Source organism: Perca flavescens, chromosome 17 (assembly GCF_004354835.1).
Source record: "Perca flavescens isolate YP-PL-M2 chromosome 17, PFLA_1.0, whole genome shotgun sequence".
Classification (NCBI taxonomy): domain Eukaryota; kingdom Metazoa; phylum Chordata; class Actinopteri; order Perciformes; family Percidae; genus Perca; species Perca flavescens.
In genome coordinates, this window is record NC_041347.1 from 28307292 (window position 1) to 28379380 (window position 72089).

Sequence of the window (72089 nt, forward strand, 5' to 3'; positions counted from 1 at the left end):
AATTTAAATACTACAGCCACACCTAGGTTTACTTTTATTCCCACTTTAACCATGATTATTTTTTTTAACATCTTTCCTCATGTCTGTCATAGTAAATAGGTTTAGAAATCACCCCCGGTGCTCTGGCAACAAGAACTCCGAAGTCTTGAATACTTTTCTTCAAATATATTCATCCTAGTTATGCTCTTTTCCCCCCAATGTTGATTAAAATACAGTCTTTGACGTTAGAAAACACCTGAGGAACCTATGACAGCATCTTAACCAGTGTATGAATACAGTCCTGCTCACCATTATTGGCACCCATGAAGTTTTAGTACATAATGTGGAATATCTTCTGAAAAAATGAATCAAGTAAAACAACTTTTTTCTATAGAGAATTTGTGTTTTATACAAAAGAGCAAATGATAAACAACAATTTAAAACAATAAACAATGGGGGGGGAGGGATTAGAAAACCGTAAAGCTTGATGTGTCATGTCACTGATATTGGCACCCTTTGCTGTAAATCAGTATGGAAACACATTATGACTCACCTGCGGTAAACCACAAATGAGAATCACCTGTGATAAATTGTTTGTGCCCATTGGACATGGATTAGGCAATGAATGATGACCTCAGTGTTTTAAAAAGCCACCTGTTGTTCCCTGTTCCTTTGTCACAATGGTGACCTGGAACAGTCTGGGGTCATGGTTTCAACAAGTACCATACGCCGCACACTAAACCAAACAGGGCTTCATGGGCGAAGGCCAAGGAAGACACAATTGCTGAGGAAAAGACATAAAAACGAACGACTGATATTTGCCAAAGAGTACCTGGACAAACCGCAATCCCTCTTGGAAAATGTTTTGTGGACAGATGAAACAAAAATAGAGCTTTTTGGCAATGCACACCAACAGTTTGTTTACAGATGGCGCAATGAAGCCTACAAGGAAAAGAACACCCTACCAACAGTTAAGAATGGTGGAGGATCCAGAATACTGTGGGGCTGCATCTGGTACTGGAGGCCTTGACTGTTTCACAGGAATCATGAAATCAGAAAATTTTAAAAGAGATTTTAGAGCGAAATGTCCTACCCAGTGTAAGAAAACTTGGTTTGAGTCAAAGACCATGAGTCCTCCAGCAAGACAAAGACCCAAAGCACACATCCAAAAGCACGCAGGAATGGTTGAAAAGGAAAAAATTGTTTTAAAATGGCCAGCAGTGAGTCCTGATCTCAATCCGATTGAAAATCTTTGGTGGTGAGCTGAAATATGCTATTGGGGAAAAGAACCCTGCAAACGTCTAAGAGCTTGAACAAATTGCAAAGGAAGAATGGGAGAAAATACCAGCTGAGAAGTGCAAGAAGCTTATAGATGGCTACAAGAAACGTTTGGAGGCTGTCATCACTGCCAATGGGTGTGCAACCAAATATTAAAGAGGGGTGCCGTTATTGCTGCACATGATGTTTTTTCTGTTTCTTCTTTGAAATTACAATATGCAAGTTGAAAAAACAATTTTCTTTGTTAAATTACTTTGGACCTCCAATAAAAAGATCCTGATGATATAAATTTGGTACATTTCCATTTATTTCTGAAGATATTGTACAGGCTATGCAAAAAAATTAAAGGGGTGCCAATAATGGTGAGCAGGACTGTATGATAAATATGGTAAACTATTTAATTTCTTGACAGATTCCTTGATTTTGAATGCCTTACAGTAAAATTGAGTTCATACATTTTCACTAAGAGGCTATGAACCTGGCAATATGACTGCATTTTATATCCAACTGAGATACTGTACATCCAGTGTTTAAATGTAACATTTAAACTGTGGACAATTAATTATGCAAGCTTTGAACAACTACACACGCAGCAGAGAGAGAGAAGGTTATCAAAATGGCAACATGGTCTTTTTTTGACACACACACACACACGCACACACACACACATGTTTCTGCCTCTGCTATCACAGCACATACAATTTTGTGTGCATCACACTGCTTTTCAACTCAGTCTCTCAGGTTCTGATTCATCAGACAATCACCTTCGTTGTTGTCAATTCCCTGCTTTAACTGCATGTGGAACACCATTTTGATCATATTTAACTTATTCCAGAGCTGTTGCCTCGCTTATGCTTCTGTAAATATAAGTTTCCGAAATATTAATATTCTATATATATAAAACCACAGCACCAACTATAATAATTGGCATTTCATCTAACATTTATCTAATCAACAAAACGTAATTGTTTGTGCATGTAGAGAAAAAGTTCAATATACATGCTTACATCACGTTTTAACAATCACATAAAAGCAAATATCTTGCATCAGGCAAGAAGTGGCAGAAAAGCACATTCAGATTTACAGGAATTAGTTTTAAATGATTTCCAGAAAAGTAAAATTTTTCTTTTTGCATTGCCATGTATGATGGAGACACCTGGAGAGGCGTGATTGGGAGGAACGGCCTCCCTGATCTAAACCAGAGTGGTTGTTTGTTGTTGGACTTCTGTGCTAGTCATGGATTGTCTATAACGAACACCATGTTCGAACATAGGGATGCTCATAAGTGTACCTGGTACCAGAGCACCCTAGGCCGAAGGTCAATGATCGATTTCATAATCGTTTCATCTGATCTGAGGCCGTATGTTTTGGACACTCGGGTGAAGAGAGGGGCAGAGCTGTCAACCGATCACCATCTGGTGGTGAGTTGGGTCAGGGGGTGGGGGGAAGACTCTGGACAGACCTGGTAAGCCCAAACGTGTAGTGCGGGTAAATTGGGAACGTCTGGAGGAGGCCCCTGTCCGACAGACTTTCAACTCACACCTCCGGCGGAGCTTTTCGTGCATCCCTGTGGAGGCTGGGGGCATTGAACCCGAGTGGACAATGTTCAAAGTTTCCATTGCTGAAGCTGCGGCGAGGAGCTGTGGTCTTAGGGTCTTAGGTGCCTCAAGGGGCGGTAACCCACGAACACCGTGGTGGACACCGGTGGTCAGGGAAGCCGTCCGACTGAAGAAGGAGTCTTTCCGGGATATGTTATCCCGGAGGACTCGAGTCAGTTGCAGGGTACCGAAGGGCGAAGGGCTGCAGCCTCTGCCGTGAAAGAGGCAAAGCAGCGGGTGTGGGAGAAGTTTGAGAAGACATGGAGAAGGACTTTCGGTCGGCACCAAAGTGCTTCTGGAAAACTGTTCGCCACCTCAGGAGGGCGGGGAACCATCCAAGCTGTGTACAGTAAGGATGGGACACTGTTGACCTCAACTGAGGAGGTAATAGGGCGGTGGAAGGAGCACTTTGAGGAACTCCTGAATCCGACTAATACGCCCTCTATGTTAGAGGCAGAGCTGGAGGATAACGGGGATTGTCGTCGATTTCCCAGGCGGATGTCACTGATGTAGTCAAACAACTACACAGTGGCAAAGCCCCGGGATTGATGAGATCCGTCCAGAAATGCTCAAGGCTCTGGGTGTGGAGGGGCTGTCCTGGTTGACACGCCTCTTCAACATTGCGTGGAAGTCTGGGACGGTGCCAAAGGAGTGGCAGACTGGGGTGGTGGTTCCCCTTTTAAAAAAGGGGGACCAGAGGGTGTGTGCCAATTATAGGGGTATCACACTTCTCAGCCTCCCTGGTAAAGTCTACTCCAAGGTGCTGGAAAGGAGGGTTCGGCCGATAGTCGAACCTCGGGTTGAGGAGGAACAATGCGGATTCCGTCCTGGTCGTGGAACAACGGACCAGCTCTTCACTCGCGAGGATCCTGGAGGGAGCCTGGGAGTATGCCCAACCGGTCTACATGTGTTTTGTAGATTTGGAGAAGGCGTATGACCGGGTCCCCGGGAGATACTGTGGGAGGTGCTGCGGGAGTATGGGGTGAGGGGTCTCTACTCAGAGCCATCCAATCTCTGTATGACCAAAGTGAGAGCTGTGTCCGGGTTCTCGGTAGTAAGTCGGACTCGTTTCAGGTGAGGGTTGGCCTCCGCCAGGGCTGCGCTTTGTCACCAATCCTGTTTGTAATATTTATGGACAGGATATCGAGGCGTAGTCGGGGTGGGGAGGGGTTGCAGTTTGGTGGGCTGGGGATCTCATCGCTGCTCTTTGCAGATGATGTGGTCCTGATGGCATCATCGGCCTGCGACCTTCAGCACTGGATCGGTTCGCAACCCGAGTGTGAAGCGGTTGGGATGAGGATCAGCACCTCTAAATCTGAGGCCATGGTTCTCAGCAGGAAACCGATGGAATGCCTTCTCCAGGTAGGGAATGAGTCCTTACCCCAAGTGAAGGAGTTCAAGTACCTTGGGGTTGTGTTCGCGAGTGAGGGGACAATGGGGCGGGAGATTGGTCGGAGAATCGGGCGCAGCGGGTGCGGTATTGCATTCAATCTATCGCACCGTTGTGACGAAAAAGAGAGCTGAGCCAGAAGGCAAAGCTCTCGATCTACCGGTCAGTTTTCGTTCCTACCCTCACCTATGGTCATGAAGGCTGGGTCATGACCGAAAGAACGAGATCCAGGGTACAAGCGGCCGAAATGGGTTTCCTCAGGAGGGTGGCTGGCGTCTCCCTTAGAGATAGGGTGAGAAGCTCAGTCATCCGTGAGGAGCTCGGAGTAGAGCCGCTGCTCCTTTGCGTCGAAAGGAGCCAGTTGAGGTGGTTCGGGCATCTGGTAAGGATGCCCCCTGGGCGCCTCCCTAGGGAGGTGTTCCAGGGACGTCCAGCTGGGAGGAGGCCTCGGGGAAGACCCAGGACTAGGTGGAGGGATTATATCTCCAACCTGGCCTGGGAACGTCGGAGCTGGTTAATGTTGCTCGGGAAAGGGAAGTTTGGGGTCCCCTGCTGGAGCTGCTCCCCCCGCGACCCGACACCGGATAAGCGGACGAAGATGGATGGATGGATGGAGAAGTAGAGATGGAGTCTGCCATGAGAGATTTTAGCACTAATATGAAACAAAAGCTTGACAAACTAATCATAGCTCCAGTGAGATCTCATTAAATGACATTTAGCTGACACTTTCGTCCAAAGCGACTTACAATTGCTATATATATATCAGATGTCGCACGCCTCTGGAGCAACTAGGGGTTAAGTGTCTTGCTCAGGGACACATTGGTTGATGTATCGCAGGGGGAGTCAAACCCAGGTCTCCCACACCAAAGGCATGTGTCATATCCACTGCACCATCACCACCCCAGCCTCCCAGTTTCTTTTGGCCATTATTGTTCTCTTTTGTTTCATCAGAAACACAGGAGAAAGAGCTCAAGGACAGCCAAGCTGACTTGATGATGCTGAACACCAATAACTCACTACATCCAGACGCTCCTGTAAAGAATGCTACAACAGCAAGCGGGACTTATGGAGAGTTAAGGAGAGTTAAGGAGAGTGAGTCATGACAATTTGTCAAAATCTAATTCAAGCTTTTTTAGCCCTTCATACCAGAGAACCAGATGGGAAATTTAGCATGCATCCATTATAAATCCCATTCCTACTTTAACAGGCCATTGTTTCATATAGCACCAGAGAGGGTGGTTTTTGTAATGTAAATATGGGAACAATAATGATGTATTACAGTAAGTGGGAGGGGAGTATTTTTGGCTTCTCTTCCAAAAATGAATAAATATATGCAAGTTAAATAAAGCTTTGATACCGTGGTAACCAATGCATACATGTATTGTATGATCTGTCTCAAACTGCACTCGCAACACAATGTGAACAATATCCATCATTAACTTGCTCCATGGTTACCAAAATATTTTTTTCTATTAGTCCCTGCTGTGTGGAGCTAATTCAAGAGGTCAAAGCCTTGATGCAAAATATCGACACTGTGAATATTCTACATTTACACAATAATCCATTCACGGGCTCCCGGATAGCTCAGTTGGTAGAGCGGGCGCCCATATATAGAGGTTTACTCCTCGAAGCAGATGGCCCGGCTTCGACTCTGACCTGCGGCCCTTTGCTGCATGTAATTCCCTCTCTTTCATTTCTTCACCTGTCCTGTCAATAAAGGCCTAAAAATGCCCAAAAAATAATCTTAAAAAAAACAATTCACTGTGAGTTGGCTGACTAAGCTAATTAAATGAGACGAGCCCATCAGAGGTGGAACAAGAAGTCAGATTCTTTACTCTGCCAGGGAGCTTTGTAGGACAGTCTGTGTCAAGCTTGCTTAGATTTGTTCCGTACCACCACAGGAGCAGAGCCACACTGCCAAACAACGCACATTGTTACAATAAATGGTTAAAACAATTGACATGAGTGTCCTGACTGAACAACTAGGAAGCTTATGTTCCAGTTAATGATCTCATTTAGATAAATGCACTGTAGAGTTCAGATTCTACAACTGCTCATTATCTGAGAAGCTATTAGCCTAATTGAGACACAACCTGTAATAGCCTGATAACTATTATAGAAGTACAATGTTGGTGCATTTTTTTTCTTTAAGTGTGACACAACCTACCACATGGTAGCTGATCCACTGAAGCTTTCAGAAGGACTGTGCATGTGTGGGTGTTTCATTCACAATAATATTTGCTCACAAAAAAGCAAAAATAAATCCAAAGTAGGAGACATTTTTAAAACTGATGCAGATTAAATAAAAGATGAAGGATTCCACCACTGCTACAGTTTTTGTACAAACGCGTATGAGGAGCTATTAGACAAAATAAGTGATGCAGCTTATTACCATGAATCTGTACGATTTACAGTAAATGGCAAATAATTGAATTGAAGAGCAGCAGAGTGGACGACAGTGACAGGAGTTTAAATTAAACAGCTCTGATCTTGAACAGGTCAAAATTTACTTGTAATCAATTGTTCTCTGCATCAACGACAAGCTAAAAGTGAACATTGGCTCCACTTCGCTTGAAGTCAAACCAAGAGCGTGGCCTTTTCTACAATGAGCATCATAAGTACAATTTAATTTTTGCCTTTTTAAAATCATAAGTGCACACTCTCTCATTGTTTGGGGTAATCTGCACAGGCCCTTGTAACAAAACTCCATTTCAACATTAATCTGATGTCTGTGGCTTTTTAAGAGCTGAAGTTCTCCAGAATTTAGATCCAGCAGTGTGATGCACAATGCATTCTCCTCATGAAGCCATAACGCTTTAATGGCCTGACAGAAGAAATTTGTGCGGAGGCAATATACTCTCTCTGCACATTGGAAAACACTCACTATTCCCGTAATACTGCATACAATGGGTTCTGCAGTCATGTCTTCAACTGAGTTTGTATATCAGTTTTAGTGCCGCATTTTAAGATTATTAGATCATTTCCAAAACAAAGCACTAGTTTGGTTCCCTTTAACGTTGCGAGGGTGAGAACATCTAATGTGCGCACATCTCTCTGATTTGTCCACTTCTGTCACTTTGCTGTATTCTCAACGTGCTTTGTTGCAGTGCCATGTATTCCTCTGTGACCGCCCATATGCGCACACGTCCCTGCTGTCTCACTTCGAATTTTGGTTAATTAGCCACTTGGAGAGTTGTAAACGAGTGGGGACACACCGTTGATTAAAGCATTATTGTGATGATGAGAGCATCTTCAAAGGGAGCTGCACTTTAAGCATTAGCAGAATAATTACCACACTGCCGGAATAAACGGCCCCATGGACAGACAGGGAGAGGACACACAAACACAGAAACACAATCGGCATGCACACTTTTGCTGCAAATGTACAAAGAAGAACAGATTTTCAGGTAATCGCAGTGGATAAACTCTTCTTTTATTTCTATCTTCAAATGTAAGTTGACATTTTGAAAAAAAAAAAGATTTTCATCCACATAAGCATTACTCGGTTGCACACAGACAAACACGTACTGTAAACACACACTAACTCACTGCAGAGGGGGTTGGTGGGAGACTGGAGTGTAATAAAACTTTACTTCTTTATTTGCCGCCTGCAGGGACACCAGTGTCTCCCCCTCAGTCGTCTCTTTTTATTTCATCCATCATTCATCACTGTTTGTCAAAGAATAGAAAAACAACTGAGAGCACTCAAAGGTCTCATTCATCTTCCTTTGTTCTGTCTTTGATCTGTTTGTCGTTTTCTTTTTGCTGTCCACTCTCATTCTGCCTCTTTTTACATTTTCCCCCATTTTCTCTTTCTCTCTTTCCCCTCAAACCTCTCTTTTCTTTCTTTCTTTTCCATACTCAGTTATTTTATACAAGGAGCGTGAAAGAATACTAATATTTTTGTGTCATCTCTTCATGCTAAAGTCTGTATGGCTACCAGTTTATATGGCATGGTTGTTATAATTAGTTTTTGCCAACTGTAAAAAAAAAAAGAAATGCTTTTGAATGGAAATGTCATTTTAGAAACAAAAATAGTGCCATACTGTCGGCGATTGACCTAGCTTTCATGGCTTCCTGCTAAAAAACATATATTTTCACATACAAAATAACACTTTCTGTGCATTCCAGCACTCCCACTGCAAACTACCAACTCTTATAATTGTTATAAAGCCTATTTTCTCTCCAAGAGCTGCTGGGTCTGCAGCTACTTTCAGAGTTTTGAATTTAGATTTTATATGGAAAAACAGCAACACATATTTCATGACAAAAATGTCATTACCAATCTTAAATGTCTTTCTTTTGTTTCTGCTTCTTTTAAATCACCAAACAGAAAAGGGCTTCTTATTTTTAGCCTTGTGTCAGCTGCAGCTAATTAAGATTAATTTGGTTAAGATAAATTGGCGAAAGCACAAAAAGAAACTCATGCTGTTGTCTGGCTAATGTGCTCTCTGCAAGCCAGTAAAAACCTTGAAAACTCAACCTAAATTTGATAAGGGAAATGAAACAATTCCTGTTCGCTAAGTGGAATTGTAACTGGATTCAAATTCAATAGAGGTCTGTCGAATCCCTACCCTAATGACACTGAAATACATGTAATCCAGCCATTCTCAAACAGCCAGTGTAATAACTAAAGAAATCAGAGTCTATGCTGCATGCAACATGTAACCCAAACCTGGAGTCAGTGATCGCTGCTGGGAGTGATGGGCAGCTGCGTGAAACACATCCGCCATCCCTGTCAGTCTAAATGTCAGGAAGGGCAGGTAAGGTTAAAGCAGTGAGGATCAAAGCTCCCATCGCAGCACACTGAAAGGCTGCCCACTTCAAACATACGAGATGCCAGCGTGCAGCACTCTGATGACTGAAATCAAATCAGACACAGCAAATGTCAGCACTCCTCAATTCAAATACATTGGAGAATTACACTTTGATAAAAGTATCTATGTGACATGTTCTGCAGGTGACAAAAGCATTCCTGTGGTCAACTGCTGAGGCAACTGTTTGGTTGTTGGCTGCTCTGCGGATCAGTCACAGTAAGCGGGTAGGGGTTCTGATGATTGTGTTATTCAGTGCAACCAGTGAGGGTTTAAAGGGGGTCCGAGCACAAACCGTGTTTAAAAGCTTTTGTATTTGTCAAGATTCTTGTCTGCTTTTCAAACGGGTTCTGCAGCCTGAATGTTAACCTTGCGCGGCAGATATAACGAGATCATGCGAACCGCGCGATTACATATCACCCAAAAATCCATCTCGTCAGGCTTCAAGTAATGCGTTTGTGTCCGAACGGCAGCGAACCGATGAGGAGCGACTGGCAGTCACGGCCGTGGTTTAGGTGTTTGAATGCCGCGACTGTTCGTTCAAAACAACACAGGCGGACGTGATAGACAAATGTTTCATCCAATCACCTGCCAGGTATTTTATTTTTTTTTTCAAGTGCCTGCACTTTTCCAGACGGCTTGTCAGATGGTTCTGTATAGCAAACCATCTGGCTGGTCAGGTTAGCCTGAATGTGCCATGGTGAAAATTTCAAATTTGCTAATTAGTTTTAAGGCGTAAATGTGGAAATAGAAAAAAATAATACTTAAGTCAGTAACGTACACATGCACATTCAAAAACTGCTTCAATCCTGTCATTGATCTGCATTTCCTGTTATAAGTCAGGCTCATTTCTGCCTCTGAATTGTGACAATATATCAATGCTGTCAACAACAGGTGGCTCTATGACATTTTCTATTTACTCACCATTACATTATTCAAATGTCATCACTTGGCACGCTAATTCTGTATGTTTCCCAGTGTTACCAAATCCAATTGCAGTCATCTCACATTTTTAATTACTTGCTATGTTCTGCTTGTGCAAAGGTATCTTCATAGCGTTGCTTCTCACTCATTCATTTTACACCTTCAGTCCTGTGAGCTGTCAGTAACCCGCACTCTTGCATGTGGAACACATTTTTGTAATCATTCACCAGGGAATCATTGCAACAACCTTCCTTTTCCTTCCAAATATTTGTGTTAAATAAGAAGAATGATGTAACGAGCCTTGTACCAATTGGGCTTCTGTCCCTCGTTTAAAAACTGACGGTCGAGCTACAATTTTGTGTTTGAGCAGGAGAAAAAAAAGCATCCTGTTTGATCACAGGATTACTCTTGTGGCCACTACTGGAACTCTAATTTCCCCAGCCTTTAACACAATCTGAAACTAGAGGACAGATATAAACGGAAGTAAATGGGAATCAGGTGCCACTTGTCTCATCAGTTTGCCCCTAACCTTGCCTCTCCCCCTAACTCGTACTCAGCTGTACTCTGACTATCATATACAGCGTTTTCCCTTGGTTTGTGGAAGACTTAGGTGCGTGTATTTGGTGAGGGGTTTGGCCGTCCTTCCTCAAGTAAATGTGATGTTTTTCAATTAAAGAAAAGCAATTTCCCCACACATTTTGTGTCTCTTTGGGGGATTTTGCATCTCTTTGTAGTCGTGTAGTGTCTCGTTTTGGTCATTTTTCTTTTCCTTTGGGTTGTTTTGGGTCTCTGTGGTCATTTAGCGTCTCTTTGTAGTCAGTTTGTGTCCCTTTGTGGTAGTTTTGTGTCTCTTTTTCACATCATTTTGGACCGTTATTATCACCATATCTGTGTCTAAAAGGTTTGAAAAGCTACAACAGAAAAAATAACAAACACTCAAAAAGAAACAAACTTGCTAAAGAAGTCCAACTCCAGTCATTAGATCTGAGAAAGTCTTTTAGTTACATTCATATTAGGCTTAGGTGCTGTCCAAAACCTTACAGTGGCAGAGAAAACCTTGATGTAGGTATTTCTGTTTTTTTTTTATATATATATATATATATATATATATATATTTTATTTCATGTAGTTGCGAGTAACAACAAAGGAGAGCAAAGATGACAAGCAAGGTCATGAGCTGAGTTCCAACCTATTACTTCTGAAGTGTGTGCCTCAGCCCGGTGGATGCCTGGAGTTAGATTTCTCTCTAGTTGTTGAAGGAAAACGGTTTTCGTTGGAGTCATCTGGGGTTAGAGTTGACTCACCGGGAGACAAACGAAAACATCAATGCCTCCAACACTGTCTCCCACAACATGCCCAACTGTCAGCTCTCTGCTCTCTGTCTGCCAACCTGTCTTAGCTGTAGTGTTTTGGATACAAAAGCTCATTTTAAGTTGCACTCCTCCTCACACAGTACAGGTTTTTTTGTCTGATTAAATATGCTTTGCAATTTCACTCAATTCATCCAAATATAAGCATGAGGGACAGAAGCCAATCCAGAAATAGCACCCATTTGACATTTACCCTTAAACTTCCCCTAAGGACTTCATGCTATCTTCAATAACTTACCCAGCTGTCATTTCATTGTCACTTTGTTTGCTGACACTGACCCTCTGTCTGTCAGCCTCTGTCAAATGAAATAAACTAAAACAGTATACTAAGGAATTCACTCCGTGGATAGATAAAATATCAGTGACAAAAATGACAAGTGTCACGACACCGCTCTTTGTCAGTGTAAATTAGAGCTGCAATGTGCAACTTTTTAAACATTAGAAAATAAATATTTAGGGCCCGAGCGCCGACAGCGGCGAAGGCCCTATTGAAACTGAAGGAATTATTATTATTTTCCCGTCAAATGAACTGGCTTTTTGAGGGGCTTAATATATTCAAAAACTCACCAAATTTGGCGGTCGCATCAAGTCTGGTGAATATTTACGTATTTTAAGGGTTTCGGGAATAGGCGCACAAAAATGGCTCGCTAGCGCCCCCTAGAAAGTTAAGAAAATTCAGCCCCTGCAGTGCGTTTAACGTAGACTCACGAAACTTGGTAGACATATGTAACATGTCAAGATGTACAAAAAACTTCATTAGAGCCATACCCTAAACCCAACAAGAAGTCCGCCATTTTGAATTAAATGTTCAAAATTAGTGCGATTTTGGCCATTTCCACATGTCGTACTTTAACGAACTCCTCCTAGAGATTCCATCCAATCAACTTCAAACTCGGTCTGTGCCATCTTAAGATGTTAAAGATGAAAAGTTGTTAAAAGAAAAACTTTTCGTCATAGGGCGTGGCCGTGGCAGGGCGGCCATTTTGTGCGTTTCGCCGCCGAAACAGGAAGTGGGTGTAACTCGAGTGTACGTTGTCCGATTACCTCTAAACTTTTCAGGATTCATAAGAGTCCAACCCTGAGGACAAATAAAGGCCGATATTTAAGTCCTTAAGTCATTGTGCCCCCTAGTGGCAACAGGAAGTAGGCCTAAAAGTCAAGGTGCTATACTTTAACGAACTCCTCCTAGAGATTTCATCCGATGGACTTCAAACTTGGTCTGTACCATCCCAACACCTTAAAGATGAAAAGTTATTAAAAGAAAAACTTTTCAAGGGTCCATGCCTGAGGACACCTACAGGCCAAAATTGACTTTTGGTCATAGCGCCCCCCGCTGGCAACAGGAAATCTGCCTTATATGACAAACATCATCCGATTTGCATGAAACTCAGAATGTGTCGTCTACGTGTGATACTGATCCGCCCCCTATAATATGACCACGCCCACTTACTCAGGCCCCACCCTCTTTCATAACATTTGAACCGTTTAAGGTAGAGTCTTATGTGAGGTATCATTGAACTCAGCAGATACTTCGTTTTTAATTGGTGATGGTTTGACCCGCCCCCTATGCTTAAGCCCTGCCCCCTTTCATACAATTTAAACCCTTTAATGTATACCCTTGTGTGAGGTATCATTGAACTCAGCAGAGAGTTCCTTTTTAATTGGTGATGGTTTGACCCACCCCCTATACTTTGGCCACGCCCCTTTTCACAGCTAATGAACCGTATGACGTAGAGTCTTGTCTGAGGTATCATTGAACTCAGCAGAGACTTCATTCTTCATTGGTGATGGTTTGACCCGCCACCTAAGCTTTACCCACGCCCCCTTTTATAACTAATGACCCGTTTGATGTAGACCCTTGTGTGAGGTATCATTGAACTCAGCAGAGACTTCATTCTTCATTGGTGATGGTTTGGCCCGCCCCCTATGCTTAAGCCACGCCCCCTTACATTAATGGTGACCCGTTTAAGGTAGAGTCTTATGTGAGGTATCAACGAACTCCGCAGAGACTTCCTTTTTAATTGGTGATGGTTTGACCCGCCCCCTACGCTTTAGCCACATCCCTTTTCACAGCTAATGAAATGTATGACGTAGAGTCCTGTGTGAGGTATCGTTGAACTCGGCGGGGAGTTCCCTTTTCATCGTTGATGATTTGCGGCGTCTTAGTGCCGCACAAATGCACGGTCGCAAGGAGCGACGCACGCAGAGGCGCGAGGGCCCGTCCATCGCTGCTTGCAGCTTTAATTATATTTGTAGCCGTCTGCCTCTGTGTGACCCTGTTTGAGCTTTGCTGTGGCTTTGAAGGTGAGACTTGTAGTCACAGACAACATCAGTATTGTCTTTCATCATTGCATATTGGTAGTGTTTTCTGTCTGCTCTTTGCAGCCATCCAATAGTACACTTTGTAGGTTCAAAGGAAAGAAAAACAACTTTTATATCATGGATATAAAGAAATCTCAAATCTGCCCAGTGCTCACAGTGAAAAAATGTCAACATGCTGATTTTTAGCAGGTACAGTAGCATATAGTATTTACAATCTTCACCGTCTTAGTTTAGAATGGTATCATGCTAACATTTGCAAATTGGCACTGAACACAAATTATAATTGAGGCTGATGGGAATGTCATTAGTTCTGCAGGTATTTGGTCTTAAACCAAAGTATTAGATAAATAAAAAATTGGCATGTTGAAAATGTAAATGGTATGTATTTATATAGCTTTTCTAGTCTTAACAACTACTCAAAGCGCTTTTACCTAGTACAGGAACCATTTACCATTCATACACTGTGGCCGAGGCTGCTGTACAAGGTGCCACCTACTCATCAAATAAACATTCACACAACATCGGTATGTGAATGTTAATCTAATGAGCACAGCATCGGGAGCAATTCGGGTTTCAGCGTCTTGCCCAAGGAGACTGCGACATGGGACTGCAGGGTCAGGGATCAAACCACTGACCTTCCGATTGGTAGACAGCCGCTCTACCACCTGAGCCACAGCCGCCCAATGACACTAGAGACATATAGTTATTACTTTGTTTTTGGCAAGTTATTTATTAAAGTGATGGAAAACGTAAATGTCAGTAGCAAATGTCATGGTTACTATTTCAATAGTTGATGAGACATTTTACTTGGAACTAAAAATAACAACCTGCGAGTGGTGCTGGAAGAAAAGTCAAAGGATCACCAAAGTCAGTGGGATTCATCCTCTGGGAACCATACATGGCTGTACCAAATGCAATACCAATCCATCCAATAGATGTTAAGATATAGCAGTTACTAAAAACATACACTTACATACAGGTCCTAGATCATTCTCAGAAGACCAATTCTATGGTGGACCAACCAAACAATTGGGCTACCATCTGTTCATTTAAACCAAATTTCAATGTTAAGAAATCTTTGAACAGTAATTCACACTGCGCACAAATATACCAATAGATATACCAATGCTTTAGAAAAATTTCAAACTGAATGATGGCCAATAGGTCAATTTGTTAACTGTAATTTAACTGTATGAAGGGAGACAATGAAGTATACCATCATTCAGCCATCTAAAGAAATCTGATGTTTAACTTTTGGATAGTACACATCATATATTCTGTTGTTAAATTCTTAAATTATATATATCTGTTCTTAAATAAATAATAATATATAGCTATGCAATACCAGAATGTCTTTCAGGAGATGTCAAAATGTGTGAACAGGTGGATGTAGCTTCACATACATTATCCATGATTTTGCATAAATTACAGTATGTTGAAATGGCCAAAGAGCCTAAGTCCAGTTTTCAGAGAGATTTAGCCGGAAAGATCTGCAGGCCATGATAAAAATCTGAAAAGACCGTACTTTCAAAGGAACTGGCTGATGTCAAAGATGAATATCTAAAGCTGAAAAAATGTCAGTGTAGAGTCCAGTTATCCTCGTTCATCCTTAAGTATACATACTGGTTAGGTTCTGAAGCTTCTAATTTACAGCAAATTTCCAGGGCAGTTAGAGGCCTGTTTGATCAAGTTCACATTCTTGTCAGGGTAATGGTCGGTCTTCCTCTGTCTTTCCGCAGAGCTTGGAAGACATTTCAGTGCACCTAGGCAGCTCTCAATGTCATGCAGGTTAAATATCCCTACCAAGTGGCAATATGCAGCAAGATAGTGAACTGACAGGTGTTTGAAAGTTTGTCACAATGATATTTAACCTACATTTATAATAATACTGCATGTTGGAAACCAGTCACAGATTATATTTTTTAGTTTCAAAAACATGTCAGCTGTTTCAGTGTCACAGACACATTCCTGCTAAGCTATCTTTCAAATTGATTGCTAAATTTATTTAATGTGAGAAACGGGCTACATTTGTGTCAACTGCTTAAATTGTAGCACTATACATGCAAGCAAGCCTACAAACAAAATACATAAGTCAACTTTAAAACACGGTGCTCCATGATCGGCTGATTGGTCTGGTTTCCTAGCAGATGGAAACCATTTTCAGTCTCAGTGCATGTTTTCCAGGCTAACATCTCACCGGAAACACTGAGCTTGTGAGATTAATGTTGGGTTCCGTGAGGCAGGAGAGCAGCAGTACAGTACTACTTAAATTACATTGGGACTGCACGCCATCCTCCATTCTCCATATATTGACATATTATCACCTTATTTAGTTGATATTGTGAATATGTTAGCAAACAGAGCAACTATTTATTTAGAGTTGTGTTTATTGTCAACTGAACAATGCAAGTTCAGTATTTTTATGGCTGTTATTGATCTCCATCCAACTCCTAAATATCCGTCTCTTTAGCTGCTAAATGCTCCTCTACTGTATGTTCATCAACTAGTCCCTAACTGTGTCTGTCTGCTGTGTGGTGACAGGTAACGTACAGTGGGCCTTTATAGCTTTTTTGCTGAAATCAACTGAGAAAAAACTGGTTAGATAAGCCTTTATAAAAGTAAAGCTGAAAGACACTAAAATGGTCTTAGGAGCTGAGAGGAACTCCATAGTAAAGTGATAATTATCTGTGGGCTTGTCACTATTAACGACTCATATAGTCATTGTATCCACTGTTGATATACAATAATTGATTAGTGCAGCTTTAATGTTTGAGAGATCCATATTGTTCTTTGTGTTCTGACGAAGGCGCTTTAATTCACTGAAAGTGTCATGAGCTACTACCTTCCTATTTTATTAATTTCACGCAGTGTGTGAGCTCAAATTGCATGAAATGTACTACGGATATCGTCCTTCAGTGTCTTGCTCGTGGACACTTCAATGACACATGCACACACGCACGCACACACACACACACACACACACACACACACGCACACTTTGACTTCAATTGACTTCTATTATAAAGCTCATGCTAGCATGCTAACCCTCTCTCTATGATCCAGCAGTCAATATTATTTCCATAACCAGCGTGGAGCCACATTGCTAATAGCATGCTGACAGTCAGTATTCACTCGGTATGTTAATGCCCCATTCTGAGCCAGGCTATGAAAGTACTTGGCCCGTTCATGTTGGTTTTCCCCATTAGAGACTAATAGTTTTAGTTGGGTTAGTGCAGTCCATTCAGATCCTGCTGTGAACATTGATTTCAATGTTTACTGAAGTAATTGTGTGCGTGTGTGTGTGTGTGTGTGTGTGTGTGTGTGTGTGTGCCCTCTGTTTACCTCCTGAGGTGCATCACAGAGCAGAAAGACAGAGAGCAAAGAGACTGACCACAAAGAGAAATATGTATTTTAACCCCTGGGTTTCATATTATTAAACAAATAGATTTCACAGTTTTGTTCCCAGCAATATTTTTTATTTTTTTTCAGAGAAAGGGAAGAGAAGAGAGATTTTACTCAAAACAAAAAGCAGTCTGTCTGCAGTGAGTTATTATAAATCTTTAATCTTGGAATTTTTTAGCCCTCACATGCCAAAGTAAATCACTCTTTTGAACATTGGAAAAAATAAAATAAAATCACTGTATTCTCGTGGAAAAATACAAGCCGTGGGTGTGTGGGGATGGGGAAGTTGTGACACACGGCCAGTTTTTTTGTTTTACACAAACCGTGAATGTTGCAGATAAAGAAGGCCAGTGGTGGAAGATGTACTCGGATCTTTTACTTAAGTAAAAAGTAGCAGTACAGTAAAAGTCCTGTATTCAAAATCTTACTTAATTAAAGTACAAAAGTTTTAGCATCAAAGTGTAATTAAAAGTACAAAAAGTAACATTACTCATTATGCAGAATCATAATATAATATTTTACTGGATTATAGTGATGCATTAATGTGTAATCACCACTAATGCTGCACCTGGTAAAGTGGTGCTAATTTGAATTAGTTTTATATAATGCTGGGTAGCATAATACATAATAATAAATCAGAATTTATCAGTTAATTTATATTTTTGTATTAATAATCTAAATCTACAGAAAAAGAAATAAAAAGCTGTGTAATACATGTAAAAAGTACAATATTTGCCTCTGAGATGCAGTGGAGCATAAAATGGAAATACTCCAGTAAAATACCTCAAATTTGTACTTAAGTGCACTGCTACTAATTACAAGGCACTGAGATTTCACTACTTCTGTAAAATAATGACAATGTATGTCTGAACTGTACTCTTGTATCACAGCACAACCTATAAAGCAGCATAGATTAGCTACATCAGTGAAACGGTGCTGAAAGTCATGTCAAACCTATACAGCCTACGATGCCTGCCTTACACATAAACATAAGCCAGGATGGATGTGAAATACGAGAAGCCACTTCTTGCTGTTCTTTTCTCTCAGATGGACTAATTGAGCTTCTCCACTCAGTCTCAACATAGACCACTTAATGGATGCTTTTATCCAAACACTTGAGGTGAAATGCCTAACCCCAACCAATCAAGCTGCTTCGTAGGGCGGGTCTTGGCGTGGCCATAGTGGGATTCATAATTTTGCTTCCAGGATGGGAGAAAAACGTGCTCTGGTTTACTGGCATTTCTTTAAACCAATCACAATCAGCTTGGGCAGCGCTGGACGCAATGACATTGCCACTGCAAAATAGCCTCGGGAAGGACCTAGTTTTGGTGGAACATGTGTATGTTCAAAGGTTGTTTTAGTTGTGCAACAGAAAACTCAGATTGGACAGATAGTCTAGCTAGCTGTCTGGATTTACCCTGCAGAGATCTGAGGAGCAGTTCACCATAGTCCTCAGAAATCCACCGGAGTTTAAAATTCCAACACAAAGAAAGCTGAAGGTAACGGACATCCGGCTAAAAAGAGGGACATCCAGCGGAATTTCCAGGGGTACCGGAGCAATCCCGGAAGTGGAACATGGTGGATATAGACTAGGAGACGCTTCACTTAGCACATATTTTCTCAGTCTCAAGAAACAATGACGTGGTATAGATGGAGAGAAAATATTTTTAAATGAGGGGACGGTGATAATAACTTGCAAATATAAGAAATCTCAATTTAACCCCTGATAACAGTGATGTCATGTTGTTACATGTTGAAAGGGTTTATGCAGACAGTTTTTTTGTCTGTATTCAATGTGTGGAATTGGCATATTTGAGTAAGGAAACAGTGTTTGAGTGTTAGATAAACCACTTTACAACATTTTGAAAGTGTTTTTGACAGCAGGTGTTAATTATTTTCAGGTAGTGCATATGTTTATTTTCAAATATAGGAATTTACGGACCATCTCTTGAATATTTTACTCTATGGGTAATTATACTTATTCAAATGAGGATGTATGAATAAACTACATGTATTTACTTTTATAAACTGTTGCTCAAAGTTAACTGCTTTTTACACAACCCACTGAACCCGCTGGTTAGTCGCAGTTGCTCATTACAAACAAGTGTTGTGCAGACAAGTTGAAAGACATTTCTTTTCAATTCTGGTGGAGATCCCAGACTAACCTTGCTCCTTATGACCTCATAAGGAGGAGATTCCAGATTGGCCCATCTGAGCTTTCATTTTCTCAAAGGCAGAGCAGGATACCCAGGGCTCTGTTTACACCTATCACCATTTCTAGCCACTGGGGGACCATAGGCAGGCTGGGGGAACTCATATTAATGTTAAAAAACCTCATGAAGTGAAATTTTCATACCAACTTTGGAGCGAGTTGTGTTGCAAGCCCAAAATGTATTTGAGTGTTTGTGCATGTGGGTGGCTGTAAGTCCGAGTCACAGTGGGTAGCTTGGTGGTTATGTTGAGCGCTTTGGTTTGTGTGTGTTGGTGCTTGGTACCCCTGCTGAGACTGGTTGGAGGGCACTCAAGGTTTATCGTCATTTTAAGCAGCAAATGAAATCTTACGGGCTTGCTGCTGGTGATTTCTTTTAGTGTTCTTGCAGAGCTTGACTCATTTATAAAGATGAACTTTTTCCTGTTTTTCTCTGCATATTCATTCATATTATGCTGTATCATTGTTCAATGATACATTACAGTTAGAAAGTACCTTGCTTGAGACAGACATTTAACTTTTATGATCCAGGTAAATAAATCTAAACAACTGAACTGACAAAAATAACTCAAACTAAATACTTTTAGATTCAGTTTGCAGTGAGTTCTGAAGACAAACATTTTGTATGAGCTACTTCTCCCCTTTAACTGAGTGCTGTACTTAAAAACATTTCATCGGTATGTTATTCAGGTGATAAAGGACCACAAGCTATCATTCGACGTTCACAGCATCGCTGTGGAAATTCACACCCTCAAAGTCCTTCATAATCTCAGAAGTCACAATAAAAGACGACAGGGTAGCGAATTCCTATTTCCAGCACAGCTCTAGTGTCAGACTGAACAGCCAGCTACTCTGCCACATCCCAAAACTCCACTCAAAATTCAAGACCACAGATAAAATCAAATAAATTAGAGCAAGCCTCACATTTAAAGTCTGATGCTCTCCCAACTGAGTCTGAGAATTTACTACCTGCTGGCCCTCTCTTGCCCGCTCACAGCCGGAACAAACATATACCTGTCAATGTTTTTGATCCGGTGTCAGTGTCAGTGTTGGCAGACTTAAAAACCAGCACCTTGCCAACCTGGCAACCTCCCACTTGGCTCCAAAAAATCAAGTTTTATTGCAGACCCTGAGAATACTGACAGAGACCCTGGTAAGAGTCTTTGATAAATGAACCTCCTGGCCTGCAAGCTGGTAACTGCCAGCAGAATGTCTGTGAACATTTCCTCTATCATCAGGGCTTTCTAATCACAAAGCATTCACCTTCATACCGCTGCCTCCATCAGCGTTTACTCACCCTGCGAGCAGCCAAGCGTGTGTGTGTGTGTGTGTGTGTGTGTGTGTGTGTGTGCGTGTGTGTGTGGCATTGTTTCCTGACTATAGTGCTTTTCTCATGTCTGGCCTTGCCAGCGATCGATCGGCATCTCCTTTGTCTGCAGCATTAACAGACTCTGAGGGGTGTGTGTGTGTGTGTGTGTGTGTGTGTGTGTGTGTGTGTGTGTGTGTGTGTGTGTGTGTGTGTGTGTGTGTGTGTGTGTGTGTGTGTGAAGCCAATACGAACTGACTTGCAGTGCATTCACCTGCCTGTGTATCCATTACCTGTTCACGGTAAGGAGACTGCCAAGGTGAAGGATTGTCTTGCAAAGCGGCGCACTGATGTCCGATAACCATCTCGGGAGGGAGAGAGGAATGATGGGTAATGGAGTTGGCTCAGTATCATGAGATCAGTATCAAGACTCATGAAATAATATGACAGTATACATTGTATTGAACCTCCATATCAGTTAAGGTTCAAAGGCTCAAAGTTTTTGTTACGTGGCTCAATTTGTTTTCACAACATGTCATAGATAGATAGATAGATAGATAGATTGATAGATAGATAGATAGATAGATAGATTATTTTCATGTTGTTCCAGTGCAACACAATCTGCTTCCTAAATGTGCATAATACTGTTAAACCAGGGTTGTTTCTATATTTATAGAGTGTGATAGCTGCAGTCCCTCAGCAAACATCGGACTCACAGAGACATGCAGTTTTAACATCAATCTCAATGTCTTGTATAATGATACAGGGAAGGTAAAAAAGAAATCCTATTAGAATAGCTTTGGGAACTGTTTTGAGCTGATATTCGGCGGTGCTGATATCACAAAGCAGTCCATTTGGCAGATATGAGCGACTGCGGTCTCTGTCTCAGCTTTCATTCCGATACTATATTTGCAGAGGCTCTCAGTGTTGGTACAGGCCGTCCCTTTGACATCTACTTAACATCAAAGTGTTTGCTGAGCTGCAGTCTATTAGAGCTACTTCCTGTTCTGTCCCTTTGCACTGAATATGACGTCCCGTTAGACTGTGATTGACTGACACTGCCCCCATTTTACCTGTATTAACATTCATCTTGGTTGATTACTATTGGCTGCGGTTTTTTACACAACCATTTAATGATATATATTAAATGGACCGAACACCTGTTAAAGACAGACTTTATTCGGGTCACCTACCCCACCTCCAGTAAAGGCTGATGTTTAGTATTTACGCTTATGGCAAGTGGCACATTAATGCAAATACTTTTGCATGTTTATTCAACCAGGAAGTACTGGACACACAAAACTCATTAGAGCTACTACTGTACCTCCTTCCCAGATGTGAAACATTTATTTAAGTAATTTCTTCTCCATAAGAACTGCATCCCTTAAAGGTACCCCGTGGAAATCAGCTGAGTCAGGCCCTCAGCAGGTAAAGATTATGTTTTATATTTTCAGAGTTTTCTTTTAAACGAAGAACTGCATTCAAACATACAACGTACAAGCAACACAATAAGATATTCACACCACTTTCGAAGGATACAAATACGATGAGTCAGCCTGCATTCCCCCCACCTCCTTATACAGCGGCCGCCAATGTAGTGAATACAGCAAAAAAACAAAACATGGAATGCTTACGGATAACAGTGCTTAACTTTTTGTAGCTTTTTTAGCGAATGTTGTTCATGAGAACAGGCTGCTCTACGACGTGTCGACTCGAATCACTGCCGTCATTAGATCTTGGTAGAAGCATGCTGCATTGTTGGCTCATTGACGCTGATGAGATTTACTCCTTGGGTATTGAAATTCAGATTTTGAATGACCTGGCGTTTTTCGATACCCGTACTATGGAGGCAAATCTGTCGGTTAATTAAAAGTATCAAAGTTGGATACCCAGTCCTGACAGACAAGACTCATAATTCACTCGAAGTTGTCCGCAGCTGTAAACATAAACTGCATTAGGAAAATCTGATTATTGCTCTGTGTAACACAAAACCTTTACAAAGACAGCAGGGTTTTATTTATTGATATCACAAGGTTGTTTCATAACTATTTTATAATCTTCTACGAAGGTAAATTGAGACACTGGAGCTCTTGATATTGAATTATTATAGCTACAGATACAAAGTCAAATGATTACATTACTTGTAGCCTGAGGCATTTCAAACTGGATCGGATGTGAGAAATGAATAAATAAGTTTTCTGATGTATTTGCAGGTCTATTTGGCAGCTTACATGGACATTTTAAGTATGTATTTTGTCAGTAAACTGCAGCAAATGAACCTGTAAAACTAAAACTAGCAAATATGCTAATGTGTAATTCATTATTAATAAATGATCATATGGGATATAACTCTTTCATAAATTCTACTTTTTTCCAAAAGAGAATGTGTGCTTAGCCAACTTTCTCTGTATAAATTATGCTAAAAATAATAGATTTTTCAGGAAATTGCCTCAAGCAATCAAATTAAAATAAAAAAAGAAAGTAAGCTTTCCCTGAGCTTGTGATGTAGATGTTCTATCACTTGTTTTTATAATCTTATTTCTATTTCTGTCTCTTAAGTGACAAACAGACAAGTTTCTTCTGTGAATAAAACTGACTTGCAGGGGACTTGTGAGTCACAAATGGAAACAAGAAAACTCTCCATCAACAACAATTTGAGAATGAGTCAGAGAGGGCAGAGGCCTGGTGCAAACTTAATAAGGCTGTTTTTTTTTCCTGCACAAGAGATACTATAAGTATAAGTTGGCGATTATGACTGCAGCGATATCTGAGCTGAATGTTATCATTCTTGAATTTCCCCTACTTGACATATCAAGGAATTTGCAACTTGCCCTTTGAAGAGAGAGAGGGAGAGAGATGGAGAGAGATGGTATAGATGGGAGGGATGGAGACAGGAAGTAAAGGTACAGGAAACATGGCAGAATCACAGAGAGATGAAAGTGATAGGGATTGAAATCAAGATGAAAAGAACACTGCTTTTAGAACCCAGATGGAGAGAGAAATATGATGTAAAGTAATGCGTGAAAACAAAAGAGTGTGCGTGTGAATGAAAACAAAAACCGAGATCCAGACAGAGATTCTTACATATGAGAGAGGGAGATAGTAAAAAGTAGAGTCTTTACAATTTCTCCCAGCAACTTACTGAACCTAAAAAAAACAGCAAAACATGTTAAGAGGCAGCTCAGAAAGTCGCCGATACAGTATGTGTAAAAGACACTTCCTATGTTTACAAGGGTTTGTTAGTTCAGTAAATAAAAGCAAATAGCCTGACATGGTAGATTTCTTTCCAAATGGAGGCTAATGTCCTGTGACACAGTAAAGTGTTTTGCATGTGTGGCCTTTAGCGGTATACTTTACAGCCTTATGAGCAGAGAGAGGGGTTAGCTGAGCAGCTGTTGTTTGGCCTCTGTTAGCTAAATGCACTTGCTGGCTAATTAGTGAAGCACTTAACGTAAGGTGACCATACGTCCCGGTTTGACCGGGACAGTCCCGATTTTGAAGTTAATGTCCCGAGTCCCGACAAAAGCCTGTCGGGACGCTAAAATGTCCCGGTTTTAGGAGTAGCGGCGTCAGACGATTTTGCTGGGGCTTGAGCCCCGAATGTTTTGAGTGTAGTCCCAAATGTAACTTTTTCCAGATTATTTTTCCGAGGCGAATAGATCGGGCAGCTACAGTACATGCAGGGTCCGACCATGTTGTGTTTGTTGCTATCACCTAGCAACCGTCTCTACGTGGTGGAAAAGCTGTGAAAGCCGGGTAAAGTTTTCGGAGGAATCCTAGCCAAATCAGTGTAATACATTGATGCCATCAACACAAAGTTAAGGAGCGCAATACTAATGATTTAGTTTGAAGTTCCTGTGACGTGATGTTTACAGTCTATTGTTCAGACTCAACCCCACGGAGCTCTGAAGAAGACCTGTGCGTCTCTTAGTGTCCACTCTCTCTGTAAAATGCAGCGCAGCCTCAGGTTATAACAGATGCGCTCTGCTGTCGACATGCTGCGGTAGATGTGTGGCGTTTGTGCTCCGTGTATTTCTGCAGTAGATTCGGTTTTCCACCTCCGATGTAGAGCAGCGTACGGCCACTTCCCTAGCTAAACTCTTTGTCTCATTCAGACACCCAAACAGGGTTCTGTGTCTGTCTGAGAGCTACAGCAATCACGTAAAACCAGACTATGGTGCAGGTAGATTTCTGAAATAGTGACTTTATTCTTGTAATAGCCTAGCCTAGCCCTTTATTTTTCTCAAAATCACGACTCCTCCAAATCACAGAGAACACAGATATACTGTATTTTGAATGTGCACAAAGTTTTGGACATTGCTCAAACACATCTGAAATATTACAGTCCAGGGGTTTATTAATAGGCCTACATTAACAACAAAAGAGCAAAACAGGAGGGAGGAGTAAATGATGCCTAGGCTACGTGTGTGCTGACTTAGCTATAATTAGAAAAGTCCATCCAAAGGAGAATACATATTTGAAAGCAATACATAATGCCTGTTAGCCTTACTTCAATATATTCCATTATGTTTTTATATTTGGATTGTAATCTATTTTTCTCTTTACATAACGATATTTGCAGCATACATTGATTCAGAAAAAGGTAGAAATAGGTGCATAAAAATTCACCAGAATGCAGGAAATGAAGTGTTTAATGCTCAAAATTTTCAATCATTTTAATTCTTTTGGTGTTATTGGAATAAATAACACTTCAAAAATCTTTTTTAGAAAAGTCTCAACATAAATCTCATTCTGAACTGAAAAAGGCTGTTGCTGCAATTTTGTTAATTTTACAGAAAAAAACAACAAAAAAACATTTATTATTAGATGAGGAGCATATGATCAAAATAATGAAGTTACTGTACTATCTATGTCTGACCTCGGCTGGCACATGTTCACGTTAAAAAGCGTGTGCGCGTGCACAAGCACTACGGTCACACGCAAAGTGTCCCTGTTTCAGCTCCCGGAAATCTGGTCACCCTAACTTAACGCTAACATTTAAGTGTTGGCAAACATTGGTAGCAAATAACCTAAATAGCCCTTAAATGTTGAACAAACTATAACCTGATCTGGTTAAAGTCTGAAAGCTGAAATGACAGATTTGAGTCGAGACCTTCAAAAAGCGTTCTTGAGAGTTGAGACTTATATAGAGACCAAGACCGGTCTTGAGTACTACAACACTGCAGAACACAACTGTAGTTTTTTTTTCGATTGCCGCCTTTTGGCCCTACACGTCCTGCGTCACAGCCACACCCCCAGACCGCCTTGATAATTGTGCCGGCAATGGCAAACCAAGATGGCGCTGTCACTCACCTGTGGAAGAGGCTGAGTCCGTTCTGAGAGTGTTTCCATAGCTTGCCAGCCCTTGGCAATGAGCAAAAAGGTCTGTTTTTCTTCAGCCCCGTTCTAAGCAGATTAGTCATCATCCACCCTTCCTCTGTGATTTTACCAGGACCCATAACACCACGCTCACCGCTGTACAGTCTCCGGAGCGATATCGGAGTACTGGCCCACCAGTAAACAGAAGGTAACTCCAATCAAAGACATTTGTGTCTGCTGAATCCTTTGGAGTTATTCTGGTTGTTAGTAGGGGCTATGTGGAAATAGATGGTCCTTTGTATATTTGACGTCTTCACTATAAATTACTATACAACTATACATTTGTCAGAGTTTCCCTCTGACTGGCACCCCAGCAAGGTCATACCATTACAGTCTTATGCTGTGTACATTTATCATAACATGCTGCATCGCCTTTTTTTAATATTAACTACTGTTTTTTTTGGCCTGAATCAATTGCTTGAGACCATTTTCCATAATTTCATATGGTGCAGTATTTATATCCATGTTTACTTTGGTCGTGTCTAGATGGTATAACCCAAGATTTGCTCGCAAGATGGTTGAGGTTAGACATTGAACGTAATACAGAAGTGTATACAAACCAAACATGCTTCTCTTTGTGTGTCGAATGTCAAAATAACTGTCAAAGTATAATCTTAACTCTAAACGCACCTACATAGGGACACATTTATACAAATGTACACATAAACTTGACAAATGTCATGATTTAAAGTGAGGTCTGCCCCCAGTGCAACCCATCTGTTCTTCAAGCCTCTAAAAAATGCTGTTATTTAGCATCTGAAGCTTCCTCAGCATTAATGAAACATGGAGAGACTCTGAGATCAATAGAATAGTTGTTGCCTTAAAGGAGAATTCCGGTCGATTTCAACCCGTAGCTCTGTTGTTTGTAAATCAGGAGTACTGTCAGTAGCGAGAAAAACGAAAACAAACGGTGCCGCCTACACTGAGTTATCCTCCTGCTAGATTTTGCACCCAACAGTCTTAAACAAGGCTTAAACAGGGCAAGTTTTAAACGTGTTTTTAGCCTCTAAACATGTTCGAAATGCCATTACTAGTGCTTAGCCATGTGCAGTTATTCCTTACGAGGGAACACAGCGAATTTGACGGCAGTAGATGTGACAGAAAGGCATAAAAGTTGTGTTAATCCTTACCTCTGTTTATGTACTGCTTTCCGGTCAAGTCCCCACCAATCGAGTGCCGATCTCATACAATCCAATATTCCAAAATGTATTTTTTCCACAAAAAAACGATTTGCCGAGGTCCTGTCCATAATAATGAGCATGTATCAACAGGCTGTAACCTGACACCGCAGTGAAGCAGAGCTGACCTGCAGTTCAAAAGTTCAGCAGCTCATTTGCATAGGTAACCTAGCAACGGCGGAGTCTGCCTGTCGGCAGAAGCAGGGAGGAGCTCACAGAGCCACCACATGTGATTGGAAATTAGAAATGAATCTAAAGGGAACCTGCAAGCACTGCTAAACAGAGAAGAAAAATACAATTGGTGTTAAGACAAACACCTAAAAAAAAGTGTTTTAATCAACAGGAGGCATTTCCAAATACATACCTAAAACAAGCTTCCAATTGTAAGGTATGATCACACACACAAAAAGAAAACACGCATAAAATATATAATGAATTGCAAAAAAGAAAGCTGCGCTGCAAGTAACCAGAACTCACATATACAAACACACATTCACAGAAAAGACACATGGACGCAATCAGTCAAGTAGGAGTGAACAGATATGATGCCAAGAGAGCTGCTTTCATGGCCAGCCAACTGTCCCAGGGTACGTGTGTGTGTGTGTGTTTGTGTGTGTGTGTGGAAAAAGTGTGTGTTTATATTACTTCAGCACTTCTAACCCTCTTTCAGTCCAGAAAATTAATTGTGCATGTTTGAATGTGCTTGTGTGTGTGTGTGTGTGTGTGTGTGTGTGTGTGTGTGTGTGTGTGTGTGTCTGTAGGGAAATCCCTGTGCTGGGTACATGGTACACACCTTCTGCCAACTCTGAATGAGTTGTCGTCCAAAAAATGTGTCATGCACGCACACATGCAGTCTTATGATTGCACACACATTGGTGCACAAACACACAAAGCACAGAAAGTGATGGAAATGTCTCAGGAAATTAGTTCTTTTATTTTATGACACAGTATGTCATTTATAATTTCATAGATTTTTAATGACAATTCCGTACTATATCTGTGGATTAGAACAGCCGTGTGGTTAATGCTGGATTGAACTACAGTAAAAGCTGGATTTGAAGCCAATGCAAGGGGTACATAAATCTTTAAGTAGTCTTCAAGTGGTAAAGCTGTGAGAACACTGTTGCTATGTAAAAAAATACATTGCCTTCTTCTCTTTTCTAAAAAATGGTTTTATTTCAGTTAGCCGAATAGCTGGTTTGATTTGCATTGAGAGATGATTTTATGGAAAGTAACCTGTGCCAATCTCTAGGTATGGTGAAGGGTATGTGATGATGTTGGGCTATTTTAATTCCAAAGGCCAAGGGAACTTTATCAGGATGCATAGTATCCTGGATCCATGAAATAACTGGCCTTTAAAAATAAAAATCTGCCTGTCTCTATGGGAATTTAACACAGGGGTGTGTATATTTATGCCCCCTGTATTTTAAGGAATAACATATTTACAATACATTATTCATTCAAAAAGAAAATTGGTGTCCTTAAAGGTTGGATTTTTCCTCATTTTTTTAATTAAGGCATTAAAATCAATTTCCAAAAGATGATTTTTTATTCCTCTTTTTATTCAACTTTAGCAGGGGTTCCTATACTCATGAGCAGCACTGTATGGCTTGGCACCTTGATCGTTCAAATGCTCTTCCGCATTTCAATGTCCACATCCTTCATTGAAAGAATATATTGACATCACATATTCAACTACTGCCATTACTACTAACACAGATACAATTCAGGACCACAACAACAGGCCAAAACTCTTTTGGACCTTTATCGTTTATGTATATGGTTGAGGAACAAAAGCAAAAAACAAGATTAAAAGTCTGAAAGGAAGTCTAGGGTAAGGGTATTATACTATATATATATATATGCTTTTAAATAACTGAAAGAACAATACAAATCTCTTAATTCTGAAACAATTAGAAATAAAAGAACATATTTGTTTCATCAAATGTCAGCTTTCTCTGGGAAGGAAAAGTGCAAGTACAAGTTTTTTGTTTTGTCTCTCATTTGCTCTTAATGGATATTTTAATGACACTGGCTGTCTACTATTCCCCTCTCTCTTTTACCATTACCGAGAGAGAGAGAAAGAAGGTGAAAAAAGAAACTGTGAAAATAAAAAGGGTAACGAGGTGGAGGGAAATGATTATATGAGAGTGTGAGAATGAGGAAGAGAAAGAGAAAGATACTAAGAGTGAAGAGAGGTTAACCATGCGTTTTCTTGCCAGGGGTGCTATAAACTGCTGCTCTTTGCATTTGTGGCCATTTGGAGAATGGATTGAGATGGTTTCAGGATGAATGGTTTATTGTGAGCTGTTAGTATCTGTGGTGTGAATTGAGAGCTGGTTTATTTGACCTGGTCTGCATTATTGAAGAATCCTCTCATTGGAAATGATGGTCTGCTAATTGGATTTCTCCAGACCCCACTATCCCCCACCAATTTAAAGCAATCACTCTATCGCTCTGTATATGTCTCTCTCGGACTCTGTCTTGTCTCGTTAGTCTCATTACTCAGGTTAATTTTCTATTTTTTCTCTCTCAGTCTGTGCCTCTCTTTAATCTTGGAGCTGTGTTGGAATGATGAGTCTTCATGTGTCTGGAGAGCCTCTCTATTCCTCACTCAATATGTGTTTCTTTGATATTTAAAAGCATGGTGATCTAATCATCTGTACTGTATATGCTAAAACGGTGCACGGTTCTCTGCAGCACCTGCTTCTAACGCTCCTTTTCTTACGGTCTCCCTCCGTCAATATGTCACTGTAGATTACTTCCAGCTGTCGTTTGTATCGGTTTAAGTTGCAGAGACTCTTTAATGAGAGGTCTACAGTTGGGTGCTACATTCACAGATCTCTTAACTACAGTACACCTTCTATAGAGGTGTAACTCTCTGTGATGAATGCTGCTGTTAATAAGGGAAATTAATTCATGTTAATGTATGCATACTGTACATATGTGTAGACCGGTGTGCAAGGAACTCTGCTATTAGAGTGTATTTGTGCTGTAAACTATCATAGAATCTATGAGTTGATTGGAGCATTTTTATCCTCTTTAAACATACCAAAATCATCATCATCATCATCATCATCATCATCATCATCATCAATAAAAGCCACATCTGCCCAAGACTTCATCTGCTTTCTGGCTAAAAGGCTTTGACTTTGAGTACTGTGCAACAGTCTCCCATCTGGGTCTGTTGTGAGACTTTTCATTTTAAAAGATGATGTACCTTCCAATCTTCCACCTGTAATATAATCTGATGTATTCAGCAGGGACTCTAGATTTTGAGAAAAAGTGTTCCTATCAACACTAATCCAATTTGTTATTCAGTATGAACTGATATGAAAGCATCCAAATGTATGAGCTGAAATTGCATTGCAGTAACGGAGACACTAACTGCATGTTAAAATCTGGGATCCATAATGACTTTTATGAATATATTGCTCTTACATCAATCTTTATGGTTATAGTGTGGGTCAACACCAGACATACCACATTCACAGTGACAGGAGATTTATATTAAGAGTTTTTTTATCAAGTTTGTTGGCTTGCACCTGTCTTATGAGAAAGTCAAACTTATCTAACTTCATCAGTTCAGTAAACAATATATTCAAGATCACAATGTCTGGGCAGGCATATTTTCACTGCACAACAACAACAACTAGTTGAAACAAAGAGAGAACAAAAAGCAATAATACAAAATGTGCCATTGGTGATGAACTGTTACACGCTGTTTAACAGATTGACTCATGACAAGGCAATATGAGAGTGCACAATGTCTTTGCAATTAAGTGCAAACTGCACTTTATAGCTCAGTACAAATGCAATGTTTCAAGACAAAGAGGTTTTAATCATATGTACAAAATCAAAGTACATATAAATATTCCGAGATGGATAAGTAAATGCACAATACAACATTATGTCATCAACATAAATAGACATCAAAATACTAATTACTCCATTGTTGATGGTAAAAGGGCAATATTTACTTTAGGGAACAAACTGGGACAATATTAATCCAATCCAATATATGGACATTAAATGGATTGTGAAACATCATTCATTTAGCCTAATTGTTGTGTTTTGCCCTAACCAATCCGTAGTGAGTAAAAAGTCACTTTGTTCAGTTTAGAATATTGATGGCACTTGGGATGAAGGACTTCTGAAATACATTTTTAGTTGCCAGAGGGACTCTATTGTGCCTCCTGGAGCTCAAGGGCTCAATAGCTGAAGTGAGGATAAGATAGATCTGCCAGGATATTCCTTGCTTTTTTTTCACTTCCTTTCTGTAATACATTTATAAAGGTTTTAGGTTGCCCTAGTTTGTCAGCTGCAGAGATCTTTATTTTCATGACTTAAATACAAATAGTATATATGTGTACCTTCCCAGGTAGCTTAGTACTGTATATGCTCCTTTTCCACAACACTTACCGCCTACAAATGTATTGATACACATCAGGGAGCTGCCCAGTCCAACCAGTCTTATGTCGCTGTCTTCCAATCAGCAAAAGGAGCAACATGCCTTGTTCATGCATTGTCTTGTGATTTCTCCCCCTCCCCCTCCCGCCCCAAGACTGATACAGACTCCTCTCTGTGTCTGTGCTCCTTTGCATTGTGATAGGTTGCCATCAATGAGAAAATGAGCCATCTTACATCCCATCTTATTTTTCAACGGCATGCAACAAGGGGCAGCGTTATGAAAGGCTTATTCAAAGGGCAAAAGTTCCCTTTATTGAAAATCGTTTGTTCTGTGAAATGTATTCACAAAGCCTGCCACAGTCTCTCCTGTGTGCAATGAACCATGCATTCTAATAGATGGTCATAAATGACAGAATTAATAATTGACATCCTGCCTGAAGAGCCTCTAATGAGCGTTGGTTTGAGCCAGCAGCCCTCAGGGGAAAATAATAATAATAATCTATTTATGAAATAAAAAGGTTATTATGCCGCGTCACACATCTGAAATAGGTTCCTTTTTTAATTTTAAAAGCAGATGTTGCATGGTATATAAACTCGGACTGTACACAAGGACTGTACCTCCAAATCTACCTTCCTACGGTTGAGACTCTGGATTTCAATAACAAGGCAAGTCAAAGTTACACTGCTTTGGTATGTGTGTGACTGCATGTGTGTGTTTCAGATGGCCGAGGTAGAAAGGATATGACCGGGTGTATTATTGATCACAGACAGGTAATCACAAGCTCTGATCCTTAATTACACCTATAGATTAGCTGACAGTAGCAGCTGCGTCTGTACACCCTCCACTCTAACTGACGAGGTCACTGCAATGACAGTCACTCTAAAATGTAGTTGCCTTGCAGAAGTCACACAGTCAATACAGTATAATGTCAAGTACAGCGCAACTGACAGAAGCCAGTTTTCCACAGCCGTGTCAAATTGAGCTGATTAAGGCAGACGATAATTCAGATTAATACCTGGATCATTACCAGTTAAAAAATCCAAAGCACAAACTGGAAGATTGACTGATTAGAAATCCACTTATATGTACAGTATACATATTACTATATGTGTGAATGTAGCAGATAGCTCTTTAGCAAGTAATCACAGGCATGAAATTGTACTTCTGGTAATCTTGCCTCCTTTCCAAAATTTTTTACAGAAAGTGTTTCTTTGGTTGATCCTTTAATAAATAGTTAGGGAAAATTAAGCATTTTTTTTACCAATCTGCCAAAAAAATGTCTTACCAATAGCTTTTTTTTTGTGTTCCTATTAGGTGTCTAGTAACATCTCCCAATTTGCTGGAGAGCCAATCAAAGTTGGGTGCCCAGAGGGCCTGGGTAAAAATAGTGAAAATATATATATTTTTTTAACCAATATTAGCTTTTGAGATGTCTAACTACAGTAATGACACCTGCTATGCACATGTTCAGTATAATTACCTCTCTACACGTGGAGAAAGAGCAGGAGCGCTGTAAGAAAATATAACATAGTCACTTTCTGGCACGGTAAGTAAATCCATTTTGCTGTTTAAAGTTTAGATGACTATAAATGTATGTATAGCCCCCTAAACCATTTGTATCCAGCATCCAGCTTAAGTTAGCTAACATTAATGTAAAATCTAGTAGCTTAGCTACATAAACCATTGTAAATACTCCCTGTTTTGTTGATTAACTTTAATTGTGTTGTAAATTGTCTAATTTTATAGAGGGCTCACTATATAATTCAAAGTGAAATTACTGTTCATAGTTACACATAATCTATTAATGTGGCTGTATGGACCTATTCTGCATGATATGTTTGTGTAGTCAAAAAAGAGAAATTGTTCACCGAGCTGCCTTGTCTTTTTAGGACAGTAAGATGAGAAGAGGATACAACTAATTGCCATGCTTTGACGTGCTTCATCTGTGGTGGTCCTGGGACTGAGATGCAAAAATCTCAAAAGTCACTCACAAAGGTTATCAGCAGCTATTATCTTTTGAGATAACACAATGGGGCACTGATTAAGTGTCCATATGTGACAAGATGGGAATGAAAACAGGTTGGTAAATCACATTGTACACAAATGTATCTTAACTGTACCGGAATCATTTTCCAATACTAAAACATATAAACATCAGTGACAGGGGCAGTAAAGGAAACTTTACTCCTTCCTTACTCTCTTACGATTTTACGATTTTGACGTCTTTGAGAGCAATTTATTGAAAAGCTCATTGCTGTATCTCAACCAGCTGTCCTGTTTCTACAGTGAGTATAAAGTGTCACAAGCCTGTGATTATCATAGAGGTCATAGCAGTCATTTCATCCAGGGATGTTAAATTATCAAACTAGCATTGCACTGTTCAAGGGGCCGATAAACCCACTCACATTTGACATACCAAGCACAATGGGCACACAGGCAGATGAACCTGGCTAATTGGTGCCGAATGCTGACACAGGACTGGAAAGATGGAGATGACCCCTAGCTGAAGTACCATGTGGATTTCAGAACCGAGCTGTACCATCGTTCGAGAAGTGTATCCATTGCCAATCATACAGTTTTTATTTTTATTTTTCATTCAGTGAATGTTGTAGCCACTTTCCATCAATCAATCCTTTCAATTAATCATTTCAATCCAGTACATGTTTGTGGCATGAATAAAAACTTCAAAAAATTGTCTTTCATCCATCCATAGGACAAGATGCGCAGGACCAACGAGGCTTGAGGAACATTAAGAGGAGTCTCTCCACTTCACATCAGAGGAGAGAAGAGGGGACATTGTGTGTCATTATCTCCATATTTCCAGTCCTCATGTAGTCTGTTGATCAGCACTGCATCATCTACGATCTCAGAATAAGCTAATAGCTGCTGATAACCTTTGTGAGTGACTTTTGAGAGTTTTTGCATCTCAGTCCCAGGACCACCACGGATGAAGCACCTCAAACCATGGCAATTTGTGGTATCGTCTTCCATATTGTCTTAAAAAGACAAGGCAGCTCGGTGAACAATTTCTCTTTTTTGACTACACAAAACATATCATGTAGAATAGGTCCATACAGCCACATTAATATATTATGTGTAACTATGAACAGTAATTTCACTTTGAATTATATAGTGAGCCCTCTATAAAATGACACAATTTACAACACAATTAAAGTTGATCAACAACACAGGGAGTATTCACAATGGTTTATGTAGCTAAGCTACTAGATTTTACATTAATGTTAGCTAACTTAAGATGGATGCTAACATTCATTTAACTTGCAGTAACTAAGAGATAAAAATGGTGTAGGGGCCTATTCATAAATTTATAGTCATTTAAACTTTAAACAGCAAAATGAATTTACTTACCATGCCAGAAAGTAACTTTGTTATATTTTCTTGCAACGCTCCTGCTCCTTCTCCACATGTAGAGAGGTAATTATACTGAGCCTGTGCATAGAAGGTGTCACCCAAAAACTATTGATTTTGGGTGAAGAATGGATTAAGGAGTCATTTTTATTCAGAACGAATGGCTTGGATGGATTCAGCACCCCTAAACACCCTTAGTTAGACATCTCAAAAGCTAATATTGCTAAAAAATATATATTTTCACTATTTTTACCCAGGCCCTCTGGGCACCCCAACTTTGATTGGCTGAATTGATTGGATAAATTGGGAGGTGTTACTAGACACCTATAGGAACACATGGTAAAAAGCTATTGGTGAGACATTTTTTTGCAAATTGGCAAACTAACTTTCCCTAACTAAAAGGAGAAACATGATATTGGGGAAAATGTTAAACCGTCTTTCCTGGTTTTTAGCACACACTCATCTTGAATGGGCTTGTTTGCAAGAAATTGTTGCTGAGAGCCATGTGCCTCAACCTTATAGCAACATGTGCTGACTGGAACCAAAACAATGAGCTAAAAGCAGTTAGCAAAAGCTGTAGAGAGCTTCGGAGTCAGTGTGTTTGGCATTCTTGAAGAATGTTTATGTGTTTAATGTTTAACATAGGGTTGAAAAGGATGTATGGTTAAGTACTTGACGCTTGTTATTGCTTTACCAAGCAATTACAAGTACTGTATGTATATGCAGCAAAGGACATGCTGGACACAGTCAGCCATCCAAATAAAGACGTGTTAGAAATGTCCATTAATGTCTCAGTGAAACTGTCAGCTGATGCATTACAACCCCCTACCCCTGAAACCATCAACCATCCCACCCCGTTACATAGGAACTACCTCAGCATCATCTGCTTTCTTAGTATATAAGAAGAACTCAGCTACAATCAAAGAGTAGTCATAATCAGTTGGGGAGGCTAGTCTTAGGATCCTTTCTGAATAGGATATGGGACAGGGTAGATCCTATATCGGATCTGCTAGAATGGTCAAGGTAGTTGGGTTAAGACATGGGGAGTGGGGATTGGTTAGGGTTGGGGTAAGAATACCAGGGTAAGCCAATCAGAGGCAGAATAAGGCGGGCCACAAGGCACATCCTTTGACGTCGACGCTACATCTAGCGGATCCGATCTAGCATCTACCATGGGACAGGGCTTCATTTCCTGTCTCACTTACCCTTGACATTCCAACACAAGCACAAACACAATTTTATTACAAAAAATAGATATAAAATAGATTGGAATCTGTAGTGTATGTATGTGTGTGTGTACATGTGTGTGTGTGTGTGTGTGTGTGTGTGTGTGTGTGTGTGTCAGTATCTACTGAGGGACAAAAATCTCCTCTCTTCTTCTTATGTCATTATGAGTTGAGTCTCACGTTTTAACTTATGATTTTAAACATCCTCTTGTGAGTGCCAGACGCAATCAGTTTATAAACCCAGACAGGCCCAAAGGAAGCCAGTTAACGTGTGGGTGTGTGAGTGTGGGTGCTTGATTGTCTCCATCTTGTGTTGGCATGTGTGTGTATTTTCAATACTATGACTGTGTATCAGACATTAGAGGCCTGTCTTGGACTGAATCCTTCCCTGCTGTTCATGGGTCCCTTTCAGCTTTTCAATTAAAAAGTGGCACGCACCGCCTGCTTGCCCCCTTGGAAATTACAAGAGCACATTGATTTAAAACAATGTTTTGCAGGAAAATCATCTCATGCTCAAAATTTATCAAGAAAATGTTAGGAGTGCGGAAATGAAAAACAGGAGTAATGAATCATCTCTATTTGATGTTTTCATGGAGACCATCTGCGGAATCCTGCAGATTTTGAGTCTTTCTAATTTCAATTCAAATTCTATTAACACTAAGATGAACATCTGCCATGCAAAATTGCTTTGGCAGAATGGTCCCAAATAGCTCAACAAGTGGTGTCTGTTATCCCACTGACAATTCTGTGCTGCTTTGTCTTCGCTCTTTTGCAGTTTTCACTTGGCTTGGTTTAATAACTTTGCATTGTGACGACTGTGATTTCCCCCAACACTCTCTCTCTCTCTGTCTCTCTCCTTCTCTGTGTGACAACATTGCGGTGGGACAGTTTCTTGTTCTGATGTCTGTGTTTTCCCTCAGCTTTCACTCTCGGCTTGTAAGAGCTTAACCAGCGGCTCCCTGTGAGCCCGAGCATAATTACAACAGCAGCAACATCAGCTCAGCTATTTTGTCTGACAACAAAACTGCTTTGCAGACAAAGACGTACAGGCTTTATTCGATTGAGGTTTGTGTGTGTTGTGTGCGTGTGCTCATGCAATGCTTTTCAGTGTGTGTAAAGACATGTGTGATATCTTCATTGTTCTTGGTGTGTTTTTCCCTATGTGGGAGTACATTCAACCATTAATTCATTTGAAATGTATGCGTGCCTGTCTGTAACTCAAAGTCATTATAATAGAATAGAATATAATAGTCTTTCACATACAATCATTCCATCTGCTATTGTCACTTTGTACATTTAGTATACGTCCCCATGTTGTACTATTAGTGTATAAATATAAACAGTTACTTTACCATATGATGGTTTGAATCATAAACAGAGTGGAGGCTGGCAGGAGATTTCATTTCATTTATTAAACAGGAAAAATTTAAAAGCAACAATTAAGTTACAATAAACAGGTTTTCAGCAGGTTCCTGTTAATGCAAGGCATTAATAAGTCAGCAGTTGTTGCTGTATTTGCACAAGTAAAATGATGAAAAACATAATACAAAAAACTGAATTGGATGAGACTAAAACACCCATTTGATCAGATGGAGGCGTCTTCATTTGTCATTGACACCTTCTTCTTTCATTTAGAACTAAAGTTTAGGATGTAATTTAGCATGTTCGTGAAGCAGCCAGCAGCACTCCAGTGATACAAAAGTGATCATCTTTCATTTGTTTTATTTAAAATCAGTATCAAAATGCTGTCCATACCATAGCAACAGTGTTGGGAGACAATTAGTGCAAGATGATGGCTGTATTTAAAGACTAATTTAACATTAGGCTCAAAAGCAATGATTTGCTGCCCTCACCAGTTGAAAATGTCAAGCCTATTTCACCTCTGACCATTCCCAGCGTCACTGCTAGTTGGGTGTTGCCAGAAGAAATGTGCTTTGTTGCATCTAGAGTGCAATACAGTGCGGATCGGGCCGCAGTTTTCTTTCCCGGCGCGCGGCCCGCGTCCGACAGAGCAGTAACCGAACCCGACCCGAGCCCGACAGGCATTAAGATATTTACGTCCGAGCCTGACAGTTAAAATCTCATTTTTTTTCTCATACTAATGATACATGTACATGTAGCCTAATATGCACATGTTTCGTTGTCTCAGCTACATAAACAAATTTCCGCACACAGGAAGACAGATGTTAGGGTAATATTTAAAATGTATTTTAATCACAAAAACAAACCTTTGCATCAAGTGAAACAGGCCCATTGGCTACTTAAGTAATAAGCTGTTTTAAATTTAAAATGTTCAATGCCTTATCGCGGTGATGTGACCGAAAACGAACCGAACCCAAACATCATTATTAAATATCTGTCCAAACCCGGCCTGGCCCGTCGGGTCCCGTCGGGTCCTGTCAGGCTCGGGTCGGGTATCCATCCTCTAATCTGCAACCATACTTAACAGAGATGTCACGGGGTCCAGCAGTACACCTCAACATCACTGCGGCAAGGTGATTAGTCAAACCACTGGTGGTCAGGAAAAACAAGATGTTCAGGGGCTTCAGTTATTCTCTAAGAGCACGTCCACCCTATTCCTCAACCCTTTTGCCTACATTTTCTCACTAGTAGTACAAGGATGTCAACAAGCCATGAACACAAATCAAAGTTGCTATGGGTATTGTACAAGAGGGAAACAGCTTTCTGTATTCAGACCACAGTTTGAATATGAGAAGTACCTATATCTGAACCAGCCCAGACTAGGGATGCTGTTGAGTGATTAACATAGAAACTTATTTTCAAAAGACAGACATTTGTTTCATTCAATAGGACAACTTTCTGTGTCTGAAGCTATTGAGGAAGAGAGGGTGGGGGGCAAGGTGGAGGGTGGGGGTGTGGCCTTGACCAACTGCCACTTTGCTCGTTTGAAAGCCATGATGTCTCTCTCTCTCTCATGGGTGGGCCAAATTCTCTGGGCGGGCAAAGCAGAGAAAGGGGAGGTAACCTTGCTCCTTATGACCTCATAAGGAGAAGATTCCAGATCGGCCCATCTGAGCTTTCATTTTCTCAAAGGCAGAGCAGGATACCCAGGGCTCGGTTTACACCTATCACCATTTCTAGCCACTGGGGGACCATAGGCAGGCTGGGGGAATGCATATTAATGTTAAAAAACCTCATAAAGTGAATATTTCTTATATAGGACGTTTAGATGTTGAGTTTAAATGATTTATTCCCTTCATGTTTTGCTTCTATTTTCAGTTGTTGTATGGGGGTGCGAGTTGATTCATTACTGTGTATTTACATCTCCAGTAGGACATTTAAGAATGACAGGATCAAAGATGAAGGATGTATGATTTATGGATACTTTTAATTAAAATGTGAAGTTTAAGCGTTTATTTATTCATCTTGTGAATTTGTCAGGGGTTCAGTGGGGGTTGTGGCTACCATTCAGCACTCACTATCTCTGATTCAAAACTTATAAAAGATGTAGAAGTGTGAGGATTCATCAACTGTTGCCTGGTGTTGTACGTAATAGACCTTAATAGCGCTGTGATTGACAGCTTAGTTGAGAGTGGAGCAGTGGCTGTGCCGTGCCGGTGCCTGAACGAATTAGACTCATCTATTAGTGATAGTATGGGTTTCACGAACATAGTCTGCGGAGAAAGAACGTGCCGAGAAAGAAAGGGAGGCCGAGCAGAAGAGAAGCAGGAAGGACAATCAGGGAAACAAGAAAGACAAAAGACAAAAAAAGTGAGCTGGAATTAGCAAGATGAAGAGCCAAGGGAAGAAATAAACTCTAAGAGAGAGTGGGAACCTTCAAATTTTCCCCAGAAGGCCCTCAGAGTAAGAAGATTTTATTAGTAATTGATCCAAGTGCACTGAAGTGTGCATGATAAAATGCTTGACAGATGACTACATTAGTTTGCATTGCAGACATTTTGGGATTTCAATGGTTCCAGACAGAGACATAATTTAAAAGCGCTATGCTCCCAGACATCGGTATTGAGTTTGATGTTATATTACAACTTTTAAGACAAACGCCCGCTTACATAGTACTTACAAAACAACAAAAAAAAAGAGAGACAAAACAAAGTCAATAGCTAGTGTGAAATCACAGCATTGTTTTAAAACCTGTCTATTTGGAATGATAAATAAATGAATAAACATTAGTTGTTTGCCCATCAGTGCCATGCTGCCAGTAAGATCTTAAGGATTAATCAATCTGACATCTGTGCAGCTTGGATATAATTTGGATGCTCTGCTACTGATGGAAAATGGGCTGACATTTAATTTAAAAATGTTTGCTGTGAGTGAGACGGTGAGGTCTCTGGCTTTAATTCCGAACATAGCTGAAATCTGTTTTACATTGAGATTGTTAGTGGGCAGATTCCAGCTTGAGGTTCAGTTGGGAGTGATGGTTAGCAAAAAGAAAATCGTTGTAGTGTGAAGACTGCTAACAGACAGGTCCAGAATACATTACGTTACTGCTTTTTACTTCTTGGCCCTCCACAACCATGGTTAACCCATTTTACCTATCTCATTAGAGCGTTTCCTCAGAACTGTGTTGGTGTGTACACACAGTTAGGGCAGGAAGACGTACACATTAGATGTTCTCCATGAAGTTTGGTGAACTCCAGGTTCAACCTGGCAGAAGTTTAATTCGACAGAATAACAGAAAGAAAACACCTGAGTGTGAGTGAATCTCTTAAAGGACTGGGAGTGCAGAACAGGAGCCAGTTTCACGTAGATATTGTAGACTGGTGGTCTGTAATGTTTGGTAGTTTGAAAAAAATCCAGAATTAACTATGGGTTAATAAATTAACCCATAGCAAATTAATCAAACGTAGTACATCTAAGAACTGGACAGCTTTGTGCAAAGGATACTAATTGACTGTTAGTTTGATTTAAGCCATCGTCAAAGTTTACCTTTGTGAAACTGTCTCAGGGTTTAACAAGACACTAATGTAAAAAAAGAAACAGTCACAGTCACACAGGCTCACAGTGTGTAACAAGAAATTAAGTCAGAGCAAGCAAAGACTAAAAACAGTTCACTGCAGGAAGGCAGGTCAAAGACAGGCAGCAGGTCTAAACACAGGTGGCAGATTACAGGCACTTTAACAGGAACAGGCAGACAGGAGCTGCCGTCAATGCAATGGCAGCAAAACAACATTGACAACTACCAATTGGGAATGGGAGAGTGGTATATGTACACAGGGGGAGAGGTGTGGATTGATGTAGGAATGAGGGACAGATGTGCAGAGAATTGCAGGGTCAGATGACTGACAAGGAACGCTTGTTGAGGGCAGCTGTTAAAGAGGTGGGGAATAAGAGGGTCCGCAGGCAATACAGGAGGCCTTTCTCAATCTGCGTTTATGTCTGAATGTCGGTTTCAGGGATGTGAGGGCTCACTAGCGAGACAAGACTAACCAGGACAGAGGCAGTGTAGTGTATGATGTACAGTAAGTCTTTGTTTTATCTTAAATATACACTACAGTGAGGATAACAGTGAGGTGCACAGGTGTGTTAAAGTGTAACTAATTTACATTGGTTGTACTGGGTCCTCCTGTTCTTGGGATTTTCCACTCTTGTCACACTCCAGGCCTCAACTTGCCAAAATCATAGTGTAAACACAAAGGTCCAGTAATGTGGAGTGAACAAGACAGTGGAAATTATTTTACAGTTACCATATACAAACAAACTTGTTTTTAACCAGGTGATGTCTTAATTACAATTGTGGTATGTAGAAAGGGTTTAGATTTGTCTTCTTGGATCTGCAAAACCTTCATTGTAAGTCTTACTTACTGTCCAGGTAGGGTGACCAGACGTCCCGATTTGACCGGGACAGTCCCGATTTTCAATTGTTTGTCCCGAGTCCCAACAAAAGCCTGTCGGGACACAAAAATGTCCCGGTTTACACCAGGAGCGGCGTCAGCCGATTTTGGCGGGTCTTCAGCCCCGAATGTTTTGAGTGTAGCCCCGAATGTAACTTTGTCCAGTTTATTTTTCCGAGGCAAATAGAACGGGCAGCTACGTGCGGGGTCCGACCATGCTGTATTTGTTGATATCACCTAGCAACCGTCTCTCCGTGAGGAAAGCCGGGTGAAGTTTTGGGAGGAATCCTAGCCAAATCAGTGTAATAGCCTACATTGATGCCATCAACACAAAGTTTAGGAGCGCAATGCTTTCCAGTCTACGGGTCAGACTCAGACACACGGAGCTCTGAAGCAGACCTGCTTGTGTCCACTCTCTCTGTAAAATGCAGCGCAGCTTCAGGTTTATGGACGCGCTCAGCTGTGGACATGCTGCGGTAGATGTGTTGCGTTTGTGCCCCGTTTATTTCTGTAGTTTCCGTTCTCCACCTCCGATGTAGAGCAGCGTTCAGTTACTTCTCTAGCTAAACTATTTGTCTCATTCAGAGACCAGACACCCAAACGGGACTCTGTGTCTGTCAGGAGGTCTGAGATCTGCTGTATCAGCAGAGCAATCACGTAATGCACAGCAGACTATATGGTGCAGGTATAGATTAGTTTCTGAAATCTAGTGACTTTATTCTTTATTCTTCTCTACTAACCTAACTTTATTTCTCTCAATGTCACGACTCATCGTCTCCTCCAAATCACAGAGAACACATATACTGTATTTTGAAGGTGCACAAAGTTTTGGACAGGAGCAGAAATCTTGCTCAAACACATCTGAAATATTACAGTCCAGGGGTCTATTATAAATTCAAATAAATTAATGTATCATTGAGGTGAATAATTGTCATATGCACATTTAAGGATGTTACTTCCTCACCAAAAGACGCCAAACAGGAAGGAGGAGTAGCCTAAATGATGCCTAGGCTACAGATAATTGCAGGTTGCAGTATACATTGATTCAGAAAAAGGTAGAAATGTATGCATAAACATTCACCAGAATGCAGGAAATGAAGTGGTTATGCTCAAAATTTTCAATAAATAATTGTAATTCTTTTGGTGTTATTGGAATAAATAACACTTCAAAGAATCTTTTTTTAGAAAAAATCTCAACATAAATCTGACACAAAAAGGCTGTTGCTGCATTTTTGTTAATTTTACAGGAAAAAACACTATTATTAGACGAGGAGCCTACGATCAAAATAATGAAGTTACTGTCTGTGGATATGTTTGACCTGGGCTGGCACATGTTCACGTTAAAAAGCGTGTGCGTGCACGAGCACTACGGTCATGTGCAAAGTGTCCCGGTTTTAGCTCCGGGAAATCTGGTCACCCTATGTCCAGGTGCACCTGACCAGAACTAGAAACCAATGTTTGTACCTGTGCAGCTTCTGATCAACATGTGAAATAATGACGAAATTGCTCAAAGTGATCATATGTTTTCCACTAACCTTCCACAGCACAGTGGGAGAAAATGTCTGGTTCACAGTGGCTTTTTATAATAGCCAACTAGAAGTAAAATACACTGTTTGAAAATTCAATGTAATAGCTCCATAAAAAAGCTTGGAGTTGTCAGTGGCTCTCGGCGTGAAGAGAACAACCTAGCAATGAACTGTCAATTAGCCCAGCTAACAAAGGTAACAAGATGAGACTTAGAGACGCACACTTTGTGTGTTTGTGTTGTGTGTGTGTGTGTGTGTGTGTGCGTGTGTTTGATGTTTTGTCTTTGTGTGTGTGTAGGCGTATATCAATGTGTGTTTTGAACGTGCACAGACAGGAGTGCATGTGTGTGTCGACGGGCTAGGAAGCTAACAAGCCGAGACACAGTAAGTGTCAGTTAACTTTAACAGTAGAGACATATAGTGTGTGTGTGTGTGTGTGTGTGTGTGTGGGGGGGGGGGTGTCAGCATGAGTAGAAAGAAAAAGAAAAGAGACAGAGTTAACTTGGCTAATGAAGTTAACAAGACACAACCTCTGTCTGTGTGTGTGTGTGTGTGTGTGTGTGTTTGTGTAAACCTGGCTAAGCAGTAAAGAAACATTCGTCATTCTAATCAGCTGTGTCACCTTTCATTTTTTAAACATCTAACCTCTATTCATGTCTCGATGTGCTCTCTATCAGTTTTCTTCCTATGCTTGTTCTTACTTCTGCTGTTTCTCTCACTTCAAGGGAATTTCCCATGTTTGACAATGTGAGTCTAAAGACATTAGTGTCTAGTAAAAGATTTCAGAAACATGGACTACAGCAAGACTGACGTCATTCAGAAGAAAAAGTGTGAGCCCATAGGGCTAATCCCTATGGGAAAAACAACAGATATTATCTCAAACACTTCCCTTTTAGTCCAACTAATAGTACACCCAGAAAGTAGTCCCATGGAAACCCGTGTCGTCGTAGTGAAATTAATATCATAGCACTGTGGCGATTTTAGAGCCTTTTTAGGGGGGCTCAAACCTTGAAAATGGTTTAATATCCTGTGTGGCTGTCACCAATGCTATGCACCTGTAACCCAGTCAAGGAAAGGGTTAACAGAAACCTAGTTTTGGCCTCTATCTGATCTGTCAGAGGGAGAGCAGGAGACGGTTGTAAAGTTTAACGTTGGTAGTACCCAGAGAAGAAGTTGGTAATTTCATGCCGCAGATTAGAACCCAAATTGAAATGTAAGCAGCTACAATTGCTGAATGTTAGAACATTGTGACTTATAAAGCGTCAGGTTTAGTTCCATCATAGTGTTAATAGTGTCAAAAAAACATTAGCTGACGTTGTTGTGCAGTAGCTAGCTCATAGATTTTCGGCTAAACCCTTTTGCATGGCACTGTATCTGTGTCACATTCTCATTAGGGGCTGATCCTAGAATTGCCCATGTCTTAGCAGATCTACTTCCAGGTCATCTTTCCTTCTGAGTTGCTTGTTGTGTGCGTGTGTTAGTTTGCTTATTCATTAGTGTGAGGCTGTGGCTAACCAAATTCAAGATGACGACTCTTGCCTGCAAGTTTCCACATTGCAAAAATAAAATAAGGTACACACCATGTGTTTTTTTCCGAGATCAAAAACACCGTGGTTCGACTGGTCGTGACTGTTTTCCCAAGATGGCGCCCGCCTGTATACGTGAACGGTACTGTCTTTCTAATCTATGTTTTTAATAAACTGTCTGTACACTTACAAAGTTCTCAATGCTTCGGTTTACATGTAGGGACCCTCATTATGCCAACGTTGAAGTGTGGTGCTATGTTGAGCCTTGTTAGTGGTAAAGAAATAGCGATTTCTTTTTACTTTACCCGTGCCCCGACGACTAGCGCTATAAGCTAATTAGCGGTTTGCGAATAAAACTGGCCACATTCGATTAGCATGAAAACATATCCCAGAGAATGGTCGACTCGGTACCCATGTGGTATTAACCCCTAGGTTCCTTTTGCACCAGATTTGTCCTTTAACTGTCGTTGCCACATGACGATCACCTTTTATCGGCTAAACTTAACTGCAACGGCCTCTGAAATGACCGGCACCTCACAGTGACCGGTATCCGACTCCTAGTAACCTTTTCTCGTCTAAATTTAACTGTAAAGACCGCTTAACTGTAATATAACCGGCCAGAACAGGACCAGCTGCCAGCTGCCTAATTCCGCAGGATATCAACAAAGCAGTTCATCAACAAAGCAGTTCATCATCTGGAGCACTGACCGATGCCTGTGAAAACACTATAACTCAATGTATAACTTCATGTTGCATTCATTCTGAATATACATCTGAATAGTCTGGAGCTCAGCTATGCAGTTCACCACAGTGACTGAGGATTTCTGTTTAACCTAGAAGGCTGTAGGAAGCTTTTGCCTGGACTGACAACATTCCTGCTGGAGTCTGGGTTTCCCAAATCTGAAAAAAAAATTTTTTTTATCATGACCAATAGTCATAATGGACAAAAATATAAGGAAAAGATAGACTTTTATTATCTGAATCAAAATGAATGTTTCTGTCCATCTCTCTCAATCTATCAATCAATCTCAATCTATGACTCCCTCATTCCCCCCTCCAATTTAACTTCTTTCTTTGTATTTATCTTTTGCTTTTGTTAGCTTCTGTTTTCAGTCTCCCTTTTCACATCCCTCATTCATCTCTCGTTTGTGAGAGTGTATGTCTGTGTGTGTGTGCCTGATAACCTGTCTGAGGGGCTATTGAGGTAAATGAGGGGAGACAGCATCAGGCTCCAGATCCCTTTAATAAACCTCGTCAGCTCCACCCGCCTGGCGCATGCCAATGAGTTACCCAAATGTAACGCTGCGTCTGTACCGGCGCCGGCAGAGAAAGAAAATAAAGTCTTTATAAAGAAAATGAGGCCTGGGTCTTATAAAAGAACCATGAATGACTTGAAAAATGCCCTTTGATGAGTTGCAGAATGTGCAGACAGGCAGGTCAGTTTGTTATCAGGGACAGACAAAGAAGCTCACAGTCAGGGAGAAAATGTATTCAGATCATATCAGCAGCACAATAACAGGTCTTGTTTACTTTGGGCACAAAACCTTATCTGTAATAACTGAGTTTATCATTAAGATATAACAATGCAATAGCATAATTGGCATACTTCAATGCATCTATTAATTCAACACACCTGTGATCCAGAAACAATTAATCTCTCTCTTTGCAAAAAGATGGATGAAAAACACATTTCTACATTACATGTAGTGTTTTTGTCTTTCTCTCTATATTTATATTTCCAGCAAAACTTATCAGGCACCGAGCCTGTGCTTTGCTGCTTTGTGGGCGTCTGGTAAAACAGATAGCTTGAGTAAATTGACCACCATCTTGTGTGCTGTGCTTCCATCTTCCATATTTCAATCTGATCACCGTGGACATAGACACGAGTCGCTGTTGGTCTTCCTGTTTTCAAGTGGTTCTTCATCAGGCTGCTGCACTCCTCCTCACTGCCCTCAGTGACACCTCACGCCATATAGGTGTAATCAAAGAACTTCTCTAGGTGATATGATCCAGGGCTGAGTCTGAAATGTGATGTATGGAGTGGAAAAGAAAAGGTCACAGTGTCATATGCAGAGCTGCACACACTACAGTGTTCAGAATGTAAAATAATGAACTCTCCCATATCCCCCAACTGTCTCTGCCAGTCTCTGCAAGAAAAAGCAATGTTAGCTGACAGCAACAAGAGAGATTCATCTGTCCGTGTGTGTGTGTGTGTGTGTGTGTGTGTGTGTGTGTGTGTGTGTGTGTGTATATATATGTGTGTGCGTGTGTCTGTGTCTTACGCAATAAAGAAGGAAATACAGCTCTGTTTCATCCTGCAGGCAAGGGCGAAACTGCTCTCCTTTTCCCTTATTTCTGCCTCTCTCTCACAATGTCACTTTATATACCTACCATCTACACACAAACACACACACACACACACACACACACACACACACACACACACACACCTGTACTTAGTGCAAGCTCCTCAATAAAATATCTTCCTTCGACTTGAGGAAAAACTTAGTAGTTCATATTTCTTTCTGGCTTGTATTCATATGAGTATGGATCTCTGCAGAGTCATACATCAAAATATAAGACTGCAGGAAGAAAAAGAGAGATAGAAAATAATACAAATAAAGAGGGAGGGAGGGAATTGTGATTGCATTTATTTTGTACTCCGATCTTTTGTTCAGTGTCTCTAAAAAAGATGCAAGGCACCATCTCCATTTAAATTGCTTTCTGTGGAAACAGAGAGGACACACAAACACACATGCACCATTGAACATACACACAGTTCTGCCAATACACTGTGAATATGTGTGTATGTGTGTAAGAAACTGATACACCTGTTGTGGGTTTTGGAGAAATAATTTACTGTGATTTTTTTTCTGTGAATTTATTTCCATAACCAATATTTACAGCATTTTTAACTTTTCTCAGTCACATTCACATCGTTCTATATCGTTAATCATCTTCAGTTCTAACAGTGTGGTAAGTTGAATTCTTTCACATTCATACGTTTTATCTACATGTATCACATGATCAGTTACTACTTCCAACTTGTGAAATGCACCGCTCTAAAGCAGAGGGTTGAATGTTTTCTGATGGTTTTGAAATATAAACTTGGTATTCCAAAAGAAAGAGAAACACAGAACTATGGAATATGGATAGTAAATCATGTGGGATTCATTCTTGGTAAAATTGTACAACATAGACTTCGGTAAATAGAGAAACATACAGTCCTCCACACACAAACACGCAGTTACACACACAGTCTCACGATGTTTGTTACTGTGATAATCTTACAAGCACACTGCTCATTAACATGTTAATTATCATTTAAGCGTTCGATGAAATGCAGAGCACACTTCACCTGAAAGTGATGGTAATTTTCTCCATTCAATATCTTCAATCTGACCTTTGTTCTTAATGGATTATGTTGCTGTGATGCTTTAATAAAAATACTTCAAAAGTCTAATTTGCCTATCTTCTATATACATAAAATAGATTGACCTACAACGTTTTCCCTTCATTACTGTCATTCCCCCCACACTGAAGCTTTCTTATATTCTGTGTTTCATTGAAATAGTTTAATTGAGTTGTCAGAACAGTAACAAAGAATCCAGCCGAACATCACTTGGTTGTAGAATTAATTAACTCTCAGTTGCAGTATTTATAATATCAGAGGGCGGAAGGTTGTTCTATAGTTTTCTCTTTTTAAAGATTATTTTTTGGGGCTTTTCCGCCTTTAATTTTTGACAGAACAGCAAGGAGAGACAGAGGGGGAAGACATGCAGGAAATTTGTCACAGGTTGGATTCAAACCCTGGACCATTGCATCGACACATAAACCTCTCAGTATACGTGCGCCTGCTCTACCCACTGATCCAAACCAAAGTATTTGAGAGTTGTTCTGCAGAATAATTCACCTGTGTTTGAATGACGTTAGAGTTAAGCTGAATTTGATTACAATAAGAGAACACACTTCAGTTTTGTTGTAGAAATAATATTATTTTGGGTGCAGACAATAGTCTTCAGAGGATGATGCGCCATCACTAGGTTGATATTTTTGGTTTTGTGTGAAACGTTTTACATAGAATTTATATAGAATTTTGGTCCCAAGAGAATGAATCTTAATGAGGCAGTTTTATGCAGTGACCTACAATACGATATGATATACTTTATTGTTTCTTTAGGGAAATTTATTTTGGATTCCAAGCTGCACGCATCCTGTGGTAAAAACATATTGCAGGTAACACATATTTCCCTCACTCCCCAGTAAAACAACATGATACTATTGCACAATCTCTACAGCCTTAAGCAGCATTGTTTAAAAGTTTGACAGATATAGGATCAAATGACTTTTTAAAACGGTCCCTCAGAGAGTACATTAAAAAGAGTCCCTCGTTTACAGCGAGGGACTCTGTATCGTCTGCTAGAGGGCAAGAGCTCATACTCTGTGTGGAGGATATGTGATAGGTCAGTCACTATCCTCGGAGCTCACCTAAGTGCACACTGTTCATAAATTGACTTGAGCGACTGGTATTCATTCCTCCCCATCACCTTCATGGCGGTGTTTACTAGACGAGCAAGCTTAGTTTTTAGTTTTATCGTGAGGTTGCCATACCATGCTGACCTAATTTAGGATCCTAGTTGCCTGAGGTAGAAGCTCTTCCTGAGCCTCTCAGTGCTGGCCTCGGGTATCCGGTACCTTCTTCCCGATCTCAACAGGGTGGTTGGGATCTTTAATGATTCTGCTAGCGTTATTCTTGCCTTATTCTCTTCTTATTCATTTACACCTCTCGGTGTACCAGGCAGTGATGTTCCCCGTCGTAATACTGTACTTTCGATGATGCAGGAGTAGAATTTCAGTCAGTATGCAGCACCTAGTTCAGGCCTTTGGTGGTGTGGACACTAAGGTCCTTGAAGCTGTCCACCCTCTCCACCAAGGATCCATCGGTATTAAGTGCAGCGTAGTTCCTTCCTTCTTTCTTCCCAAAGTCCACTATCATCTCCTAAGTCTTGCTAGTCACACCAAGTCAGGTTCTCTACTTCTTTTACTTTCCTGGATACATTTGCTGTGGATACATGAGGTGTATACCAGTAAAAAGCATGTCTTTCAATTGTAGTAGAGGTTACCTATTGCCCAGAAAGTGGGAATAATGGTTTATTCATGGCAACAAATATATTCAGTTGCAGGATCTCATCTAGTTCATATAAACAGCTTAACAGGAATAAAACCTTCACTGAATTACAGCCAGAATTATGGGTTACTCTGTCAGTGTTACCGTAGCCAATGGGACATCACGATAAGGAAAGATTAAACAGGGAAAGGAAGAGGAGGAAATAAAATGAGTGAAAGAAAAGAGGAGTGAAGAAGATCAGAGGTGATAAGACGATGAGCGGAGGAAAACATGACCGAGGAGAAAAAGATGACCGAGGAGAGGAGGGGGTGAGAGGGGAGACGTAATGATGCAAGTACCCGAGATAAGTGACTGCCATCTGAGGCTGACAGGCCCCCAAACCCACACACACACACACACACACACACACACACACACACACACACACACACACACACACACACACACACACACACACACACACACACACACACACACACACACACACACTTCACTGCTGTGTAGAGCCCCAGTTCCACATGAAAAATGTTCGCTCTTTTCTCAGCTTGTTTACAACCGTGGCACTTTTCAATTAGCTGAGCAAATGCACACATACACACACACACTCACAAACGTACACACACACACACACACTCACAAACGTACACACACGTTGACACTGAGTTGGGGCACACAATAGCGCGTACACACCCAAACAGAGTGCAAGCCTATTTTTCAGTATCAGTTGAGGATACAAACAGAGGCTGTAGAACAAATGAGCTGTTGCACACACACACACACACACACACACACACACACACTCACACACACACACACTCACACAGACGTGCATTGCCTATTTCTTGCTCAAAATGAAATGTTTTCGTGAAATACGAGATTGTATTCCGAACGAGCCGCCATTATGGTCGGTTTTAAAATTCAGGAGCAACCAGCCCATGTGACGCGTTCGTCCAATCACCTGCAGCCATCGCGGTTGTAGGAGGGCAGAGACTGTTTTCTTTGCTTGTCAGTGGTCAGTGGAGAGAAACTGGTGCCCACTAGCGTGCAATGCTGGGAAGCGGGGCCATCCCATCTGTGAAAACAACGCGTATATGGACATGTACCATCAGACCACGGCCGCGTAGCACTAGCTAAACTAATTATAAATATTTTATTCTTTAGTGTCGGCTGAACCATTACCGGACGGAAACGTCTACAACCGGGAACATGCACTGAGACAGCACAGTCACAGCTGTGTGTGTTTGTGCGTGTTCGATCTGTGATAAAAGCCTAAAGCTCATAAACTGACTCTTAAATAGTTACTTTGTTAAGTTGTTCTTATTATTTAAAAAAAGAGATATAAAGGACATCTTAACTGCTTCAAGAAATGCCATATTTGTAAGCCTGGGTAAATTAGTTAATTTTAGCCTACTTTATGAAGAAGAAAAAAAATCGCCTCCTCGCAATTTTTACCTTAGTCATTTTAACCTGGCTGTAACTGTCCTATTAATTTTCCTTTTTCCTCTCTCTCTCTCTTCCCCTTCTCTCCTGCCGTGCCTCTCATTTCTTTAAATGCCATCCCTGCTCCCTGCCATTTTCTCTCTCTCCCTCCTTCTTTTGCTCTCTCATACATTCATAAAATGTATACAATGTGCAACTGTCGAGAAATTACATCATCTTGGCCGGTTAGCAATTTTAAATGTATAATGACTAACTTTTAAAATGTAATGTAATGTAAGACCTAAGAGGAATATGTATAATAAGTAAGACCAGACAAATAAAAACTCAAGATTGTACTGAATAAAAAAAAAAAAAAACAGAACAGGTTCAACAAAAATACCAGATTCACACTATAAATGTATGCTGGTATAAGGAGGAGGCACCTTTGTCGCAATACTCATGAGACTCAAAATACACACACAGACTGTTACATGAATGCATGGGTGCACTTGCGTATACAGTAAATGCATAATATAATAGATGGGGAAAGCAAGAGAGATGCCCTTTCAACATGAATTATAAAAGAGCTACTCTTAGATACATTCATAGGAAACCGACAGTTAAATTCTAAATATACCGAGGCTACATTGATGATAAACTAACTTTTCTAACTGTCAGGGATACTCAAAACAAAAAGTGTACACGTTACCACCTCTTGACACTGACCACAAGCATTAAAACCCTTTAAAAGTCAAGTTCACGGTGGCAGCATAGCATGATGCTACACAGACTTACAATTTGCAGTTTACACTATTCCTCTTTGGAAGGATGGGATATTTGATGCATAAAGAAAGCCTTAAATTAAAAGTTTTGTGCTTCCCGAACTATGTGGGTATTGTTTCGACGTCATCACTCTGCTTGATTCAGTCTCACATATCAGAAAGGCAAATTTCACACAACGATGGCGCGCAGAAGAACCAATTTCACATGAGTCACCCTGCACTTTATGATCCTGACATTTCTTGGTGCTTAATAATCTCAGTGTTAAATACAATAGGCAAGTGATGATTACAGTTGTCAAAAAACATCTGACTTAGTGTGTTATTTATATTCTGCAGATCTCATTGTGAGTGCACAGAGAGCCACTGTGGGTGAGATCTAAGGAGACAGACAGCAGTATCAAAGTGGTAACTTTAGGAGTGTTCTTTCTTTTATCCAGGGGCGGATCTACCGGGGTGGCATAGGGTGGCAACTGCCACCCTAAAAGAAAGCCTTGCTACTCCTGCTGCCACCCCAGTTGGCAGCAACGAATTACGGTAAAAGTTATGGCCAATTTGACAATTTACGAGCGTGCGTCTCCAATGTCCGACTACAGTGAATGCAGCATAAGATGACGCCAGAGCGGAGAGAGACTGATTTGTTTGGAAAACAAAATCAGTCTCTGAGCGAGGGAGCCAGGAGTCGCAATGAATGGAGACACAGGAGGAAAGAGTTCAAAACGGATTAACATCTATCAAGAAATGAAATTATAACGAAAAGCACAGTGCTAGCATAGTTGCGATGCTGATTTTGAGATGATAAAAATCCGGTTGAAGAACATTATTTCGCTAACTATACAAATAATGTTAGTTAGGTCTGACGTTTGTTCTGTGGAAAGTAGGCTACAAAAGCTAATATTTATTCAACGTCTGTCAAGGAAAACATTGTAAAAATACTTTGAATCTTACAGAAATGAAGAGCTAAGGTAGCATATTCAGTTTTTGTCTCCAAAGAGAAAGGCGAGAGAAATAGAAAAGGAACAAGTGAGCAAGGTAGATGGAAAAGATGAGGTGGAAGGAGAGGGAAAAGAGGTGGAAGGAGAGAGAAAAGAGGTGGAGGGAGAGAGAAAAGAGGTGGAAGGAGAGAGAAAAGGGCAACAGAAACGCGATCAGGGCCAGGAGGAGGTGGGAGAACACCACAGCGGTGAAGATATGGAGGGAGAGCATCACCAAGATGAGGAGGGAGAAAGCCAGAGACAAGATAACGTGCAGGGTTCAGACAGTGAAAGGGAAAGCAGAGTGCCTGGGCCATCGCCAACCATCTCCTGTCGAGCTGGTCCACAAGGTATGGAAACTGTTGATGCATAGTATACTAAGATATGAATAAGAACAACAAATGACAAAGCTTAAATATGAATAATTAGGGAAAGTTGTCAGTGTGAAAGTGTGATGAGATGGGGAGATGAGTTTTTATATTTTGTGTAGAATGTATTTTAGATCTATTGCTCAGATTAAATATAAAAAATAAAAAATATATATATAAAATAAATGAACCTAAAAATCCTCTCCCAGGCTAAAATGTTAGTGTGTGTTAACACAGTCTGATGGTTATAACTAATCAATGACAGTTCCTAATTTTGTACAAATGCTGCCTGCATCGCTGCCTCTCTGACACAGTCGAAAACAGTTTGCTTCCCCTCTCACACATCTGCCACTCATCACCTGGGTCTTAACTTAATGCCTTTCCTGTGATAATGTCCCTTACTTCTATCATACTTCTATCTCCTATTAAGTTTGATCACATTGTACAATCACTTATTCCTAATATGAACTGTTTCAAATGAAACCTCAAATGCAGGACATTGATTGCATGAGATGAAGTTTGTCTGTATGAGTTTGTAAATGGCAGCCTGTGCCCTTTTGTAGTATGTACATACTATTTCTCATCAAACTGTGATAACTGTGATTAAATTCAGTAAATATACATCTGACATATGTTGCCACCCCTCAAAAATTCCTGCCCCCCTCTCGCCACCCCATAAATATTTTTCTAGATCCGCCCCTGCTTTTATCTCATATAAAATCTTTAACCCGCCCAGTAACAGAGAAACGTATTCTCTTGAACAGATACGTATGATATCGTACAAAATGCACAACAACTTTGTATGATATCTGAGGAAATTAGGGCACGTTTGGGCCACGCTGTGATGTGGCTTTTGGTCACCGTGAGGCGATAGTCGTGAGAGTTACGTTTAGCCACTAAAAGGTTGACTGTCAAATGCCAACATTACAGTTAGGCACAAAAACAACTAGTTAAGATTAGAAAAAAGGTTGTGGTTTGGATTACAACAACAGTCCCCTGTAGTACTTCCGGAACACGAGCACCTGTTTCCTGGCTGAAAGTCTTTTGTTTTTTTACCCTAACATTAAAAAAACCCACAAATGTAAATAAAAAAGTGAATGCTATTTCATATAATAAGTGTTAGATTCCGTAAAGCACATCCATGTTTTCTTTCTTACTCCTGTTCTGCTTCTTTTTTTCATTGTCCTTTAACTTTTCTTTGGCACCTAACTAGTTCACCCACTCTCAAAGTTTAAAGTAATCTGCTTCTTCTGTTTGTCTAAACTTGTTTCTGTTTTGTTTATTTTCTAATTTTTCCCCTCTATTTTGGAGCAACATAAGTCCATGGAAAGGCTAGAGTGGAGGATGTCATTAGAGAAAAAAACTGACAGGACAAGAAAGAAAAATGGCTCCCTCAGTTTTTACAGTTCACACAAATATTATGTAAAATGTAAAAATCTAACCCCCAAGTGTGACAGTTTGGGAGTTTTAAAGTTTGGGACTAGTAGCGTGTGAAATGTATGTGCAACATGTGCCTTCAAAGATCCTGCACTGGAATGAAGAGTGTCTTCCCAAACAGAAGTTCTGGGGTTCAAACCCAGCTCAAGCTAACAGGTTGGTTACAAAGACATGGGCCTTAAACATAGAGCTGGTTAATGGTTAATGGGGGATTTTAAGGCTATGTAATTTGCATTGAAGGTTTGTCTTTTATCTAAAAAAAAAGAATTAAAATAAAATACACACTCAAATTTTCTACAGCTATTTGTCATTATGAGATAAAAAATTAAATATCTGCTTTAAATGAGTAATGCATATACTCCAACACTCTAATTGCTGGTGAAAATGTTTAATTAATTATGCATTCTTTTCTTCAATGGCACTTTAAGTCCTTGGCTTCTTTCTCAGCCCATTGTGCCCCACTGTGCTTGAACTTGGGATTCAATAAAAGAAGTGTATAAGTATCAAGAAAAGCATGAATGATAATGACATGGTGAAGTTATGTGCATTTCTATTTGGTGTGTGCATGTGTTTGCATAGGTGTGTGTATTTGATTTCACCTCTTCCACTCATCATATTTGTATGGTGAAGTCACGCTCTGCTCCGATATAGTGATCTACAATCTTCATCCTCTTGGGGAGTTCATTTTTCCAATTATTGATTTTTATTAAATGGGAAAAAAAAGAAAAACATACAATAATGTTTAGTGTCCATAACACGAAGATAAGAAAACATATCAAGAAAATCCCACCAACTCATCTCCAACAATGCTATATCAACACAGAAAATGAGGGGTGTGTGTGTGTGTGTGTGTAAGAGAGAGAGAGTGAAGATTCTCAATCCCTTGTATGTAGCTTGTTGAAATCATATTTCTATGGTAATGTCAAGAATTTTTCTCACTCTCGCTGCTGTGACCTCCGCTTACAGAGAATAACATTGAAAACAGAGCGCAGACAGAGTTGGCCGGGTTAAGTGCGTGTCAGCTGTCGTGACTTTATTTTCATATGCTGACAAAGTCGGTGCATCACCTCCAATACCAAAGCAAACGGCACCATCTCTGTGATAAATATGATTTCAAATCGGAGGATTATAAAATGTCATCTTTTAAAGTGTTTATTAACGTATGGGGAAGACTGACAAACATGATCTTTTCTTTCTGTATCAAACTTTTTGCCTATAATAAACCTTATTTATTTATTAACGCTAATGTGCAAAAAGGTGTTTTTCATCCATTTTTCATTCTGTCTTTCCAACCAGTTGTTGAGAAAAAAGCCCAAAAAGATAACATTAACAAATGCCAAAAGTAATTAAAGAGTAAACATACCCTTTCAAAACAGCATCTCTCACTGAAACTAGACATATATCTGCATACATTAGAAATATATCTAGCTCTAATGTAGTACACTCTGATGTTCAAAGTTCAGTACATCCATGGTTGTGTTTTTGACCACTTAGGGCACTGGAAAAGAGAAAAGATCCACATTTGTGTTTTATTTTACCGGAGCAAGTAGCTCAAATGCAGTTGCGGTGAAAGGAGTGAACACATCGACATACATCCGACATACATTTTTATTGATTTTGAATCGAAGGATTTTAACTGCGATTTGTTGTTTGATTTAAATACTTATTCTGAACAGAACACATGTTGTGTGGCTGACAGTCATGTTTAGAAGTCAGAGAGACTAAATCCGTTAAGATTATGGATCATCTACATCTACGGGAATCGGCTGGAAACTGTCCGACTTGAGAGCGGACTTTTGTCACCGCCCCCGGCTGCTCCCGCCTGCTCTCGTCCGCTTTACAGGCGAGGCGCAGTTCATCTCAAACGAGCCTAATGTTTCAGACAGAGGAGCTGCAGCAATGGGCAGTATGAGAAACATAATGTGTTTTGAACATCAAAGCATGTAAACCTAATCTAGGAGACCCCCAAGAGTACAAATCTGATGCTGAAAAGGAGTATAAAAAGGGCTCTTTAACATGTATTGTGTCAATCAAAGAAATACGTCACTTCTAGAGTTGTTGTTTCGGTAAGTCAACTCTCTACAACCTCCCAGCTGAGTTGGTCTTATTCACGCTTATTGTCATTGTTTAGAACATATTCTGGCTTTGTAACGGAAGATGATGTCAGCATTCCTAGACCCACTTACGAAACTCTCATTGGCTCCCTGGTTTTTCTTCTTTCAGGAAAACATTATTCCATGAGTTATTCCATTATTCCAAACCTCATATTACTCTTGTCCCCATATGCAAACCAGGCCATGTTACCATCTAAGTCTCTGCTAAAAGCCTGGAAAAAGTGTAACTCATTACAGCCTGTGATGAACTGTGAGATATACTGATGTGGTACCTTTGTGAGAAACACAGTGGATTTTGTAGCTTTAATGGCTAGAATGAGTCCATATTTAAGTTCCCACTTGTGTAAAGGATTAAGATAAAAGGGCAGGAGGGTGGCATAGTAGAATAGGTATACCACCAAAATTAGTAATATTATTCAGAGTAGAGTCAGATATGATTACACCAGCTTCTTATCGGGACCCACAATAGTGCTGCTTCCCCATCCCACCAACTACTGGAAGGTAATTCCACTCACTGTGTATTCCACATCTAAAGTGATATCACATTAGAGAGCTAACATGAACACCAACAGGTCGGAAGATGCTGATCTACTGTTGGAAAATAGGAATATCTGTGTATGCATTTCAGTCAAGCAGAGACAAAACAAATTTTAAACCATTTATCAACGGAAAAACTCATCTGTTTGTTTGTTCCAGCTTCTCAAAATGTGTGTATGTGTTGCTTTTCAATGTATTATATAATTGAAAATGTAATCTCTTAGATTTGGTCTGTTAGTCAAACAAAACACTTTGAAGAAATAACCTTGAGCTGTGGGAATGTGCTTTTTCACTTATTTCTGACATGTTATTGACTAAAAATAGATCAGTTAATGAGTTAAAAGAACGACAGATGTGTCCACAATGATAACAATCATTGGTTTCAGGCCTAATCCACAGTACCTGTCTCACCATTCATCAGTTCGGACGTCAGGGAGGGGAAACCTTGGGTGCATCCGAGGTTTTAAATTGCATCCACGGCTCCTCCACTTGCACTCGGTTACTCGCGTCTTAGTCCATCTCACCAAGGAAGCTTGGGAGGCAATCATGGGAGGAGAGTGAGACGAGGAAATGTGTTTTTAGTGGGATGAGACATCCTTTCCTTCTGAAGCGTCACATCAATTTGTTGAATGTACGGGCGGACTTAGTAACGGCTTTCAGCTGCACGGCTTCCGGGAAGGCTGCTCACGTGGTATCCTCGCTCATAGCTCCTCGGTGATCCCTCCTCGATGCTAGCTCCTCTGGGCAGAAATAAGAGCTTTGAGAGGGCCTTCACGGAGGAGCGCCAATACGATTTTGGTTCAGCCGAGGAGCGAGGACCATCAAATAAGGGATGTGACATCCAGCCTATGTAGTGATTGTGCCCTTTCTAATCCCAAGTGTTGGACTACAGACCCAACACAACAACCCTGACGCACTGTCTTAACACTTCCTGGCTGCACTGTACATCCCTTTGAACACATGCTGCTGGTGATTAATGTGTTGTATAAAGTATGTTTTAAAATCTTTCATCTGTCCAGGAAATATGGGAGCCGTCCAACTACAGAAACATTAATCCTCACAAATATGTAGCAGTAATGAAGAGTCTCTATGTCCTCTCTTATTCCATGTTGAGTCCAATTGAGTTTATTTTCATAGTGTTAAAATAAAGTATTAAAACATATTCATTAAATACAATAATAATAAAAAAACAATCCAGGAGATGTTATTTTTGTGTGCAACTTTGCCTCAGTTTGTTTCATTCTCTATTCAAATCAATTAAAGCTTTATTGGATGGACGTTTGATCAGAAAACATGCTGCTTAAGCTTAAATAGAGTAAATAATAGACACAATAAATACCATCAGAAATTGTGATATACAGTTCAAGAAAGAATAAAAAATGTTGAGTATATTAGGCTACATAACAACCATAATACTAGTATTTCTTTTATTCTTTCGTCCATCAAGTTATGAAGAATTTAAAGTTCTCCCTGTACTGTTGCTTGGGTTCAAACACTACTCCTGGCAAAAACTATAAACTGTGAGACATTCTAAAGGATCTGGTACTCTGCAGATAAGAAACATGCAAAGGGGTCTGACAACTAACAGTCTGTCTTATGTTCCTCAGGCAATGCTACTTGAATCAAACCACAAGTTATCCATGAGGGCTAGGTAGGTCACTTCCACTTCATTTCACCACATTTACTCAGATTAGATCCCCCATGTGACAAGAGTTGCTAGTCCGGTTGAAGAAGCATGGCTCCCAGGGGGGACAGACTACATTTACTCAATTTGGTTCCCCACATGACAAGAAAACGAGTGCATTTCAATAAAACTGGCTTCCAAGGTGGAAAATGGAATTTATTCAGTGTGGATCACCCCATGATGCAACTATGAGAACATTTGAATGAGCCTCAGTCCCAGTGTGAAACGAAATTTGCTCAGTTTGGGCCTCAGACAGCAGGAATTGAAGAAAATGCAGAATAAGGTAATATAAAATCAAATTTAATAGTCACGTAGTTGTTATGTGATATTCATGGCTAAAATAGTTGCTGACCTAGAATCCAACATGTGCAGTGGGAATTCATCCATTTGATGGGAATTTCAACACGTTGCATTTTGCAATTCCAATAACTAGAAGTTGACATTTTTTAAATATATTAATCAGAACCCAATTTATAAAGTGCTTAAGTTTACTGAGGCCTGAAAGTAAAAAAAAAAATTATTTGTTTAAAAATTCAATTAAATTTTATTCTTGGCAGGAGTTTGGCTCTCCAAATTTCCACCCAAATGGAATGGTTAAATATATTAGGCTGCTGCGTATGATTATTTAGGCTCATTGTGTTTCTGACAGTTTAACAAAAGGATATATAATATCTCATTGTTCTTGTCGATGAATCAAACCAATGGCAATTATGTATTTTGTGATGAAAAATCTGATGAGACCTGCAGTGCCACAATCATTTTTACATTCAGTTTGTCAGTTGGAGTTGTGAAAGTGTTTTTTTCCTTGAGAAAAGTTGATAGTCAAAGCAGTCTATTAAGCTAAAAAAAAAAAAAACTAACCTGTAAAAAAATACTTGAGGGAATGGAAGCCGACAGCAGGTGATTATAATTGCAGATATTCAACCTAAACGTTTCTTTCGTTCAAACTATTGCGGGTAATAATCCCTGAGATTATTTATCTAAATCAAGTCATAGTTATGTGAGGATGTATTTGACGACAGGAAGTCATACGTTTTGTTTATATATTTTATATCCATGGTACTTACGCTGATATTTATTACCAGTTTTTCATTTATACTAAACCTTAGATATTGTGTGTGACAATGTATAGTACAGTAAAGTAGTATGTATAGTTATACTACAGCAATACAAGCATCTAGATGTTTTTCTACTTTTTTTTTTTTAAACACCCCTATCTTGTATTTGCCTGCTCCTTTAATATGAACGTGTTGGTGTTTATAATGGCTATGAAAGCCCTCTCTACTGGCTCTATTTTTACATTCCCGTGTTTCTGTTGATTGCCCTGTCAGTTACTGTAATTGATTTGAATCACCTGTCACTACATGTTACACAGATGACAAGCAGCTATTAATGTCATCATTCAAATCATTACAGTAAGAAGCCGATATGTGCCGACACATTGATTAATAGAGTTAAACATTTAAAGATTGTGTTGGAGTTTTGAAAGTGCGTAACCCAATGTCTTCAGCTGAACGTGATTGAACTTCATCCATACATTTTACCACATGGATGATTTAGATGAATCTTCACAGTGATTTGTGTGTTTCTGTGAGCTTCCCGCTGTGCATGTGTCAGAGTGAGAGAGCAATATTGAGAAAGAGAGAAGATTGTGTGTGTGTGTGTGTGTGTGGGTGCTGGCCTTTCATTTATACTTGTGAGACTCTGGCTGGGCTGATAAGGATCACTCATTATGTGGTGAGTTAGTTCTCTGCTGAGCGTCGTCACGACCCCCTAACCACATCACAGCGAGCTGCTCATCTGTATTCATGGGTGGTTAACAGCCGGTGCACCTTTCCTCTGAAATACAGCAGGTGGAGAGTGGTGCATGAGCGCACGCACATCATACATCTCAGTGCCTGGCTAAATTTGGAGATGTCTGGATCCCACGTTTTGAAAGCATATTTTCATTTTGATAGAAATTCATAGGCAATGTAATAAACTTGATTACGATTTGACATTAAGTTGGTTTTCTGAGTAGCTAGTATTTTGACTTTATAGCCTCAGAATTAGGAATTGTTCAAATTTGTATTTAAATCTTCCGACGAAACATTTTCACAAAAGGTTTTCAATTTCCTGTTTCTGACCAAAGTCGTTGGTCGCTCTAACCCTAACCTCATGTTCATTAATGTAACCATAACGACAGAGCTCTCCTCACTTTATAGAAGTAGCCATTTAAACCCAAACCACAATCCCTTAACCCTAACCAAAGAGTTCTCACATCATAAAACAGGTTTCTTTTCAACAGATTTTCTTTTTATATTTGTAACAGTTTTTGAAGGCACACACAGACAAATGATGTCATCCTGCCGATAGAGGCGTTAGATCAGAAGACGCTCTGGAAATGCACATTAAACAAAAATAATTTTTCGAGCGATTGCAACAAGCTCCATGTAATTCCAACCCCGTCAATGTTCTTTGTACCCGACTTTCATCTGTTCGTGCTGGCCATTGCATAAACATATAAGTTTATGTTCATGTAGCAGTGTGAATATGAAATGACAAGACGTAGTGTTGTGTTATTGCTGTCATGGTTATGATGGCATCAATAGGTTCACAAAGATGAGGCTTGAGATTAACAAGCTGATAGACATCATCAAAAATTTTGGGCTGTGGCCAAAAAAAAATAAAAACAGCCAAAATTTAGTTAAACAGACTGCTTTTATATAGCATTTTTCTAGTCTTAGCAACCACTCAAAGGGCTTATACACACTACAGGCACCATTCGCCCCATTCACACCAACAAATTCTCACTCCCAGCACGTCAAAAAGTGATGCTTGGTCAGGTTCCTTTGGTGTTTGTTATTGACGCAAAAAATCTCCTTTAGCGTCTAGCCCTTTGGCGTCATATTTAGACGCGCCTGGTTGGGACTCTTGGCGTCAGTTTTTGAAGCTTTGGTTCTGGACGTACGTTTAACTGACATGAGGCACAAGAACTGGACAGTTAGGTTTAGTAAAAGAAAGATCATGGGTGGGGTTACAAAATGTACGTTTCAGTGACACGCGGGACAAGAACGAGACACAAACCCTGATCTCTTGGGTGAAAGTCCTGTGTTGTTTGACCCATCCACCACCCCAGCCAACCTCTTTACACAGATTTCCGGTCTTTCATTCTACTCGCTACCGTTGGAGTTCTTAATACTACCTCATCTTACAGCGCCGTGGTCGAGCTAGTGCTCTGCCCGGTGCGTTCGATACAGACGCAGGGGGATTTTTGGTTCAGTATCTTGCCCAAGGACACTTCAACATGTAGGCTGCAGGGCCAGGGATTGAAGCACATATATACAGATAGGATAGGATTTTGTATTTACAAGACAATCTTTAAGTCAAACCGCGTTCAACATATCATGTTAATTGGAGTTCAGGTAGCTTCAGATGAGGACTTCGTTCAACTTGAAGGAAAGCCTTAGGCAGAAGCAGAAACTGCTGCAGCGGTTACTGATTTAATCTAGCCTTGGGAACACACTCAGGATTTCCGAGGCTGAGTGAAAGGATGTGGCTGCCAAAAAGGACATCTGGGTTGCTCTGCTTGGTTTTCAGACAGACGCAGATAAGAGACTAATAATGGATGTATGGTTGGATAATGGAGAACTAAAACATAGCTCAAAAATATACATTAGACTAGATTCTAATTTGTTCAAATGATGAATACTGTTGTTAAAATCCTTAATGTAAACACAAGCTAATAGACTAGAGCCAGAGTCCAGAGACAGAAATATACCTCCACCATGAGTCATTTATTCAAATTGTTTCAATTGGTTTTCAAGTGAAAGAAGAGTTAATTCATAATGTCTGCTCCTGCAGTTTCTTTGCAAAGTGTGTCAGCGGTTTAATTTGATTTTTATTACAGGATCGCCCTTCAATCAGAGGTCTGCTGAAGTGTCTTTGTGTACCAGAGCAGCTGACCTTCCTGTGGTGTTGGGTGAGCCGAACATTTTCCACTTTAACAAATATTTGACATGAAATAAAACTAGTTTTATATTCTCATCTTCCGTTTAGTACTACGTGTTCTCCCTCTATATACTGCATGTTCAAAATATTGAACATGAAATAAACAATAAATACAGAAATAAATACACATATGGTGTTAAGTTACTTTTAAAGTGGACATATTATGCATTTCCGTATTTTCTGTCATATCTACAATGTTATAATGTCGGATTTTTATGTTAAACGTGGCCAAAACAATAATATTCAAATAATGAGGTAATTTTATTTCAGACAAATCCCTGTGAGCTTAAACATTCATTTCATTTCTAACTGTTCCGAACGCTCCAGTTTGTGCAACTCTTAAGCCGGCCTTCTATGGTTGGTCATCTGCTCCAGGTAGGCAGTTTTTTTAAGCTACTGGGGTGTTAACATTGTCACTTCTAGCTGCATGCTAACGGCAATAAAATGTCATCTTGGCTGCCAGTGATGTTAAATTCTCCCCAATTCTAGGTCACATTCCTCCTGAAACATTTTCGGTTATATAGTATTTGGTTTAAAAGCCTTTATCTGCAATTTTTGAATGTAGAAGGGGCTGCTACATTTTATTAGTGTCCACTGCTAAGTATAGTAGCTACATGCTAATGACAGTAAACAATGTCATCTTGGCTGCCAATTAGTTTTCTCCCCAATTTAAGGTCACATTACTGCTAAAACATGTCCTATTGGGTAGTGTTTGGTTCAGAAGCCTTTATCTGACGAGAGAAAGTGCTGCTTCGTTCCATTACAACGTTAGCCTAGTGCTAAATATAAAGTAGCTGCATGCTAATGCGTGATAGCTGTAATCTTGGCGGCCAACGCTGGTAATTTCTCCCCAATTTCGGGTCACTTTACTGCTGGGACATGTCCAGTTGTGTAGTATTTGGTTTAGAAGACTTCATTTTTTCACGGTACAAAGTCCTGCTATATACTCCGTTGCAGTAGCTCCAGCTTCATCTATTGAAACAACAGCGGAGGCGGAGGCAGATTCCAGAAACAATCAGAGCAGACTGGGCTTTTTGGGGAGGGGGGCTTAAAGAGACTGGTGCTCCTACAAAGCATCTCATAAGAGGGGGAATACCGGTGCAGCAGTCATGGGCAGTATGAGAAAAATAAAGTGTTTTTTTTAACATTAAAGCATGTAAACATGTTCTAGTACAAACACAAAATACAAGTATTATCCTGAAAATGCTATATAATAGTTGCCCTTTAAGACAAAAGTTTTGGTTTTTTTTTCTGGTCAGGAGAGTCTCATACAGGATACTATAAAGCAAGACGGGCGAAGCAGGTGGAGAGTTCAAAGAGGGAAGATTTAGAGAGATCAAGAAGGACTTGAAATAATGATGATTGAAGATGAGGAAAAATAAAGAAACCTGTGGAAATTAGAAAGTGAGAAGGCAGACAGAGCATGTAATCTCTGGTAGAAAGAGAAAGAAAGAGGACGGTACTGAGGAGGAGGAGGAGACGTCTTCACATCAAAGTCCACATGTAAACTCTCACTGTTTCGAAACTGTCTTTAGGAATCCCACGAAACAAAAAAGCAGACTTGTTAACCTGAAACTGAACATTTCTCACAGTTCCTGTCCTGAGTGGTGATATCACTTCAAAAGATATAGTTTTGAATAATCATAACAAATTCATATCCAGCAGCAGAGCACCTACTGTTGAACAAGTGAAGTCAGATTGATAAAAGCTCAGATGTGACTTTTAATACTCTTTCTTATCATATTTATGCAATTAGCCAGTATATGAAAACTTTTCCCTGACGTTTCCATTGCAACACTTGCAAAATGCTTGAAACACAATCACTTAATATCAAAATAATTCTCACATTATCGTTGATTTAAGCAATAAAACACAATGGGGCTCAGGCCACAATGCAGAAGTGAAAATATCAGGGTATGATTTTAAAATGTTATTACTATGAGGCAAAAGATGAATCACCACACTTTGATTTTTGGTTGTTATATCTTAAGGGGTTACAGTTATTTATTTATTCTAATAAGAATATAAAGAAGCTAAAGATTGTTAAAAACCCGACCCTACCTGGGACTGTTACATTGTGATATAATGCACTGAGCACTGTGCAGCCTGCTTCTGCTTTGACAGATTCAAACTCAAACACGTTTTATCACCTACTGTAACACTGAGTTGTCTGTTCCTGCCAATTTGGGCAGTGGCTGTCAGCGTCAGATACGACGCAAAATGCACCCTTCAGCGTGAAGATGACGCTTGGAGATGACGTAGTATTAAGAGCGACTACGGTAGTGAGTAGTATGAAAAGCCAAAAGTCCACGTAGGGAGGTTGCCTGGGGTGGTGGATGGATCAAACAACACAGGACTTTCACCCCCTGACCTTTCTTAAACCCAACTGTACTGTTCTTGTCCCACATGTCACGCAAACGTGCCTTTTTATAAGCCCACCCAGGCAGCACGGTGGCTTAGTGGTTAGCACATCTACCTCACAGAAAGATGGTTCTGGGTTTGAACCCAGGTTGTCCCAGGCCTTTCTGTGTGGAGTTTGAATGTTCTCCCTGTGTTTGTGTGGGTTTCCTCCGGGTGCTCTGGTTTCTTTCCACCATAAGAGACATGCATGCTAGGTAACTAGGACTACAGTTGAAAATTAGCTGACTGGCTAACACTGGCACATTTACAGAAATGTTGATTAATGTGCATTGTCCTTATCAAATAAACTTACAATTTACATAATTTATCTTTTTCTCAACCTAACTGCGTCAAAAGTGACACCAATTATAGTCCCGACCCAGCGTGTTTAGATAAAGCGCGTTTAGATATGGCGCTAGAGGAGACAAAGACACCTGACTAAGAGTCCGTATTTTACACAATGGGAGTGACAATGTGTTGTTCTTGCTGACCTCTATCCTGCACCAGCACGATGCAAATGCAGCGTGGAAATGAGACTGCAACTTAATGAAAATGTGTTGTTATTTAGTCTGTTATTTTAAGTGTGGGAATTGTTGGTGATAAATGTGTTTTAGCGGCTATTTTTTCTACAGAGGGAATTGCAAAATAAAACCCGCAGGCATGTTTTGTAATTGAATAGGTGAATTACCTTTAAAAACATGCTCTCTTCTTTACTTTCTATTCTTGATGCCAGTGGAACAACTGAACAGAAAAAAGGCTATTCACACAGTTTAACGGAATAAGTGTTTCAGTCATTTGATGCTTTTTGTGAGGTTCTAAAAACATTTATCCCTTGCTGTTTAGCCGGTTTTGATGGGAGGAGCGGCCTTTTCTGACAGCCTGTCTCAACATTATGTTGGACACAGATGGGCGAGACAAAGGACAAACAGCAGGGGAGGTTTAAATAAAAAGAAAAACGAAAACAGTGGATTTGATTTGCTGTCATCTGCTGTTAAACCTTGAACAACACTGCAATGTAACTGATTGTTACATTGATCTGTGATCTGCTTCCTGCCTCTCCAACTGTCAGAATACATCCTTACGTCTAAATATGTCTTCTCCTTCTCTTCTTGCCCCTTTATGTATTTTATCCTAAAGCTTATCTTCTTTTTCCTCTGCCACTTCTACTTTAATAAATGGTTTTAGAGGGTTTTTGGAATAAAATATTTATATACGTCTTAGTAGGCAAAGAAGCTCAACTTCTTGCTCAACACGCGAGCATGGTAATTGTCAACCTGAGTGATTGGCGACACAATGACGGTAATCATTTTTAATATTAGTGCAAGGCTTTTGGTTTCACAAAGATTTAATCACAATTTTTTATTTATTATATGTAATTCCGCCCAGCCAAAGAGAATCCAGAATCCCTGGGATTCCTCCTTCTGTCTAAATTGAATAAACTAATTTCTCTCTTCCTCTCTGCAGGTTACTCCAGTTTACAAACAAATGAAGTTAACTCAGAGATGAATTATGATGAACACCGCTTGAAGCACGCCATTTATTACCTAATTTTACTACAATGTCCAACATTCTGTACACACTTTGTGGTCGTTTTGTGTCTCTGTGTGGTGGTTTCCCCGTTTTGTAGTCAATTTCTTGTCTCTTTCCAGTTACTGTGTGTCTCTTTTAGTCATTTTATGTTTTTTTTGCGGTCATTTTGCATCGCTTTGTGCTCGCCATGTGTCTCTTGGAGTGACATTTAGCAGGTGAAGGCAAGGAGGGCCCCGGACACTTTGGACCCCTAGGGGTGGGACTCACTAGGCGCCCCACGATACAATATTATCAATACTTATGTCACGATATGATGTTATTATTATTATTATTATTATTATTATTATTGAGATTTTAAACATATTGCGAAATACTATGATATATTGTAATTCATTACTTTTTTTCCAATTTCAAATTATGTCCCCAAAGCAAAACCTTGTCAACTGTTTTGTCTAAAAAAATTAATGTCTCTGGTTTGTTCATCTCTCTTCATTTTTCCATGACTGAAAAAGCAATTGAGCTTATTATTCTAGTACCAAAAGGTTAAATTCTCACGTGCAATTTATATAATAATAGATCGATACTTGGCGTATTGATACAGTATTGTCACGGAAAATATCGCGATACTATGCTGCATCAATTTCTCACCCCACCCCTACTGCTTAGTGATCCATTAACACATTTTATGCAAGAAAGGTAGCGATACAGTTCACTTGTCTGGCTAGAAAACAGCTGGTTTCATATGTGTGTAAACTGTATCACGATATTAGTGTTTCATATCGGTCGATATTGATAATTATCGATATTTTTTATGACCTATTTAAAATAAGGACCTGCAGAAAAATATATTAAATTTAAACATTTTTATTTTACACTTAACCTTCCTCTGATTATAATCCACTCAGTTATAAAGGCAGACATGTCAACACAACCACCAAACTTGCTTCGCTACTTCTGGTTTCTTTGTTTTATCGAACGCATTTTTATTGATTGATTTATTTTTTCTGTCGCGAGACATATTGTTAGCTGAATGCTGCATTGTGCTGCGGCGAGTGGCTTTGGGACTACGAACCATCCTTGGTCATTACATTGACACATTTCATTCACTGATAATATAAAATAAATACTGCCTTATGAAGGTTTGTCCCACTCTGAGTGGAGATTTTAAATAAGATATTATGCATTCATGGATGTGTGTTAATTGGGTATTTTGCAATATCTTAAAATGTTACCCAGCCCGTCAGAATGGCGGGCAGGAACAATCCACTTTAACAATATCTGTAATGAATGTAAAATGAGCCAATGTGATCTTTTTTAGTGTGAAAAGAACCAATATTTTAGGGTTTCTGTTTTTTAGGCTGCCAGCGAGTCAGCAAGCATTGGCACTCACTTTACAGGTGAAGTTGCTCCACACACACACACACACACACACACACACACACACACACACACACACACACACACACACACACACACACACACACTCTCTCTCCAGGCTTGTCTGGCATGTGTGCAGAGGTGTTTTAGAAAGGCTTGATTTTGTGATTTTGCAGGGTAATTTGAGAGCAGCTGCTTGAGTCGTGACATACACTTACACTGTGAATACACAAAACCATCCACTGACACACACACACACACACACACACACACACACACAGATGACTACACACACAGTCACATAAACACACATAAAAACGTGTGTAGAAGCATACACTAACACTGCATACAAATACACTCAAAGACATACACATACAGCACCACTCTCTGCATACCAAAGATCGTAAAGACAGTAATTCACAGACATACAGCCATTTTTTGCATGGATACACACATGCACATGCACAAACAAATATGCATACAAGAAATTACCCTAACCCCGTAGCAGTTGTGTGTGTTTTTCTGCCTGATTCTGCTTATCTTTATTTAATGCTTCATAACTTCTCATGTAAACATCACAGAACCAAAGTTAATGGCTTATATTGAAGAGAGTTGTAACATTAGGTATATAAACAAACTACTGAGTTTATTAATTAATAAATAGAAATCATAAAACTCCTTACAATTTACATGTTCTGCCTCCCACACCAACAAGTATGGGCCGAAATGTGAGAGTAATAAGATTTTACAGGGGTATTAGTAAGCAGTGTACCTAGGTGTCATTTTGTGTGCTACACCTGAAGCCCCTCTAAAGCCTCTTCAAAATGGCTACAATTAGCTTTTTCTAAACACTACACAATGTGTAGTGTTTTGAAACACGTCGTTAACATCGTAACATGGTGGTTTTGTTACATTTAGGCATCAAAACTACTTGGTTAAGTTTTAGAAAAAGATTGTGACTTTGCGGCACGTGAGGCAGAACGTGACGTAGTTCCATTTGTTCCGTTTTTTAATTTTAAAACGGGACATGAACCTTGGTGTCCTGAGTGAAAGTCCTGTTTGTTTGACCCGTCCACCACCCCAACCTTCCTCAAGGAATTTGGTGCTCTTGTACTTCTTCACTAGCCTAGAAATCTAGACGCACCCTAGCGGCAGCAAATGTAATTTGCAGCCAGGGAGTCTAGCAACTCTCCGTTGGCTTGCGAGCTGGAAAAACCAAACTCTGGCCAGGCCAATCACATCGTGTATAGAGACGGTGGGCGGGCTTAACATAATGACGGCAGAGTTGCGACGGTTCCGCATGAATTCCCTGCTACTTGAAAACAAAGAAGATGGCTGCTGCTGCTGGCAAAGAGCGGCCTTTTTAAATTTGCTTTGTTCGTGACTCTGGAAGACTTGGAGTTCAGCTTTTCTTTGAGAAAAGAACAAAGAACGGCACTGAAGTCATTCTTAAAAAAGGAAGATGTGTTCGGGGTTTTGCCGACCGGATACGGCAAAAGTTTAATCTATCAACTAGCGTTGCTCTGCCTGGTTGTAGCACTATCCTATTGCGTGCAGAAGGAATCTGAAAGACAACCGTTTATCCCGCCCCTCGGATTGAGTGCTGCCAATGGTGAGTTCCCAGACCCAACATCTGGATGTGGGTCTGGTTTGTCAGGCTACTTCTTCACCTTACTTTAATCATCTCAACATAGACAATCATTTCTCTTTTTTTTTTGCACTATTTGCACATTAACACTGTACATTTCATATTTTATATATTATTACTGTATATTTGTTTTTATTATTTATGTTAAAAGTCTTGATAATATATGTTGTTTTTATTTGTTGTTTGTATGCCTGGAGTGGTAACCAAAATAATTTCCCCCTGGGATTATTAAAGTATTTCTGATTGTGATTCTTACTTACTGCTTTGCTCCCTTCATAATTACTACACCCACTGGAAGCCGCCACCACAATAAACGTATATATAAGTCATAATTGGTGCTTGACCAAACAACTTATTTGGGCGTTTTTCTGGGGAGAACAGTCTCTAAACCACACACACGATAAGAATGAGCTGCACAAGTAAAAGTAGTGCACAACACCTTTGTTTTCCATCAGGTTTTGCACCCAAAGTTAAACAAAGATCAGCTTTGACCTCCAAATACGCTGCCCTCTAACAGTATAATATGTAGCCCCACCAACTGGGACAAAACTGGCACAGGTCACAAGAAATTGATAATGATAAATGTAGTTTATTTTTGAGTTGACCTGACATTTAAAAAAAAAAAAAGTCAGATACACTACATAACATTTAAACAGTCTTACGAAACCAGGTGAGAAGTTGTGCTGACACACACACACAGGAAGCCACACGTGACCAACACAAAGTCAGCTCGGTCAAACAGACATACACACGAACACCATTCTGTCCAAGCAGATACATGCATGCTTACATTCACTCACCCACACACACACACACACACACACACACACACACAGACACGCAGAGACATAGACAGAGGCAGACAGTGACACACACACAATCACAGGCAGGCGGTCTCACACACACACAGAGACGGAACAATCATGTCTGCTTTGTTTCGCCTCCCCTCCTTCCACTGAGGAGTGACATTTTGAGGGGCTCGGTGGGGTGGGGCTGAGGGCAGGAGGTTCAGCGATGAAAAACTCAGTATGGAGGGAGAGCAAAGCCCCCCAAAAAAGAGACAGAGAAAACAGAGTGTTAAAGAGAAAGATACTTGAGAGGGGGATAAAAAGCTGTGTTTAGTTACCAAACAGTGCTGCCATGCTGAGTACAAGAAAAGCAGGGACAGCAAGACACGCAGAGAAAAAGAAAGAAAAGAGATAGGGATGGGAAGGAAGGGGATAATTGGGTCATTTCAGAAGCAATAAGTCACAGGATACAGCAAGAAAAGTAAACTATAAGTAAGGACAGTATGCAGCTGACTCTTGCTACACTAGGACATGCAAATGTATCCTCGTCTCCTACAAATTACATTGATGTTACTGATATGTATTGGCAAATAAGCTTTGGAGGAACCGGAAAATTGTACTTACGCTAACCCACACACACAGCAAGGTTGATGTTCAATGGTTTTAACGAATGCGATGCAAAACACATCTGAGCCAACTTGCAAATTGATTGAAAAAAAAACAAGGAAAATTGCGAATGTATTAATATATAAAAAATGAAACCTCTTTACAAATGTAATGTGTAATTAATAAAAATGTGTCGCAACACAAACATTAACAAATCGTATTGTTAGTGCCAACATCATATTCACATATCCAACTCTGTTGTTATGTGCCATGCCATGACTTAAAGGAAG